We start from the raw sequence: 72,089 nt of genomic DNA, 5'->3' as shown, positions 1-72,089 counted from the left end.
GTTATTTTTCCGCTTTATTTTTTTTCTTTCTCTTTCTGATGCTAGAATTTTTATTACAGTCATATGACACCACTATAGCCTGCATATTATGAAAGCCCAGGTTGTCCTAAAAAATGCATATTACCTGATTCTGCATTACAAGATGAATGTTTTATGAGCAAAAATTCACAAAGAATGCCAGGTGAGGAAAATCCCCAAAAACCCTTAGACCAGATATTATAGTGTAATATTGATTTTATAGAGATTTTATTAAGAGATATTCACCTTATTTTTTTGAAGAATTGGTCATGTCATGTTTTGACAAATAAAGAGAAGCTTAAGACCACAATTAACCATCTGGTTTCTACAAACTGTTCTCCTCTAAATGTGAAATAAATATAGATTTTTCATATCGTGTTAATTATCGATATCGGCTGATATGGAAAGAAATTATCGTGATACATTTTTTTTGCCATATCGCCCTAATCTTATCATTACTGTTTGAGCTGGGAATGTGAACAGGCTCTGAAGCAAACTGAGAGTGGATAACATACTAAAACAACACACAGCGTGATTGTATCCAGAAGATGGCACTATTGAACCACCAGGCTTTTTTTCCAGAGCAAGTGTTGGAGAAAGAGGAGACATAGAAGAGGAAACAAGCCTCCTGTAACCCTTCTCTCTGTCACGTTCCTGTGGAGGTGAAGTCAGCAGACAGACAATAACACCTGTCAGAGTGGATATTTCCAAAAAGCTTAAATAAGACTTACTGTAAATGCCTCTGTCAATGCATGAGTCATTGTAAGCTAACATTACCAACTGCATGACTGCACAGTTTGTGGGCTTTGGTATTTTGGAAAGGCACAAACAACTTGTGCCTAAAACCCTGAAAAATGGTTGTTAACTATCTGACTAACTGACTTTGATTAACTTCTATCTATCTATCTATCTATCTATCTATCTATCTATCTATCTATCTATCTATCTATCTATCTATCTATCTATCTATCTATCTATCTATCTATCTATCTATCTATCTATCTATATTAGGTAGAGTGAGAATGAGAATAATGAGACCCCCGGTCAGTGTCCCTTTGTATATCCAGGCTCAATTATTACTTATTAACTTTCTTTCTGTGTTGTTGCTACAGCAGCTACCCAATATATCAAATATTACCAGTAAAGTAAGCTAGCAGTACATGAGTTCTTTCTTATAAAGTGCCAAAAATAAACTGAATGGAAATATGAAGAAATAATAGATAAATATTTTTTTAAAAACAAAACAATACAGATATTCAATTCTTTTAAAACTGCCCCTCTTCAGCTCTGTAGCATGAGGTTTTCAATGCAGAAACAAAGAAAAAGATGAGTGAAACTTAGTGTGAAATTGGCCAACCCTGGAGTGTACTGTACTGTAGCCACCCTTCAAATGACAATGAAAAAGCAAAACACCAATGGTTTTAATTGTTTTTTCAGCCCAAAAACTTGATCATATGATCTTGTATAACTTGCCCTTTAGTACAGTCCTTCCTGTCATCACACAGAGTGAATCACACTGACTGCAGTCACACTGCTGTTTGCACCTTAGTCTGTTTTTCTTGTTTTTTTGTTTCTTTGTTATTTCAGACAGGATGCTACCTTGGAACACGACCATAATTAACATATTGAACTGCTCCATTTTCAAAGGTCATTTTGTCTCCCCTTCAGTGTTCAGGGCTTATGCACAACACATTCTCACATCAAGTCAGTCATTTCTCACAGTGCTTTGCTTTTTCCCATGGCTTTCATGCTGTTACACTTTATAATCAATATCAAAACATAATGATTAAATTTTCCTCCTGCCTCTCTGCTGTTTTTCTCTTAAGTGTGTGGAATAGATTACCAGAGAAAATACTTATTGTGCCGCGTGTGAGAAATGACAGACCTCTGTGTACACTGACCCTGACTCAGCTTCCTGCTGCTTACTCAGTGTCTCTAAATGGATTAAGTTGTCAGTTGGACAGCCCATCTGAGATTTTTAATATCCAGCCTGAGGTATATCAAGCAACCGTCTGCCAAATGGTATCAGAGGGATTTACTTGGGTTTTATTGCAACTTTCTCACTCTCCCTTCTCCCATCTAAGATATGGCCGTGCCCTCTGCAATTCCTTGAGGGTGTTTGACTTGTACATTAATAACACATTGAGGAGACTGAATAAAAATATATTATATGAGCTCCAGGATGAATATTACATTTTATAACTTCAATTCTGAGGTGGAGAAATTAAAACCTTTGCTGCATTTATTATCTCCATGTCTATTTTTACATCTTAGAAGAATAGAATAAAAAACACTGGGGAATCTTGAGGGCCTAATGGATTTAGGAGGAGACACAAAAGTGACCAGAAGCTTGTTGACCTCAAGTGAGAGGACATGGTGCTCATCGGACCATAAGTGACATCCCCCTCTCCATGTATGCAATAACCACCCATTTCAACCTCTTTGGAGGCATTCAGTCTCTTTGAATAGACCTTGAACGCCTCCTCTGCTTCCTTTGTCCATGGTGCTGAAATTTTAAACAGTACTTTGGTTTTGAAGAGCAGAGTGAGGTCTGTCAGTGCACTTGGTCCTTCGTCTGGTGTCCGCAGAGAGAGACATGTCAGTTGTTTGTGTGTGTTTGCGGATTTCCTTGTTGTGTTTGGTTTGTTGAGCCTGTTTTGTTTGTGCTTGTTTGTATGTCTGTGTGTGTTTGTGCCGGTCTGTGCCTGCACGTGTTAAACCATGAAAATATCTTGTAACAGTTGCCACACTTTGTGACAAAGCCATGACTATAATATGATGTAAAAAGATTTCACTTTAGCTATAGAGACAAGATTTGCTTCGAATGGGTCAGTTGGCTCGTTAGATAATGTCTTAAAATCCTCCAGGAATATGCTAAAGCTCTTAAACCCAGTTTTATCATCACAGAGGGAGAAGCCCTGGCTTTTCAAACAGATGGGCACCATTGGATAATATACAACTCAATCATGTTCAAAAGTTAGTACACCCTCCTTTAATTGTGTGTGTGTGAAACATAATAAAAATCTTCTGGTTATAGTGAATCTTTGTCAAATTAGGCAAATACAACCTTACTACTACTTTTTTCATTGTGCCATTATTTAGTAAAAATTAAGAGACCTCTCTTCCTGCTTCCATAGGATTTAATGAGTTGAGCTGCAGCAGGTGCTGCTGATCATCAGTCCTTGATGAATTGATCATCAGCAGGTTACAGACCTCTATAAAAACAGACGTTTGGCAGTTTGCTGCTCTGCAGCATCCAGGCGTGTGTTAACACAATGAGAAGAGAGAAAGACAGAAACAATGGTGTTAGAGCAGCAGCTGTCCTCTCTCTCCCCCATCCTCTCTGTTCTGTACCTCTTCTTCTCCTCCTCTACCCGGCCGACCGTCAGCAGGATGGTCCTTTTTATGAGTCGGGTCCTGTTCAAGGTTTCTTCCTGTTAAAAGGGAGTTTTTCTTGCCACTGTTGCTCTTAAGGGGGTTTAGTCTCTGGATCTCTGTGAAGAGCTTTAAGACAATTTCTGTAAAATGCACTATATAAATTGAATTGTTGCTGCACATCAATCTGGAAATTGTTGCCAAGAGAAAGACTCTTCTGTCTAAAAAGCACATGGAAGCAGGACTGAGGTTCACTAAACTGCATCTGAACAAAGAACAACACTTGTGGAACAATGTCCTATGGACAGATGAGACCAACGTGGACTTGTTTGGTCTTAATGATCACCACCATGTCTGCTGAAAACCAACCACAGCATTTCAGCAGAAACACCTCATACACACTGTCAAGCACGGTGGTGGAGGACTGATGGTTTGATCTTGTTTTACAGCCACAGGATCTGGACACCTTGCAGTCACTGAGTGGACCATGAACTCCTCTGTATACCAGAGGATTCTAGAGACAAACATGACTCCATCTGTCTGACAGTTAAAGTGTAAATTGGGTCATACAACAGAACAATGTTCCAAAGCACAGCAGCTACTCTACATCAGAATGACTGAAAAAATAAAAGGATCAGGAGTTTTGGAATGACCTAGTTAAAGTCCAGACCTCAACCCAACTCCAATACAGTAATAGGATGAACTTTATGAACTGAATGTTGTGAAGAAGAATAGACCAGAATTCCTTCACAATGATGTGACAGACTGATAAAGTCATACAGGTAACCATTACTTCAATTTATTGCTGCTAAAAATGGATCTACAAGCTGTTGCATATGGGGGAAGTTAGTGTTGTCCACATTTCTTTGTTCTGTTTTCATTTTCTTAACATAGTGACAGTTGTTGATGTCCGTCTAAAGTTGTAATTACCTAAAACTAAGAGCCACTGTAAATATATGATTTTCACACAAAAACAAGAGACTGTAATAACTGTTGAACATGACTTGTGAAAAGAGACATAAAAAATGGCAAAAAAATCACCTGGAACAACAACAGTGGTTTAATTCTTAACATTGAATTGACACAAAAGCATTACTGTCCATGTGTATGTCATGATGAGAGTTATTGGCAGTTGTTCTGTCTTTAAGTGAGAGGACATGTTGGTCTTCTAGTTCATTTAAAAGTTGTGGGCAATGTATGAAAAAGAAAGTTATCAGATTCACAACATAAATTATTTGTCTAAGAATAGGTGATAAAACCTCCTTTAAAGATGACAAACTATATGTGTTAATTTTAATAACAACAGATCAAGAACAAAACAAAACCTCTTCTTTCATGTTCTTTACATAAAAGGTGACACTTTATTCAGACAATGACACTATTATTATTTATTATAATATTATTGCCTTTAACTTACAAAACAATACATATACTAAGTGTACAGCTGGTGGAGAAGGAAGTGTTTCTCAAACCATCTGAAGCAAAACAGATATTTGCAATAGTCTACTTTGTGTTAATCCACTGTGAGACGTTCTTGCATGAAATACATCAAGGACACCTTTATCCAGCTCCCACCCACAGATCTGCACTCCCCTTGTCTCGCAACACTCAAGGTAATGTATTTAATACATTGCAAAATCATTTATCACTTTTAAAGAGTGACAAGAACAAGGCAGCGGCGGCAGCAGCAAAGGCGACATGTTTCTGCGTGGTAATAAAAGAACTTTGAGTCTGATTAGTATCTCCTGTGTTGCAGTGCAGGGAAATAAACATTAGGGATTTGTTGTTATGCAGCCGTGGCAGCGTTGATGGTAATCTCTTTCAGGAATGTGTATGACGATTTTCAAAGCGACTGAGTCTTTGTCAAGCTGGAGATCAAACTTAGTCTTTATTTCTGAACTGAACAAAGCAGCATAATGTTAATAATACATTCATTTTGTGCGTTTTGTGAAGTGTTATGACTCTCTTTTTATAATAAAAAGACACACAAAAAAGCATTAGAGATAAATATATACACTATAAAAACATAACAAAACTTCCCATTCAGTGTTGACTAATCACATATGGATCAATTATTTACTTAACATCTACAGTTAAGGTCTGATTTTCTTTACAATCACGATTAATGCATTATGCTAGTAATGATGATGTCCACACTTGATCAAAAATGTTTTAAAAAAATGCCCATAAATCATGTTTTCCCCAGCCATTAACACTAATGCTGTTTCCATTGTCCTTATGTCAAGATGACATACCGTCTCACCTGTCCAATTCCAAGTTGACCCATTGGATATCATTACAGGTGGCCCCAGAACCGTGAAAGTGTCAAAGCATAATTGATGTCACCGAATGGATGTCGCAGAAGCTATACATCATGTGATATCCACTAACTTAGCTTTTATGATAGTACATTAAAGGACATAATACAGCAGCAGCAGCAGCAGCGGCATCTGAATTAAGACTGTCCGCAGATTTGCTCTCTATAATTGTAAATTACACTGTAATAAATTAGTGACATCATTTTTTATGAGTAAAAAAGCAAGTGCAGTGGGCTTAAAGATAATACTTGTTGGCCATTGCAGTCTACAAAATCTCTACTGCTTCTTTATTTAAGCATGTTCTTACACCAGTTTTAGTTCAGACCTGCAGTCACAACTTATACATAGTTGTTTATGGTTCTAAATGTCATCCACTGTTGCAGTCCTCTAGTAAAAGCTTCTATTCTGCTGAGCCAGCATCTCTGGGACTGCCATTAAATGAAGCCGAGCCGCTGCAAATGATCTCTTCTTTCTGCTGATGAACTAATTGTACTTGTGTGCTGGTGTAATAACACCATTAAAAAGTAATACACTTGGGATCATTACTTCACATTTGATATAGTTGTGTGTTGCAGGACAAAGAAAGAAAACAAGCACTTCAGTTACAACAGCGCTCCTGATGATATCCAGCTTTTAAATAGGGGAAGTATCTCTCTCGGTGGAATAAGTGACTGTAAAAGGAGGTGTGTTTTTCTTCTTCAATGTTAGAAAATTGTTCTCCACGGGTGCACTAAATAATCAGATTAAATAGAGAGGGAAAACTCAAGTATTTCATTGTGTTTCAGATTAGCTGAGGTTCCTGCAAAAAAGGCCCACCCAGCTGCTCAGAGTGCTGTCATCTGAGACTTTGATGAAAGATCTTTCATTTCCTTGGCCACTAATGGGAATTCTCAAAGTGTCAGTGAAGCCCTCATTTTAATTCCTGATTTTAATTCATCGTATAATTTCTTCAGGCCGCAGATAATGAAATGTTTGCCACAATATTCGACTCTTTTTAGGGATTTTAGATTATTTAAAATTTGAAAGTTTTATCCTATTCCGGAAATGAAAGGGACTATTTAAGGAAACAAAGGCGATTGTACACTTGCTTACTTCATTGCAACCTTTGTGCATGAACACGTGTGTACACATGCACATACACATGCTGAGACAAATAAATGTGTCTTCCCTAGCGCGATGAATTCAGATGTGAAAAGGCCTTGGTTTGGACTTTATATAATTAGGCAAGATGCAATAACACAGCGACCTTGGAGCAACGCACCTGGATAACAAGCGATCAAATGGCTTCATCCATCCATCCACACTTAGGCTCCCTGCTCCTTCTGCTCCCTGTTGAACAGGCAGCCGCCTTGAAGCTGAAGCTCATTAACTCTTTCATGCATAACTCCCTCTTTGACACTCTGTTGACGTGTATGTGCACTTATTATACCACCATCAACATGAATGTTTGATTTGATTTCAGAATGTTTTTTCGACCCATCAGAGCTCAGAAACCTCAGATCCACTATTTGTGGCCTAGATGGTAGGGTGGTTGTCCACTAACCGATTGGTGGATTGATTCCCCTATCCTACCTGCATGCCGATGTGTCTCTGGGAAAGACACTTAGTTGCAAGCACTTTGAGGAGGTAGAAAAGGCACTGTTGATTTCAAGTTAGCGTTCGTTGTTAGATAGCAAAATTGGTGTGGCCTAGATCTGGCTCTTATCTGGCCCACTTATATCATGGAATGACAGCATTCAAGTGATCCACGTCTGTTTGGCACATCTGAGCCAGACCATAGCCACATCTCCCCAAAAATGAACCAAATACATCATGTGAGCCACTTGAAAAGAAAAAAAAACACAGCCGCAGGAGCTTTGGGAATTCTGAGCCAAATGTGGTATTTTACATGTTGGCCATGCCAGGGTAAAGAGAGAGGAAAAGCAGAGCAATCCTCTGACTCATTTCTGGAACAGCACAGTCGACAGTCACTCTAACACCATGTTTGCTAACTGAATATTCAGGGTTTTACCTGCTTCTCTGGTTCCCCTCCAGCCTGTATCTCCCTTTTTTGTTCCCACAGAGCTCTGTCCGAAAGTTGACATCGTCTCTGAGATGTAGAATGTGTATTATAGAAGAGTTACGCTCATTTCAGCGCCACTGATTGGTATCATTAGAATAACAGACATGTCCTGTGATTTATTTTCTTTTATAATTAATAGAGGGTGCTACAATGTAAAACATGTAATGTATGTTATGTTGTGTTATGTTGGTCAGAGGATTGCTCTGCTGTTCTCTTCAACCTGGCGTTTGGCTGTATTTTGTATGGAAAGAGTTCCACATTGAAGATCTGAGCGCCAATCAGCTGAGTTAGAGCGCAATGTGCCACTGCACAGCTGTAGCAGAGTGTGTGTTTTATAACATCAGCAAGAAATAAGCATCCTGCAGTTGCTCCAAGTGTGTATAAGTTGGACTGTGGACCAGTAAAGCTGGCTGGTTAGAAATGTGTGCGAATAATCCAGGAGCCTGGATGAGTAGCGCCAGCCTGCTACACAGTGGACACACTGTGTTCTGTGGTAGTTTAGTAATCCACAGCAGCACTGTTGTGTGTATTTTCTGGTATAGTAGGAACTGTGATGTTTGGGCACCGCTGGTACCTGGTAGCACTAAATGTGTACGCCTCCTGTAACTCTCTCACTTATTCTGACGTACTCTGCTCAGTCTGTAACTAGCAAGTGTAAAGGGATAATCTTGTTGTTGCTAATCAGCGTACTTGCAGCAGCAGGGTGTCATAATTCATTACTGGCTGTAGCCTGCCCTATTGAAGGAAACACTTCAATTTCAAAGAGCAATAGACTGTTAACTTACCTCCTGGTAGCAATGGTGCAAGGCGGAAGGTGTAGCCCGCTCTGGAGCCAGGTCAAACCCACCAATAAAAACTCTTCTCTCATCCACCAGCGTAGGTCCTGTGCACTTAAGTCGCAAACAAAACTTTAGCTTTGCAAGCAAAGAGGACTGATTATCAAGCAAGAAATAATCATGTGTTTGTAATTACAAACATTAGTTTTCCGTTGCAAATTATTTTTTTTGATTGAATAATAAAGAAACAAATGTAACTCCATCCCAGAGAGCATGGTATGGAGCCCCTACACATCCATCTCCATGAACATTATCATCACCCTCCCATTCAGAGAACAGATAGGCAAGAAAAACCCTAAAAACATGACCTGTGCTATATACACTGCTGAAAGCAAATAAAGAGAATACCGAAACAACACAGTGTAACTCCAAGTCAGTCACTCTTCTGTGAAGTCAGCCTGTCCAGTTAGGATCAACACTGATTGTGAATCAGTTTCAGCTGCTGTTGTGCAAATGGAACAGACAACAGGTGAAAATGAGAGGCAGTTATCAAGACAGCCCTATAAAGGAGAGGTTCTGCAGGTGCTGACCACAGACCATGTCTCTGCTCTCATCCTTTCTGCCTGATGTTTGATCACTTTTACATTTTGTCAGTGCTCTCACCCCTAGAGGTAGCATGAGGTGGTGTCTACAACCCACACAAGTTGCTCAGGTAGTGCAGCCCATCAGGATGGCACATCAATGTGAGCTGTGGAAAGAAGGTTTGCTGTGTCTGTCAACACAGTGTCCAGAGCATGGAGGAGATACCAGGAGACAGGCAGTACACCAGGAGACGAGGAGGGCCCCCAGACCGTGCAGGGTGATTGGCAGATTTACCATTGGCACCCTGTGCTCTTCATGACTGCAGAGCATGGCGTTTTAGCACAGTCTTCCATGTGCTATGGACTGGTCTGCCCGTTCCCCAATCCAATCTGATCCAGCACATCTGGGACATCATGTATCATTCCATCCACCAACGCCACATTGCAACACAGACTGTCCAGGAGTTGACTGATGCTTTAATCCAGGACTGGGAGGGGATCCCACAGGAGAGCATCCACCGCCTCATCAGGAGCATGCCCAGGTGTTGTAGGGAGGTCATACAGGCACATGGAGGCCACACACACTACTGAGCCTCATTCTGACTTGTCTTGAGGAGTTTCCAATCAAGTTGGATCAGCCTGTAATGTGAATTTCCACTTTTATTTAGAGTATGGTTCCAAATCCAGACCTCCATGGGTTAATTTTAGATTTACATTGATTTTATGTTATTTTGTTCTCAATGTATTCCACTATGTAATGAATGAAGATTTTTAACTGGAATGCTTCATTCATTCAGACCCTTATATGAACGAGTGTAACAGTGTTATAGTGTAGGTAACACATGGATCGGTGAGGTGGTACTTGTGTGCAAGTAGTGCAAGATGGAAGTAAACAGTGCAAATAGTCATCATTGTGCAGTGACTATAAAGTGTCCTTGTGAAGTGACAGTGCAGAGCAGTGTATTAATTAGTTAGTTGAACAGTCCAACAGCAGAGGGGAAGAAGCTGTTCTTACAGCGTGAGGTTCTGGTCCGAATGGACCGTAACCACAGCTCGTCATCAGGAAATGTGCGTCCATGTGATTGGGAGGCGTGGCTTCAGGGTGAGCTCCGAGAGAAAGGGGCGTGTGTTTACTTTCCAAATCTGGCTGACTCTCACTGAGTTTTCAAAATCTCCTACCCTACCTTTAAGGGGGTTCAGCTCTGGGTTTCTGTGAAGCACCTATAGACAATGTTGATTGTGAAAGGTGCTATATAAATAAAATTGAATTAAAACCTGGAAATATTTTAAGCTGATCTATGGTATTTCCAGAGTGAGAGAGAAAAACTCAGCAGGCGTACCCCTGGTTTGACACTGGAAGTACTTGTGGCTCACTATTTACAGATTTAAACAATATTTTCCCAGTGTATTTACTTCTGCATATTTTAGTCTGCTTTCTAGTGAATTACATATTTTACAGGGACAAAAATTGAAGACCCATCTGAATCAAATACAATTTAGGTGCAATTTATTTAGAGGCCCTTATCAGTTAAATTATGCAGTTTTTCTGTTTAGAGAATCCAGGTGCAATCACTGAAGGGGGTGGAAGTGAATCTGTTTCTTAATTTATTTATGTAAACTTGGCCCCCCTCCAGTTGCAGCAGATGATTTCATTTGTCTGAGCGGAGTGCCTGATATAACAGGATTACAATCTGGCTGTTGGAAAATTGTCTATAGACCTCTGTGTTTCTGAAAGCTTGGGCAGGTCTATTAGTGCATGATGGCCTCCTTGCGTCTTGAGTTTTCATCTTTATCTGGTGTTAAATATATGATGTAAGTTAGTATGAATGTAATATTTACTACGGTCAAGGATGGCCCACATCACTAAAGTGGTGGTTATTGATTATTTCTAGAAAAAATAATTTAAAGTTTAATTCATTTTAAGACACACTTATTTTCCTAGCTAACTGCTCAATAAGTTGTTGGCGAAGGGGTCTTTCCCACTTTTGTGGCCCCTAATAAATAATGAACCCTTTTTTATTGACCTGCATGGTAAATACACAGCAATGTCATGTGCTGCAAATGCTAATCATTTTCTTGGTTCAATTCGAATTAGTATTATTTTTTAATAATTTCTTGTTATATTTTTGGTTTTTATATTTTGAGAAACAAACCACATGTTCTCTGTTTGTAACATCCCATGGGCAAAAAAATGCTACATGGATAATAGTTGGACAGTTAACAATCTGTGACTGTAGACAAGTATTATTCTAATTATGCTCCCTTAATAAAGTAATAAACCACTTTGCAGTTTGACAACCAGTAGTTTCCTCTGTCTTCAAACCAGTAACTGCTGTTTTTCTAGGGAGGAAGCACCTGTGTTCTCATATACTCCAGGTAAACAAATGAAAATGTCAAAATCCCACAGTAATAAATAGCTGCAAATAAAGCCTGCAGGACATTTAATGTGTCTGTAAACAGTGTTTAAATGGAGACATGTTTCCTCTTTACTCATTCAGCTCTGGACCCTGTCAAACTGTTTAAAAAGCTCTGCTTTTAAGGGGGATGTAAGCATTGACTCATTTTTTTTCTTCCCAGCCTCTCACTTAAAGTAATTTATGATAATGAATTCTTCCTAATCCTAAACTGCTCCAAAGTGCACCCAGTCCTCAACCTAACAAAAAACCCCCCCCAAAATCTACCACTGTGGACAGTGTACAGCAAGCGCTCCACATTGATTCACCATTAGCACCTTCTATTCCTCTACCTGTTACCGCTTAGCATTACCACAGCAACCCACATGGAAATTAGGTTCAGCAGAGAATGTCTAATCAGAGGCACGAACTCGGGTCTCCAAGGCATATTCAGATGAAGGGTTCCCCGGAGACATGTGAATGTCCTCGAGTTTTTTTTACAACAGGAACACTTCCACATGGACCACTACATACTGCAGAATAAGACTCACATTAATCTATCACTATATGTTCAATTAGTTATCATGCAGACTATATATATATATATATATATAGTCTGCATGATAACTAATTGAACTTACTGCTTATAGGCTTAATAGTATTGTTAAAAGCAGGATAATTTTTATTACCGGTACTATTTTCCTTCATTTGACAGAAATTGCAAATGTATATATTTATAAGAGAGAGAGAGAGAATTTAATATTTATTAATCATCTTCATCTTTATTCTGAGAGCTTTACTTGCTCTTCAGTCTTTGTCAGTAAAATCTTGTCTAGCTGCTTATTCATCCTGATATGTTTTTAAGCCTTTCAAAACCAGTAAGCATTTTTAAATATAATGTTTCAGCTATTTTTGGCTTCAGTGAGTACAGCACACTCCCAAATAATCCTTGGGCAAATACACAAGTCAAAGGCTATCCAGTGGGATCTGGCATATACCTTTATGTAAAAATTAAGCTCCACTGTCATCTTACAAGCAACTGCACAGAGCTGTGCATGAGTGAGTGCACAGACTACCAAAGCAGACAGGGATCTGCATTTTATTCCCCAGGCTACCTGTGCTGAAACACAGGCTTTAGATACTTGAGCAGGGTGAGACCCGAGGAACACTGAGGGTGAAAATATCCTGCAGGTGGAAGATATGACATGATAGATGCACGGTGAACAGGAATGAGGAGCAAACAGCTCGTAAGCGCTCATCTCTAAATAGACTGAAGGGCTTGTTTTCTATTTTTTTGTTTTGTCTTTTTTTGTGTTGCTGCTGAACCAACAACAGACCATAACAGTTGCATCCTGCTGGATGACACAGCATATCCATCCATCAGTGATTAGCACTAGTGATGCAAAGAGGCAGCAATTTGTTCTGTGACTTTAGACCTGACCACCTACACAAGCTTGGCACGGCTCCTCTCTCTCTCTCTTTCTCTCTCTCGTCTGGTGTTTCCAAGAGCCTGGTAAGAGCTCCCGAAGCACTACTTCATGTAAGGAGAATGTCAAACATAATGTTGACACTTAATGTGGTCATTTGGTGCATGGCATTGATGGCTTTTCAATTAATACAGCTCAAATGCTTAATTAGCCTTAATGTATTCTACTTTCTAATGAATGCTGTGTATATAGGCAAATTGATTTTTTTCTGCAATGAGTCCATATAAAGTTGCAATGTTCAGCAACAACAACAAAAAAAACCATGATATGACATGATATAGACCGCTGCCTGAAAGACTTACTGTTCCCCTTCTGGGCTTTGGAATGGACAACACAAAGCTAGACAGAAAGTCATGTTGGCGAAGCTGGCTAAAGGAAAAGTAAAAACCCGAGCTGCTGCACAAAAACTTCTAATACCCGCCACAGACAAGAGGAACAGATGTAAACATACAGCTAAATATCAAACACTGACAGCCGTCAGAAACCATGTGAGACTGCAGGGCCCCCAGAGTGTTGACTACAATCGGATGGCACATGCTGCTTTGTGCTGTATTGAGCTCTCAGTTGTTGTGATTCTTCCTTCTTTCATCAAATTGGTTTAAATGTGTGTGGTGAAAGCAACAAAGATTTAAGTTTGTGAATGTCACTGGCCACATTTATTGTGACATGTTTTTTTTTCCTTTCTGAATACAAAATCCTTGGCCCTGACCAAGAACACAAGCAAGTCTGGAGTCTAAAAAACTTAAGCTAGGTAATTCTCAAACTGCTTTTGAGACTAGGATTCAAGTCAGTGCTAACATAGCCTTGAAAACATAATAATAAGTTTAGAGTTCCAAAACAGGACGGCTAAACTTCATGTATGGCTGCTTCGGACCTACAGCAAAATTAGAGTTGACTTTCATACTTTCTGAAGTGTTCACAAAATAGAGTTGTTGTTCTTCTTCTTCTTCACAGAGGAAGAATAATTCAATAAAATCAGAGAAACTCTCCGTGAGCATTAGTTCCAGATGTTTGGCCTCAGACGTCTGAATCCACACTGACAGTTTGTGTGTGTGTGTGTGTGTGTGTGTGTGTGTGTGTGTGTGGATTTGTGAAGCGGTCCGTGAGATTTATCTGCTAGTGCAGTTGAGCGAAAGCCAACAGCAGGTGTGAGATTATGGTTCGCTTTGAGGTGAGCAGATGTGGTGCTATTAAAGCCTTACCAGATACAAAAGCTGCTATTTTGTATCATACCTATCATCCATCTTATCACGTACAGGACTCCCAACATGAAACCAGACAGCTGGGATGACGGCTTTGTTGAGACTTATCTTAAAAAGTTTTTCTTTTTTTGTTCACATGAAATATGATATTTAAGGAAAGTCTTCTGAAGGGTGTTAAAGGCATCTCTAAAGGGAAATACTCTCTGTAGTTTGACTACAGTCCATTAGTGATCTTAAGCAGTCCTCTGTGTGTCTGTGGAAAACTGCAAATGTGCTTAAAAGTGTTAAGTCACTGGTGAATGGTACATGAATGTGGAAAAGTATGAGCCTTGCATAGTGCTTCTTTAGCTAATGCAGTACATCAAAAAAAAAGTTTTAGCATCAACTGCTTTTATCACAGCAGACATGTTTGAGACTTATGTTAGCTTCGTAAAAGAAACTTCAGAAAATATAAGCAGGCTTGTATTTTTTATGGATCCTGCATGGATGACATTTTGATTTGTTTTTCATATTACACACAAGGTGGAAACAAACCTTGCATATAAATTTAAGTTCAGTGTTCTACAGTGAGGAAGATTATTCACAAGTAGAAAATATCCAAGACAACTGTCAATCTTTACAGGAGTGGCACAATTATAAGAAGAGTGAACAAGTACAGTTTGTTTGCACACGAAAGCACAACTAACCCTTGTGGAACAATGTCCTATGGACAGATGAGACCAACGTGGACTTGTTTGGTCTTAATGATCACCACCATGTCTGCTGAAAACCAAACACAGCGTTTCAGCAGAAACACCTCATACACACTGTCAAGCACGGTGGTGGAGGACTGATGGTTTGATCTTGTTTTACAGCCACAGGATCTGGACACCTTGCAGTCACTGAGTGGACCATGAACTCCTCTGTATACCAGAGGATTCTAGAGACAAACATGACTCCACCTGTCTGACAGTTAAAGGCTGGTGGAAACAATGATCCAAAACACAGCAGCAGTTATGTGTCTTATGTAGGATTTTGTATTATTTTAACACGAAACATCAAGTTAAGAGAAGAATAAAACGTGACTGTATGTTAGCAATGAGTTGTCTGCTTATAACATTCATGTGTCAAATAATCCCTTTTTGGCTGTCTCTGTTTCAATCTTGTCTTTGCTAACTCCTGATCTCTCTCCACCATCTTGCCAGCTGTTCACTAACAATTTGCTCTTTGGTGTGGGACCAGTTGTCTACAGTTGGTTTTTATAGCTGCGAACAGCTGCCTGCCGTCTGGAAACAACACTGATGAACAAATAGCTCATGATGTTTGAGTTTTTTATATACAAGGCCGAATGGAAAGATTAAATTGTTGACAGCAACATACATTCATTTTCTTTCTGCTGCTGAAACTTTTCTGTGACTATCGTTTAGAGGATGATGATTATCACAGAGGCCAGAATGCCTAACTGAATCATTATTCCTAACTTTTTTCTTTTACTCCGCAGTTATAAATGTTGTTCATTTGTCCATAAGTTTCCAACCAGAAGTTGCTGAAAACGTTGGTTGGTGCTCCATCTTAGACAGATATTCTGTGTGGAACTCAGGCTCTGAGCAGCTCACTCAGGTTGTGGGCTCAATGTTCTGGTCATTAGTTCAAGACCATTGATTCGATAATCTCACTTGGGAAGGACAGGTAATGGCTCTTATCGGCACAATTATGGCTACTCTCACAAACAGCTATTCATACTTGTCATGTACATACTTGCTCAATTTCTCTGACCTCGGGGGCTAAGTGTGGGGGCGCGACATCTGGCACAGACCTGAGGCCGTAGTCACAAGGCGCCTTCTGATTTGGTAAGGCTAACAGCAAGATGGCATTGGGTTTACACAGATGGATCCTGATACACATTTAAACAGAGACACATTCTCTTTTTCAAACAATAACCACAATTTAAGCAGCTTTTCATCAATATGAATCTCATTGTTGGTGTTTATGTGTTTCAGATAGAAAAGTTCTCATTACAATTTAAATATACTTAAATGATTTGAGGTTTACTGAAGTATATTAACTATGTTTACATTAGTATCCAGATTTTGTGTCTTATCTTGGTTAGGATCATATCCAGGTTACCTGGAACATGAGTAAATCAGCCATGCATATACCTGCATTATATTTTTGTTAGATTTATATGTTGAAATAACTTAGTTTAAGGAATCAAGCATCTCCAACTGGATGAAGCTTTCATGCTGTAAAAAAAAAAATCAATATTATTATTATTATTATTATTATTATTATTATTATTATTATTATTATTATTATTATTATTATTATTATTATTATTATTATTATTATTATTATTATTATATCAATATTAAGTTCAATATTAGTAAAAAGCTCACACTACAAACATCAAACCTGTTATACATCACATAATTTGTATTAATTATACATTTTAAATTGAGTACTTTGTTGGAACTTACAGCGATTAAAGAATAAGTTGTTGTTTTCCTATGAACACACTCAATAACTCACTTCTGAACTTCTGAACTTCTGAACTTGGCACATTTTTAAGAAAAAAATGTTGTTTTTTTTCCTCCAAAATACAATTACAGACATCCAGGATAGTCTTGTGACATTTCACAGGTAAGTGTTGGTGTATTTCTCAACCCACCAAAAGGTCACATCCAGTGATAAAGGAAATCAGTGCAGTGTATGGCATTATTGTTGCTGAAATACATCAAAACAAAGGGAAACAATAACAGGGGAGAGAGGCAATCTGTCTTGTCACATGAGCCTGCAGAGAAAACATTTGTGCATTTCCACGTGCTGAGTCTACCCTTCATGAACTGCACTACCTAACCTGATAGTCCTAAAAATGCTCAAATGAAATAGATTCAGGTTAACAGAACCACCTGGGAAATAATAAGTAATGAGTAATTGAACCTGTAACACTTAACCTCCCGATGCTGTCACACAAGGTGGTGTGTGTTTCTCCAACATGATTTGAGAGTTCCAAAATTGACTCCCCCTCACTTCACTGCCCTACATTTCTCTCCTTTCAAATAGAATGTTTCGGATTTGATTGATTTCCAACTTGATCTATCTTTGCACCTGTACTCAAACCACCTCCATCAACTTGGCAGAAATGCAACTAGAGAGCTATTGATTTTTGTACCCCTGAAATCACTTAGAAGAGGATATACACTTTGCCCTCACTGTACCAAAATAATTTTATCTCTCCAAAATGGTTTCCTATATTTGCAATTTCACAAACCAATTTAATTCAGGGGAACATTACTGTGGAGGGAAATTGAACATGGACTAGCTGTGCCCAAGTCAATGAAACCTTAAGATATAGAGCCAGCATTTACAGCGCGTGGAAGGTACTGCAGATCAGTCACAGTGTTAAAGTATAGCTGGGGTTAGGGGTTGCAATAAACATTCAGAAACGTAGAAATGAAGGATGATGCCTGCTTTAATAAACAAAAGTTTAGATTTTAAGATCCATGTTTAGGAATAATCTGAATCAGAATTCAATACAAGATTCCTGAGCAAGAATTGAAAGATGGCATGTAGAGGAATATAAAATGTAATAGATATCTAAGTAGCATCTCGGTCACTGAGTTATCCGAAAGAAATATTTTTACTACTTTATATACCTTTATAAAGAGCATGATGTACAAGAATATACGAGAACAAGTATGTAAGTATGTAAATCTGTGTGACAGCTTAGAGTTCAGTAGTTTCATTGTGACGGGCAGGAATGATTTCCTGTGTCTCTCTGTGGTGCATCATGGGAGTAGGAGTCTGTTGCTGAATGTGCTCCTGTAGCTGGTCAGCATGTTGTGGAGTGTGTGAGAGGGAAAGTCCAGTATAGCCTTTGTGAGGAAGAAACTGGCTCCCTGCTTATACTGTGCTGGATCTAAGGTTGGAACCCACAGCAGGTGGTCGGTCAGAATCACACAGATGTCCTGGGTTGGTGCCACAACAGAGGTCCTTTACTGTGTGGTGAATCGGTGGTTCTCCTTTGGATTATAGTAACAGACCATCAATGTGAACATCAAAGCAAACGCAATACATGAGTAAAATACACAGTGTAAGATCTGTTAAGCTTATGAACAAACACAGGCGCTTGCCACAGATAATAGATGCATTCATGTTAAATTAAGATTAAGATTAAGATTAAGAAACCTTTATTAGTCCCACAATGGGGAAATTGCATTTTTGCAACGGCATACAGACAGCAAGGGATAAGTTAAGAGAAAGATATATACATTATAAAATAGACTACCAATAAAAAGATATATACATTATAAACAGTTTACATATTAACAGTTATTGGAGGAGGTAGAAGTGGTTTATAAACTGTACATAGTGCAACTAAATAAATAACTAAATTGGCAGTCTGCAGTGCAATACTGCCCTCTATAGGCCGCAAGAGGAGACTAGCTGCCCCGCCGATGTTTGGACTGCACATGGCGAGCATGCACGAGCACGCCGCTGAACTTAATATGCAGCTCACCTTTATAAAGATATGATTCAAACTGAACTTTACTCACAACAGGATCATGCATTAATGAAGATATTTCGCTGCAATCATCACAACATAGTCTAACATTGCCAACATGGCTAACATTGCTCTTAGAAATTCACATTAACATTCAGTGAGTAAGTAACCAGAAGTGGTTGGAGCATTAGGCTGGAGCTGTTCTAGAATGAGTCTTCCCAGGGTCTTTATTATGTGTGAAGTCACGGGCATGTAGTCCTTTAGGTCGCAGGGACGTGGCGTCTTTGGAACAGGAATGAGGCATGATGTCTTCCACACCACAGGGACTCTCTCCATCATACACACAGTGTCAATGACTTTAACTTATTAGATGCTGTCTGCCTATCCTCACCAGGAAAACACAATATGAGGTTCTTGAGAACATATTTTTTTTCCATATTTCTACATGTTCATGGTGAGGGTGTCACAGGGATTCAAACCTCAAGCTCCTGAGTGAAAGTCTGCTGTGTTAGATGTACCCCAATTGTCCAAACCTTGATCTGACTTTTGCAGCCCTATCGTTCCCATGATCAGGTCAGATATCTGGCAAATGTGACCTTATATCATATAAATGTGGCGTTTTTCTCTTTTCATGAGGATGTGTTTCTACAGTTGCACTGGAATTGTTAAAAAAAGAAAAGGAAAAAGACAACAAGACCTGATCCTACATGACAGTGTCATCCACTGCTCTACTCTCAGTGTCAAAGTCACCTTTCATGTCACAGCTTCATGGAAAGCTGCCCAATGATGAGCTGCCAGGTATTAAGCATTTTTAATCTCACTTAATCTCCCCTGAGTTTCATCCAACCTTCCTCTTTCAAGGAGTTAAAACTTTATGATTTGTGATCCACATTTACGATTCCCATCTATACTTCCTCCTCTGTTCTTTCTCTGTCCCCTAGGTGACATCAAATGAGCATTTTCCTTTATTACATAGACTATATAGACTGTAGCACAGAGGCAAATGACCTGATCCTAACAAAAATGAATTCATACTTGAATATTGAGTTCTGTATCTCGTGCAGGACTTGACTTCTCCCTGAAAGAAATATCAAAACAGATTAGCAGTAAATTAGATTGAGAATAATCCCATTTTCAAGAAAAATAATCCTATCGTTTTCATTACTGGGTGCTTTGTGTGATGCCCTGTGACCAAATACGTCACCCTCAGACATGAACCGCAGTCACAGTAGCTAAACTCTGCACATAAAGAGCACAATCTGAGCTGCTGACTGAATTTTATAGAGCTGCATTTAGCCTATGCCAGACTGATCCTGTTTTTCCCTGCATTAAACAGGCCTGTATATTCAAGGCCATGTGCAACACACACAATATGTAAACATGCAGAACCATCATGACTAACCCGTGGAAACAGAAATGGTGGCCTGTGAAGTAAATCAACTCATATGTTTATTTTTCAGCCCAAATAATAATAATAATACAAGGGTATATTTTGCATTTATATCCTGTTAATATGTAAACTTATCTGACTCTGATTTTATTGGTAGTTTACTTTATAATGTATATAGGTTTTTAATCTTATCTTATTTTTTTCTGTGCTGTTGCATTAATGCAATTTCCCAATAATTAATATATTATTATTAAATTATATAATGATATAATGTTAGAATGTTTATTTATTCTATTTTATTTTCACTACTGTGTTTGTTGCAAACTCTTTAGGGTGATCTTGGGTGTGCAGAAATAAAATGCGTTTTATTAATATTATTATTATTATTATTATTATTCAAAGGATTCTTGCAAACACAGGTCGTTGTAGCGAGGGATGCTTCTGCGCAGCTCCTCTCCTTTCCTTTGTTTCTACCTTTAACCCTTGTAACACACCCCGCGAGAGCCCATGTAAGCCTGTGTGGCCCCTGTGGAGATTTATTGTCCATAGGTCAATTCGGCTTCAGATGCCATCGAGAAATTGAATGACGCTGGCAGGAAAACTCAGCATGAATCCCCAGTTTAGATGAGGGGGAAAATGTCACAGAAAAGGTGACGTATGGTGAGGATGGTTTTGCATATAACATAGTATAATCTCTATGGATTCCACATATCATATGCATATAACTTTTCCTATGGTAAAGTACAAATAGAATTTTTATTTCAGTTCAATTAACTTAAGCATTCGCAACGTTATAGTCAGCAAACAAAAATAGAATTTCATGTTGCTTGTTTTGTTTGCGCTGCATAATGTGGAGGAAAATTGGTGTGCTGCTCTGAAGTAAGAGGAGCTATTTGAATTCCTGCTGTGCATAATTATGATGGATGTGCATGGGTCTGGGTGGCAATGGAGGCGGGGATCTGTGTGTGTGTGTTTGAGGTGTAGTAGTCATCCACAGAGCCTGGGAGCTGATGAGCTGCGTACGTCTGTCTCAGGGCAGACAGTGGAATGCAGAGATTGTGTGGGTGAGTTCTGGATCTGACAGGTGTGACAGGTTCTTGTGGAACATTTTTAATATATAATACAATGTAACAACACTCAAGAGGACCTGATAATTGCAATTTTCTTACCAATAACAGCTGAAATTGTAAGGGGTTCTAGGTGTGGACATAAGTGCAGAGCAGGAGTGGAATTCAAAAACCAAATCCTTCAATAAAGCCAGAGGCCATGTGCAGGGTAACTAATGTGAACAACAAAAGGCTAAGGCAAAGGACTGCATCCCAAAAGAAACACCCGCAAGGAATAAACTAGCAAAAACAACTCCAGACACGAAGGGTTAAATGGCATGGTCAACACACAAAGTAACAACAACAAACTGGCTCAGAGTGAAGGGAAGACACACCTGATAAACACTAGGGAGGGAGAGACAATCAGACGCAGGTGAGACACATGAGGGCAGGGCAGGTAATCAACACAGAGGGAGACACAGGAGGACGTACCACACACAGAAACACCAGGGAACACTTCAAATTAAGACAGGAAACAGAGAAAAGACAAAACACTAAAACAACCAGGAACTCAAGAGAACAATCAAAACCCACAATGAAACCTGAAATACACTAAAAGAACCAAGAACCAGGAATAATCAAAAGACAAAACACACGATCAGGACAGAAACAAGGAAAACAACAATAACAAAGAACTCAGGATCATGACAGAAATATGAAGATATTTGATTAAAAATTCTAAACCTGCAATCCCGTGATGCAATGTGTCTTTTTTTTGACAGCATTGCATTGTATTGTTTTCAAAAACCCTAACATTTGAATGTATAAATCATACTTTAAAACATTTGATTCCACATAAATAATAAAAAAAAACATTTCACAGAGGGAAAAAAAAAACAGTGTGAAGGATGCATATTGTTTTAACAGCCACCCGAGCAAACATCAAAGCAGTTCAGTCATTGGGTGATACAGGTGGTAATCTATGAGATTTACTGCCATCTTTGATGTGGATTCCTGTTTATCAGCTGCACAGCCACAGATCTTCTGCCTGTTCAGCCACTCCTGCTAATGCTAACAATGTAGTGCTGAAGATAAGGAATAATCTACATTAGACATTTATCAGTAATATGTGGAAAACCATGTGGTCAGGGATGTATGATATAGTTTGACTGTTTCCTAAGAGGGCAGTTCTCACTTTAAACATGACTGTCACTGACTTCATTCTTCTTTAAGCATGGTTGTTCCCAAAACCAAGTCACACACAGCCTCTAAATCCATGGCATCCCTTTGCAGAATACCAATACACCTATTTAAAATGTGAACAAAAAAAGTTTTCTTCAGAAAAAAGGGCCATCAAGGTAATCAATAGAAAGCGTGGTGTGAAGTTTTCTCAGTTCACTCTAAATGTATCATTGACTGAACACTCAACACTTTCTTAAGATAATCCCCATGTTTGGTCAACAATACAACTGGCAGATATGACACATTTATACAGACATAATGCTATTAGGAGGTAGAATTACATGCAATGGGGCGGACATTCACTCAGGACTCCGTGGTTCAAGTCCCCCTGACACTGCAAGCTGTTTTGTTTTCACCTGCTGTTAAGTTTCCTTTCTAATCATTTAGCATGAAAACAAACAAACTGGTTAAGGTAAAAGGTTAGGTAAAGAACATTTTAAAACACACAAATTCATAGCATGAAACACGTCCCCATCACATGGTTGCAATTTTCTGCAATAACCCATCCTCATAAACATGTATGCAGATAAATATGCAGATATGTCTTGTTTTCAAGGACTGAAAAATCAATCTCATGTTTTGAGAGTATAGGAGCAGGAACCTGTTGTCACCGTAGCAAAACAATTTAACCTATGACTGCCAGCTGTTAACTTTTATATTGCAGACAAAGCCATGCAGCGCCCTTCTAATGTAAATGGAAATGTTCCACCCTGTATAATTGTACATGTCTTCATGAAAAAAAAACCCATTTGGTTGACAGTACGCCAGATATGACTCATATTTCTGTTTTTGATAACGAAACATATGGACGTATTTTCTGACATATGACATAATTTTACATTTGCACTAATGGAGCATAGGATTGTATTGATCAACATCATCTTACCATAAGATCAATAAAGCCACAAAAGCCCTAGTTCAGTTGGGTGGGGGCTATCTAGATGGTTTAGAGCACTGGAATGTAAATGCTAAATGGACTGTACTTATATAGCACTTTTCTACCTACTGAAAGGTACTCACACTACTTCACATTTACTCTTTCAGGCACATAAGCACACACATTCACAGAGCAACTTATGGTTGAGTATCAAGAACACATCTGTCTGCAGCCAGGGTGGGGGCTTGAAGTACCAACCATTAGTGGACAACCACTCTACCACTGTCACCCAGGTTTGCGTGGATTGAGTCCTAGCTCATCTCGTTGTGTGGTTTTATGGTCTGCATTTATTCAATTAAATTCGCTGCATACTAATTATAACTAATAAAAAAATGTTTTTACACTTTTACAGTGTTAGCTGTATTTTTGCAGGGTACACCTGGATGTAAATAGCATTGTTAGCATCTGTAATAATACAATCAGCCAACTCATCATCATCATCGTCATCATCATTATCATCATCATCATCCTCATCCTCATCCTCATCCTCATCATCATCATCCTCATCCTCATCCTCCTCCTCATCCTCATCATCATCATCATCATCATCCTCAGTGCTCCTGCATGAAAACGTAAACGTTTTGTTGGCCCTCTAGAGGGTATCCATCTTGAAAAGGAAAGTGTGAAAATAATATATAATAAGAGCACCTGACAGCACAGATATTAGATGGGAAGCATTATTTTGTCCTTTTATCATTCATTTTTGCTTTCAGCTGACAAGAAACTGCTTTAAAGCCCTTGTACATATGCTTTTGAAGAATCTGTCTGTCTGCTTGTATCAGGCGTGCACACACGTGTGTGTGAGCGAGGGATCTTACTTGGCTGCTTTTGATACAATTTATCATTTTGTGGCACCGATGCACCAGTCAACAGTCTCCAGCCCCCCTGTAATATGGGGGATATTTGTGGCTGCTGTGAGGCAAACAATTTAATAAATCAGTTCATTGCGGTACACAAGATGCCCCTGGGCTTTACAAGCAAACACCATGCTCCAGCATCTAAAGACTCCAAAAAAGACAGATGAGAAAACAACTATTAACCAGTCTCTTTAAGGGAGGCTAATTTCTAGTCCAAAGTACAGGGCACTGCATTTGTATTCCAGGAATGTTGCACAGGAAACATGCAAAAAAATTGCCTAATAATATTTTTTTTGCTGCATTTTATTCATTAAAATCTTTTTTCTCCAAGCCATTCTAAATTAATTGTGCCACTCTTGTCAACATAACATAGAAACAGGAGATTAGCTGTAGATTAATTTAATGAGTTAATGTAATAAGAACAGGAGAAAACAGCCTGAAATGAATAAACGATTTAAACTGGCTGCAGTCTTCAATGTGGCTAATGATACATTTATAACAGAACAATAGTTTGTATGCAACAGCGTCATTACACTCTACAAGTATTATAAAATGCAATGCATTTTGTCTTTTCCTCAATGCTTTTGTAATTGCTTTATTCTGAACTGTGTCACAGAGCAGTCTAAAATGATATTGCAACAAAAAGTGAGTAAATAACCAATAGCTGAAAATCTATTATTCACTTCTGAATGTGTCGCAAAATGTGTCGTTGACCTGTTATGAATACACAAAGAACCTAATAATGGATCTGGTTCCAAAGGGACAAAAGCGTTGCACGCAGCAGCTTAAAATGATGCTGATCACACAGGCACTCTAATGGATTTTTCCTCCTGCCAGGTGTTTGTGTGTAGCCAGGAGATAACTCATGACTGAAATCCTGCCAGTTACAGAGGGCTTTTTGGTGCTGACCTTAAAAAATCACTAATACACATACACATAAACAACGACAGACCTTTTTCTATGTTAGCTATCTAATTATTGATGTGTGATCACAAGCTCTGTGATTATCCATGATCAGAGGAGATACTTCCGTGGCCTTTTCTCTCAAGTTCTTGATTAGTCCTGCCGTGATAGATTCCCAGTCGTGTGGAAAAGTAGGGAAAATGCTGGATTTCCGCAAGTCATGAATTGCCTTCTGCTGTTGAGATGTAAATCAGTGTAGCAAGCTAAAATTGATGGAGCGTCCTCAGGTTTTATTCCCGGCTCCTGAGATCACCCTGAATGCCCCAGCCGGCGCATACAGGCACTAAAAGATGGATTACAGGCAAAAAGGAAAGGAGGTGTGAAACAAAGAAATGTAACATCAAAGCTATCAATCACATTGATCTTAAACTGCTTTCTTTTTCTTTTTCTGTGGCACCCCGGTTTTGTTACATAAACTGCAATTATGGACAGAGCCGAATGCAAGGCCTGTATCTGTTTTGATCCCCATTGACAGTGCTTATGTTGAGTTAATTGAGCTCATATCCCAGGATACATGATGAGAGGCTGTAACATTAGCCATTTCCTGCATGCAGCTCATTGGGATGCAAGGCTAGTGCTGGCAGAGTAAACTGCGCCTTGGCAGAGATGCTGAGCTGTGGTGGTGCTGCTGCTGCTGCTGCTGCAGGGACATGACAGCTACAGTCTTCCCATCCATAAATCCCCCCCACACACACTCCGCAGGGCACAGAGCCACACCTGTGTATTAACTTGAAAGACAGCTAAATTCAATCTGCCCCGTCGTGCCATGTCAGTGGGTGAACTTGCTCGGGTGTAAGACTTCTGTGCTGTTTCATCAACAGGCCATTATTTATTCTGGCTGTGTTTTTCTGTTTTTTAGGCAGATGCTTGGGAGACGGTTGGTGGTGGTGGTGGGAGGGGAGGAGAGGGTGGAAGGGAAAGAGTGTGAACCCAATTATGCCACCTCCTTCACTCGTCCCACTCAAAATCAAAGCAGTTTGCACAAAAGCCCACATCCTAAGCCTTATGTCAGGCAACTGAGGTAAGCATGTCACATCCTGAACAGGGCATGATGGATGTTAAGCTTTCTCTGCCCTCTCTCTTTTTAAACTCAAATAATCAATCACTGACTCATTTATGGAGTGTACTTAATTGTTCATGTTGTCTGAGGACATCAACCACTTGCTGCTGTGTGTGACTTTCCTTCAGCAGCCTGCTCCTTTCATTCTGCACCTCAGCCCAGTGTGATATAACTTTGATTGTCTACTTGCAATTTACCCAGCAACTGCCAGCTCGCTGTCTTTGCCACATCTCATACAGACCTTTTCTTAGATCTCAGTGAATTGCCTAGCAACCTTTTTTTTCTCTGTTAAATGTGTGCACTAAGCAGAGCATGGTGACCAGTATAATTATTATGCAAGAGAGACTAACAAAAAAAATGTGGCATAGCAAGGAAACAACATAGATCAGACAAGCATTAACAGATACTTCCATGTATGGTATTCGTTTCACTGGTTATGTGTCTTTGTGCCGCTCCTTTGCTTTGTGATTTGGGAACACAGCTCGTCAGCAACAGGATAATGTTGTCTTCTGTGTAGGTGTGGGAGGACAATTCAGGGCTACAATCAAGTAAAGACAACAAACTTGGAACCCTGCCTGTTTAAAGGTGGTTTCTCAAGTGCTTAAACGTTCTTATTACAAACGAAGTACCCCTAATCCTAAGCTTTTAGAGATTGTTCATTACTTCAGTAGCAATGGAATTAGTTATCCGATGTCACTTCTCCCCACCCCTTCTTGCAGCCAGGAGGTATGATCACATTATCCTGCCTAACAGGCTGTGTGCCTGCATGGTTCCCCTTCCCAGAAAGAAGGAGCACGCTTTTTGCACGCTGCCAAATCTAGTAAACTCTGGTTCAGTGAAACTGGAAGTTAGGGAATAACAAGGATATAATGGACTCAGCACCTATTTTTAACTAGTTGCAGTGAGCCAGCACAGTGAAGTAGAAATCCTTAAAACAACTTGAACCAAGTGTGTTGTTTCACCTCATGTGTTTCACAGTGTATTTGCACATTAAATAACATAATACAGGCAGAATTCTCAAGCGAGCACAATGTCTAAACAGGTGAGCGCTGTTTAGACATTAATACGAAGCACACCGCACAATATCGGCTTAACTATGGCTGTATTTAGCATAATTGATCGCATTTTCAGCGCTGAGTGTGTCGTTGAGGCTGATTGATTCGGAAACTATTTGAATAGCAGCAATTGACTATACGCACCCCCCTGGCCTTCAGTGGCTGGAACAGCTGTGGCTACAGCTTGAGATTTTTTGTATTTTTTTAAACCTAACTTCATTGTTTAGCAACTCTTTTTTTAATGTCATGCATTTCAATCACCACAGCCACCCAATGTTCTTTCACTCAAGCATGGTCCTGCATTAACCTCGCCTTTTGTGCATCAACAAGTTTTTTTCCCAATTGGGTTTTGCGGAAGCTCTGTACAGCAAATCTGTGGAATCAAGGTAAAGCCTATGTTGCATTACCTATTTAGATATTAAAACCTTCATCCAATAATGCCGACATCCTCATGTGAATTGCTTCTTTATTATTTCAAGTGATGAAAATGCATTTTTATTAGGATTTTGTTTATTTTCTTTCCGCGTAACAAGGTCACCATGGAGAAGAGATGGTAGGTAAGGGATTTGTGTAGGTGGCTGAAAGAAGGGAGGGCTCTGTGGGTTTTTTCAACTGAAAAGACAAAGAATGATTGAGACCTCGGTGTCTTTGTTATAGGTTCTTACATACACTGATGGTAAGGATGGTATGCAATTAGTGTTAAATGTTGCTTTGCTTAATTGGATTTAATATTTACTCTTTCTGGTTCTCATTGGAAATCCTTTATCAACTCCACCTCTTTATCTGAAGCTGTTGCTGTCTTATTCTTTTAAACTGTCTACTTACTTAAAGACAATCCAGAATTTTGTCATTCGTTGTTGATTTTAGTGGTCATTAATGAGATCCAATCCAACATATCCTGACAAAAATCACTACCTTTGGTTGATAATACAACACAAGGTTACGTTTATACTAACGGAGCATATGAACATATTAAACAGTGTCACCTAATCATCAACTTTCACCTTGGTGTCTGGGGATTGAGTCCCCCTGACAGTATGAGCTGTTTTGTTTTCACCCACTGCTAAGTTTTGTTTTAATTGTGGATGAATTTGGCTCTTCTTCTTCGGACCTTCTTTGACATTGTAAAGGTGTTAGGTGCAAATCATCTCACAACACACAAATTTATAATAATGAACACATTTTACAAGGACAACTGTTCCCTTCTTGCAGTTTGCGGCTACCAGTTTAACAAGTCCCTGTCTACATGAACATGTGGAGATGTGGCTGGAGAAATACATACAATGCTCCTATTTCGAGGATTGGAATATCCACTTCAACTCAAGTTTTCCTAACGAGGACAGGCAGATCCAAACACACATGCATTAGAGTTGTACTGTATTATTATTGTTTTGACATGCACCACAAAATTAAGAAGTATTATGTTATACACGGATGGACATTCTTTCCTTTCACAGGGTAATTATATGTAACACACTGTGACAAGATTAAGATATATTTTATTGTTAAACTTTAGGATTGACTGGTTGTGCTGGATCACTGATTAAAGCAACTTACTATGTGACAGAGTTGTAAGTGCATGAAAAAGTGGCCAAACCTTTGACCCTGGAACATGTCAGCAAAGTGGTCGATTACCCTGCGATTTAAAAGGTACTTTGAAAATAAACTTGCAGCCCCCACTGTCATTTTGAGCTTGTGAGATGGTAAAGGTAATCTCAGAGTGTAGGCATAGCAGCAAGCTAACCCCCCGGGGAAATCAAGAGCTTTCACAGCTGCCCTGCCCGCCAGCAGTTGCAACAAAACTCTAAAATGACAGGGCAGCGTGTGAGTGCCTGAAGACAGACAGAAACTTCAGTTTGACCTTTAATTTGAAATACTTCAAATACACCATAGACTAGTGGGTGAGACACGGTGATTCATGATAAACACGCTGATGCCTCAAGTGCAGCCAAACAAGAAGGTGCGTACACCTTTCACCCGAAGTTTGAGATGAGCTGTACATCTGTTAAAGTTTTAAAAGGTAAATATTCCCACTCATTACGTGTTATGCCAACAGCTCTGCATCCACTAGAGGAATATAGGTTAGACTACGCCAAGAGCAAAAAAAAAAAAACCATCTGGCCTGGTTTTATTGCATTTTAGATAATTTGACTAAACAAGTATACAGAGATGTTTGTAGGCGTTTGGAAAGAAGTATAAAAAATACATCTAATGAAGAAGCTGTCGTAACTTTTTACACTTCCTCTTCTCTTTACTTTATTGTGCTTTTATGGGTCTTGTAAATGTTGAGAGCTCTCTGGATGACATCCGGAATCCCACTGAAATAAGATCACTGGATGAAATCAATGGAACGGGATGAGGGATGAGAGGATTTTAAGCCCACATGCTATAAAGTGTTACATTGTCTAGCTTACTTTGACAGCTCAGAGGAGGAAGAAAATAACTTGTGTCTGCTTTCCAAGAAAGTGCCAACGGATTGTCAGTGGGACCAATATGTTGTCCAAATAGATAAAATGTCAAGTGAATAAAAAACTCAAAAAAACTACCTTGACACTTTTCATTTCATAAAATTAAGCCTGTGATAGAATCAGACACAAATATAACAGTCAGTCTGCAGTCTGGAAGGTGCTCAGGGCTTCTTCCTGCACACTGAAAGCATGAGCAGTTCAATGTTTTCAGTCTTTGAGTCAATACTGTATTATAGGCTGAGTCATTTTCAAGGTTTCAGATGGCAGGATTTTTTTGGATTAGAAAAGTTTTTCAGCATCCGTCAATCTTCTTGTGACCTGTAAAATCTCCCCTTCTGGTTTAGGCAAACTTGTGTATCTCTTGTGTTTCTATGACTCACACAGTTGATTTAAGATATGATGCAGATGATAATTATCTTTCTTCGTTTGGTGGGTAAAGACAGAAGTTGCCATCAAATGAAGCATCATGAGTCATCAGCCTGTTAGTGTAAATCCATGAGAGCGCGTAAGTCTGATGCTATTCTGTTGCATCTGCCGCTCCTTCCTGTCCTGATTCTCTCAACGCTCTTCTAAACACTCGAAGTGAGTGCAGTGTGTGCAATCTATCAGTGTCGTTAAACTGTTTCGTGTGCGCCTACAGAGCAGTAAATCCTCCAGCAGTGTGAATCTGTCATGTGTCAGAACGTGCTGTCATGAGCAGATATATCTTCTGAATTCCCTTTTTTATTTTTTTTTGCTTTCATACAGGAACACCAGGCACAGCCTTTACAAAAATATAAAAATCTGCAATCAATATGTTGATTATGATGTCAGAGGACTTATTTAACAATATTGGAGTATTATTCATCCAAAAACAGTGAAATGAAGGACACATGAGATTATTTTAAAACTACAGCTGCACTAATAAATGTACTGTATTAAATGTGTTGAGTCACATGATCATTTGATTATCTAATCATGCTGTAAATAGCCACATTACATTAAGGCTTGCAAACAACATTGGTTATTGTTACTAGGTTCTTGATTACAGACTAACTGAAGCTTCTCCTCTCTCACAACAAGAAGTGACTGATTTTTATCAGCTACTAACTATCCAAGACACAGAGTGTAATGTTTGATCCCTGATTTAATTGTGAAGGATCTTAAAAATAATTTTAAAAGTATATCCGACATTATGCTATGATTTAAACAAACTTTTAGTGTAGGACCAAGTATGATCTATGTTTCCTTAAGTGAAGAGTGCTTACATGCATACATTTCTTGAACAGAAATCTGAAAACTGGTTCAAATATTTGTTTTGTCTAGTTAAAGGTTTCCACACTGGAAGTGATGGATCTCACTCAATAAATCAGAACATTCCATTAAAAGACAATGGTTATGTATTTGTATGTTATGTAGTTCACCATAGCTTCTCATGATTATAAACAGAGCCCTCTGTAAAAATCTAGTGCCACTACAATGGAGAGTTTGGGTACTTAAGCCTTTTAGGATATACATTCATTAATTCTACACATGTTTTCATATTTGACACTTGAATTAACAGTTTTTTTGTTAATGTAAGTCTTTGAAATCTTGTAAGAATCATTATGTATGTGCTACTGTGCATAGATGTCAAATCTATAAAAATAAATACAGTATATCATAAACACCTAAATGTGTATGTTGGACATGTTTTTCCTTCAACAGATGTAGGTAGGAACAATGTGATAATGGGCCAGCATCTGTATTCTTTTCACAGGCAGTCATAAACGTCTTTTCTGAGTTTTGCTTGTATGTGTATGGCTTTCAAAAGACTGTCCATTTTCTATGGTATGCATCATGTGTTGCTTGTTTATGGCAGCAAACCTGTGATGTTACAATTGCTGTTTGCTAAACTGAACAGTCACTTCCCAGCTGACTAACATTCAAACGATATCACAGTGAGCTTTCTCGGTTTTCATGTTGCTCTATACTGTGAAGTCTGTGTTATATCACATAACAGTTGATATAATAGTCAGAAAAGAAGAAGAAAAGTGAAAGTTACCATCAGGGTCTGATCTAAGAAAACAGACACATACCAGTCTTGCCTCCAGCGCTTTGCTCTTCAGTCTCCACCACCTACACAGCTGTTTAAAAACAGCAGACAGATGCTCGGATTCACACCACTGATCTTCATGAATGACGCTGTTACTGGTCATGTACCACAGTTTATTTACCATATAATATAACATTTCTAAAAAGCACACACATGTAGGTATATGAGTGCACACTCAGATAATTGGTTGAATAACACATTATAAAATCAAAAACCATTAACCACAGGAGTGATTGAAATGAAGGATGAAAACTAAATATGTGAACGTCCCAGTGCGCCGAGCTCTGTGCTCGGTGTTTATTTCTCATCTGTTTATTTCTCTGCTCCATTAAATTAATTAGAATGTGATCGACATCACAAATCATTTAGGAAATCAAAAGTCACCATGTAAATTATACTTACCGCCGGCAAGATGTGAAGGCTGTACATTTTATATGACAATCACAGTCTGTTCCTTTCTCTTGTCTGTGGCTCATTTCTCCAAATGAAAAATGCTACAGCGACTTGAGTTAGAGAGAGAAATCTGACTGACAGCGTGTTAAGAAAAAAAGCATCAGAAAACCTTTTAACTTGGCTGAACTTTCATCGTTCCTGCTGCTCAATTGCTTTTCATGCTGTTTCCCTGCTCTGTTTACATTTGATTACTTAACCTGCACAGCAGAGAAGTGCCCAGATTACGAGCAGCTGAGGAAATATGTTTAATAAGATTAACAAATCATTAAATTATTATCCCTAATACTCCTCAAGAGGCAAAGCAGAACATGGAAATTCATGGTGTTGTTCAGCCTCCTTTGCTAATTGAGGACACTGAAGGGTCAGATAGGTCAGAAGCTCACTAATCAATAATGCTGCACCCCTTTATTTGTACTGAGGAATAATTTCATTTTCATTATACCCTGGCTCCAGGACATTCTGCTGTAGATTGAATGTCTCTTATGCTCCTTTACCAGTCCCAGTTCCCTCCCACACGGTCTTTCGTTTTAAATATGAGCAGTCCACCGGTTCTGTGCAGCAGACACACAGCAGTTCAGAGACTTGCTGTGTACACTGCCTACTGGTGGTGGTGGTGGTGGTGGGAGGCGGTCTGGGGGCAAGGCAGCACGGGCTCGGAGGGGAGGGCAGCCATTAGGCTTGGGTGGTACAAGGCTGGCCCTGGACCTCCCAGCGCCTGAGTAGAGGGCTCCATGCCCACATTGAGGCGCAGTGACAGGTGGGCATGGCAGTAATCCAGAACCGACTGCTCACACCTGTACAATGTCAGAGCACTCAGCTGCCGCGGTATCTACACAGAAATGGAAAGGAGAGAAAAAGAGAACCACATGTAAGGCTTCTAAAACAGACCAAAACATCCCATTTTCATCACTTCTCTGAATATTTGGAATTGGCTTAATTTCCATCATGCTGTTATGGCACAGCTCCGTCATTAATCCAGCCTTGGCCGATGATACAGCATGTGCCCCAAGACCTGAAATCTGTGATGTTCAAACACCCACTTTCAGCTGCAGTGATTTATATGCAAGATGAAAGCCTTAAGCAAGAGTGCACACATATTTTCTGCCCTCTTTTAAATGGAGTCAAGGCTCCATTTAGAAGAGAGTGCTTATTACATTACAAGCACTTTGCTGATTCAAAGACCCCTCTTGGTTTTTTACGTGCTAGTGTGGTCTGAATTATGTCAATTAAATGGGATAACGCTGCACCACAGCTTGTGTAATATTGATATTAATACCCTAATGCCTATTAATGCTTTCACACAAAATATGAATGCACTCATACATGTCAAAATGCACAAAGCAACATTATGCAAACATTCATATTAGATAACAACACATGCACGGAAGCCAGTATGTATACAGCAGCATTATGTTTTTTTTATTATTTTTTTATTGTGCAGTTATCAGTCCAAGAATGGACAAAATATTCTGGAGAAGAATCACAGCTCGCTGCCATGAGTTGTTGCAGAACATCTATTGTAAAATATGTTGTCTTGGATTATTTTATTGGATCACAAAAGGATTTACTCAAAGCTGATTTGATGCAGACATGGCTTTTAGATTTTCTCTTAACAGGTTCACATTAGTGTCAAAGTTCAGATCATTCAATTCTAAATCTCCAACGGTTAAGTTTTACTTTGCAGGAATAGAACGATCAGTGGAAAACAACCTATTGTCTACTTCTGAACTCCACACACTGTTTTATTTGAATTAATAAAGAATTCATGGACTACAAGTCTGAAGGCAAGATGAGCTGAGTGGAAGGATCAGAACAGATTGTCAAGGAGAGCGAGGCTACATGTGTGCCTCTATTCCAATGAAAACATGTAAACAGTGAGGTAAATATTAATGTGGCTGCTTCCTGTTCGAACCAATAGCAACATTTGCTTCTCCCTTTGCCTTCTTCGTTTTTGCATCGTCAGTAATCCCAGCTGAAGCCTAAAAGTGTCATAAAATAAACTGAGCTGCAGTAACTGAGACAATAAAAGGCTCTTTTTCCCACATCACTGCTAAGCTCCAGGGACCTGTGCAGATCTGTAAATACAAAAATAAATACACCTTTAGAAAGGTATGGTGCTATTATTATATAGGTCTCTTCACCATAAAAGAATGAATAGAGCAGGCAGCTTCAAAAGAGATGACCCTGTTAAACAGTTGGGGGCCTTGAAGGATTTGTGTCATTCAAAAAAGAAATGAGCTGTGAGACTGTTTTTATTTCTGACAGTGTAACTTTTTTTTTACCATCATCATGAATCTGCAGAGTCATTTAAAACTTTACAGAGAACCTGACACAAAACGTTTCTCGTTATGTAGGCACTGACTGAAGCCAAGGGCTGTGTCTGAAATCACCCTCTCACTCCCTGCTAGGGGAGTTCAAGGTAGGGCACTATACAGTATAGTATGGTCATCGGGAAACACACTCCCACCATCATTTTCTGTCCCTGTTAATTACACCCTTGCTGTTGCATAAATACACCGTGCTGAACTCTGCTGGCTAAACAGCCTACATTGCTAGCAATTACAATTGGTGCTATCAGACCATAATTGTTTACATACATGTTTTAATATGTGGTAACAACTAATAAAACAAACAACAAGTCACGTTACATTAAGTTAAGCAGGTCATTGTACTTGTAAGGCAGGCCATTCTGCTCTCCTGTTCTTCTGTGCAATGCATGATGGTACATTTTGCTAATGCAGTGACAATCAATTGTACACTACTTTTCATGATGCATTGTGGGATACTTTGCGGACACTATATAGGGTTTAAAAATTCCCACCACCCATGTGGACAGCACTAACAAATGGTGAAGGCACTATATAGGTACCTTTATAGTGAGTAGGGGGTGATTTCGACACAGTGATAGTCTTTGTATGGAATCTAGTTTTTGTTTTTTATTTTATTTGCCTCTGTATGACAGACATGCCTATACACAGCAGAATGTTCGCATTTTACCAATGTCACATCCATTTTTCTGCTTGTCCAGGAGCTGCAGTGTGATGCAACACGTGTGATTCAGCTTGGACAGCATGTAACATTGTGACATCTCTCAGCAAGAACCGAACACACTGAACATCTATTCTGACGTAGAACCTTGCAAGCTACCAGTCAAAAGACTTTTACACATATCGAAATAAACAAATATGTAATATGTCTGCTAAAAAAAGACCTGCACTGCATCAGAACCTCTTTCTGGTTTTTATTGCCTCCTCCTCAAACTCTTTAGTCAGTTCCTGCCTTTTGCAGCACTTCACTTGAACTGTCACCTACTATAGCTTACATAAAGTGCACTCACAGCCAGCAGCTCGCCAAGTTACACTTCATTTTTTTTATTCACACGGAGCCGCTTACCATGAAATAACCTGTAATTTCTTTTTCATGAGGTCTCACTTGCATTTTTTTAATTGACAGCTCAGAGTGGAACATGTACAGCTTCTTGTATTGTAAGGTAGAACTGAAACAAGAAACATTTCAGCCCATCTGATTTGCACCACTTGACATTAGAATTCATATGAATTCATTATGGTGGGTGTTCTACTGGCATGGCAGAGTTAAAGAGAACCAGAACCACTTGTAACTCCTTAACATTCATCACTGGGAATGGATTTGCTGAAACAGTGAGTAAAGCAGTGAGATGCGACACAGAAAGTGCTGGACACTTGGATTTCACACTTACAGTATGAATCATTCTACTCAGCCTGACTGTCTTTTGCTCTGCTGTGCTGTATAGTTTGGCATACTTTCAAATAAACAATTTAACAGGACTAAGCATGTGTTTAGACCCAAAGCAGACCTGTGTTAAAACAACACAACGGGTGCCAGTGGTACATATGGAACCATTGAGACAATAAGAGAGAATCCAAGAAGTCCAGGTTTAGTAAAGAAAAGGCCACCATTTGGCAGAGTGTGACTACAGTACAGCTGAGGATCTGTTTGAAATTTCTCATAAAAACAAAGAAAAGTCGATGGTAGTGATGAAAGGTCAGAGGAGCAATAATAAAGTTCTCACAATTCATTTCATGCTGATGGAAATATAAATGTTAGTGCTCGGTGGAGATTATTTTATATTTTTCCTCCTATCATCTAGAAGGTAGAGGTATGATCTCCACACATAAACACAGAATAGGTCAGTTGTCACTAATACAAATGATAAATAGTAACATCCATCCATTTTTAACCCACTTTGTACTGTATAGGGTCACATGGGGCTGGAGGCTCTCCCAGCTGTCAAGTGCAAGTGGTGGGGTACACCCAGGACAGGTCACCTGTCTTATCTCAGGGCCAATTTAGAATCTCAAATTAACCCAACATGCACGTCTTTGGTATGTGGGAGGAAAACAGTACCCAGAGAATAGAATATACACAAGAGCCAGTTTATTCATCCCCTTATTCAGCTACAGACACTCATCCACACAACACCAAAGATCAAAAATAATATAAAATACATAAGAATAAAAAAGAACAGCAAGTGTGAAGAGCCAGAGTATAGAGGGAACTATATCTGTCTGCCCTAATTTGTAACAATTGCCAGAAAAGCAAATTGTGCCATCGGCCATGTATTATCTGGCCGTAGGTCTCTTGTACACAGCCAAAACACAGGACAAAAGTAGTTTGCTATAAAACATGTAGCAGCATTACACACATTTTAAACACTCTTTACGAACCAAAGCTCTGTGTATAAAAAGGCATATAAGTCATAGACACAACCTGTATTTGATACAAAATGACATGGGGGGTGGAGTCACATATGTGTTAAGAATGGTTCCGAATCACTCACGTGTGGAGTAATGGCCTGGTGCAGGGGTGGGTAATTCGTTTTTTTCTCATAAATAATATAAATTGGAGACCACTGGTAAAGAATCAACCTTTATAATATACTCGTGTTACATATTTATCATTGTAAGAGTCATTTGCTGTGATTTACTCCTCTGTCCTCTCCTCTCCCTAGCTTGTTCTCGACACATCTACTGGGCAGAACTTATTTCTTGGTGAAGTCTGAGAACTATGGTGTGATTGGTTGGATATGGGCGTGGCCAATGTGGAGAAGCGGAAAATCTTCTTCAGTCACACAGAATCCATACAGGTCAGACAATAGTTTGCCAGACCTTTTATTCAATGTATTATTGCACCCAACTCTGAACATTACCAGCTCGTTATTATCAGGTAAACAGATATTTGGGCAAACAACCAAAACTGTGAAATCCCAAAAAGCAGCAACATCTTCCTCCTCCACTTCAAACATGTTTACCTTAACTGCTGCTTCTGCTGTAGTTCAGCAGCAAAACTTCTTCAAAACCTGTATGAGGAGTTCTGCACACACGTTTCTCATGAAGTATGAAAAGTCCAGGCCAAAACTAACTTTGTTCCTGTTCCTGCCACCTCAGGGACACGAACAGGTTTCTCTGTTCTCATGGAGTATGTAACAAGTTTTAACATCATCTGCCTGAAGTATCTTTATTTGTTAAGTATATGCAAGCATAAGCTTTGACAATAAAGGCTGCTGGTATACTGCACACACACACAACACTCTTGAGTCCTTCTCCTTATGTCGTGACCAACACCGCATCATGCTCACTGCAAACAGCGGTCTAGCTAGCCTTCTAATTAGCTCACACCACCCTTTTCTTGGCAACCATGGTGACAAATTCATATTCATGCACTGGTTTTTTTCAACGCCTCTTGAGGATGGCTTGACATGTATGAACAGACCCTGCATGACAATGTAATCATTGTTGGGACATTTTGCTCAAAAGCAGAGTGAAGAAATGAGGAGGCCCAAGCTAGAGACAGAGCTCAGACACATGCTGACACACTTTGATAAAAAGGTGCACATGATCTTCCTCAACAGTGTAGGTCTACATGTCCGGTCATTAGAAAAATCCACTGTAGCTTAAAGGTCATTTTCTATTTCCTACAACATCTTAATGTGTTTCAGTTTGCTGACTGATGATTATCTGTTTTTCTTTCCTCTGCTGCTTTGGTCAAAGATATCAACAGCTTCACTCCCTCACTGTCAGTCTCCGAGGATAAGAGCATCCACTAATAACTAAAACACTAAATGTCAAAACAAAGTCGATTAGCTTAAGATATGATGATGTCTCTGTGCAGCTGACAGTCTGTAAAAATAGAATGAATGTTTTGTTTTTTTAACTGTTTCCCAGCATCACGGTGGAATGTTTGATTCGCAGTCTTTTCCCTGTTCTTCTCAGTATATCTGCGTTTCTGAAGCAGTAACCTAAGACAGGATCAGTTTCATGTCTTTGCATAGAAGAAAAGACTGAAAGCCTTTTTGGCCAACCAAGCTGAGTGAGCATTCAGCTTTAATCAGGAATATTGGGGAAATGCTGGCTGTTATGTTTGGAGCTCTTAGAGAGGTGAGTCATTGGCTGGCATAGCTTGGACATCTGCCAACAGAGCTGCTTAGGGCTGAGGGCTGCATATAGTCAGATTCTGCCTCAAGCATGATCACCACCTCTCCTCCACTTTAAACTCTGCACTGTACAAGCACATAAATATAAAATGAATCCAAATCTCTTGATTACAATAGCTGTCTAAGAACAGCCCAGTTTCCCTTTGACAAGTGTTAGCGGTTATTCGGCAAATTGGCTACTGGCCAAGGTAATAGAGCGGACATCTGGCATCAGCCTGATCTTGTCTTCTTTTTATGTTACCTGTTTAAACTACAGTTCGATCTTTTTGCCCTGAAGGGAAGTGAATGCTGAAAGTGTCCTGTACCGAGGCTGTTACCTGTGGAAGCTACACCTCCAGTCCAGGTGCTCTGCTGCTGTTTATATTGTATTACAGCACAGTTACACATCACATTTCCTTTCCCCTTCTTTCTCCTACCTACCTCTCAGCTAGAATGATTCATTGTTTATCACTGAAAACCTCAAGAGTTTAAAGTGTTAAGAAATGATCTTCTCAGCTGGTCGGGGAATTGTTCTGGGCTTCAAGTGATGACAGCTATTAGTATAAACAATAACTCCTTTTTTTTTCTTCCTTAAGCCATTTCAGTTATCTGTGAGGTGTTGTGTTTTGGGTGTTGAGTGTTGATAACACAGTGGTTAACACATTGAAAAAGTAGAGAACAAACAATTGCTAGACAAAATAAAATGATGAAATATAAATAGCAAAAAAAGAGATAAATTATCAAGGGGGAACAGTCCAAATACAAAGGTGGGGGAAATAAATGAAAGCAGGCTTAATGCAGAGGCACAAATCACAGGCAACATGAGAGTGTGGATTTTTATACATGTCTAGCCTGCCCTAAGCAAAATGTTTGCACAGTTTGTTGTATAACGTATAGCAATTAGAACATAAGTTGGCTTTAAAAGAAATATTCCTATTTCCTTCCTTTTAAGATGAAGCTATAGATGATGATCATATAGGGTTTAAGTATATCGCCTCAGATACACAACAAACATAAAGCTTTATAACCGTGCCATTATTTATTTAACAGAAATGAAGCAAAAAAAAAAAAACATGTTTTCACATTATTATCTTGAATTCTCTATATACAGAGGAGTTCATGATCCACTCAGTGACTGCAAGGTGCAGATCCTGTGCTGTGTTTGATCTGTGAGGATTAAATGTTTCCACTGGTGAATAATCTTTCTCACTGTAGAACACTGAACTCTATAAGTCTTTTATAAGTCTTTCTGATTGATGTGCAGCAACAGCTGCTTCTCTAACACCATTGTTTCTGTCTTTCTCTCTTGTCATTGTGTTAACACACACCTGAACTGCCAAACGTCTGTTTTTGGCTACATTTTTACTAAATAAATAATAGCACAGTAAAAAAAGTTGTATGTATATTCTATTGTTTGTATGAGGTTGTATTTGTCTAATACTAAGACCCACTGCAATCAGATGAATTATAACGATGATTATGATTTGACACAAAAGAGAGAAGAGAACCTCTGAACATCGCTGTAAGCATTTCACCTTTTCATTGGCCATAACAAAAAACATGTTAAAATGCTGTGAACACTTTCAGGAGGAGAGGCTTGACTCTTTGCCATTAGAACTTTTTGATGTTTTATGTTAATTTAGTGTTTTATAACAAAAGTTCACAGTTCTTCATTGAAGCACTCTGCTGACCCACTCTAAAGCACTTTGCTGCACATGTAGAAGAGGACAATGATATAAATGCTTGTGACACAGCACACTGCAATTAATTCTAATTCCCAAGCTATTAGTTTTAGATTGCTAATGAAAACATTCACATAGGGGGTCCCCCCATTTGCACTGCTCTGAATGTAGGTCAAGCTGCAGCTAAATGATTCCCAATTAGTTGATAGGCAGCTGCACCATGCCAGCATGCCTCAGACTGGCATTGGAAGCATGAGCTCTCATTGGCATATTAACAACATCCTCCGCCCGAGCTGTGCTGCTGCTCCCTGTCAGCTGGATAATTCACTCAGTGGTCAACGCTGCAGCGAGAGAGCACAGACAAGCCTCTATTATCATCGCTGTCTATTAGGCTACACACCCATGGAAGCTGAATGGCATGCTAATAGCCACAAGACCCCCTTTCCTGATTGTTGATTAGCATGGGTAAATTGAAAAATCATTTCAGGGTGGGTGACGTAGACATGATGCTGATAACAAGTGGCCAGAAAACCTAATTAAGCAGAGCATACATTACTGCAGAGAAAATTATCATTATTATGAATGTTAGAATAAAAAAAGCTGGGATACATTTGTTCTTGCACAACATAATGTTAATAAATCATTAAGGCTGCCTCTTGAAAGTCAATGAGGCATAGTTATCACTCAGTCGATTGAGTGCAGTTATTTTTTTCTTTCTTTTTTCACTCAGTGTTTATTGCAACCGATATAAGTTGATAAAAATACAGACATGACATTTTAATGAAGAATTCTAGCAGGAGCAGCTTGCTTAATTAAAGAATCCACATGGCAGCATTGTTGACAGGTCCCAGTCCTTATTATGTAGTGTGCCATTTCTAGTCTTCATACACATATAATGCTCAGATTATGTAGACATGACATGCAAAAATGTCTCAGACATTGTGTTTATATGCTCTATAACACTGATATTAGCTGTTTCCAAACATGACAAACCCTACTAAACCAATGATAACTATTTATCAAAAATGGGGCAGGCTTTATGTGATAACTGCTGGCCTTGTTCAAAAATATTTGCAGAATTTCTAATAACACTTTGGAGCCTGCTTCAAATGTCTTTTTATTGATACTAGTCTGGTCATTGCAAAACCATATAGTATATGCAAATACATTAATAAATGAAGAAATGCAGGACTTTGAAATGTAATATTAATATATGCAAGAAAGATGTTATATTTCTTAAGTTAGCTTAAGTTATTCTTTTTGGTAAAGTGAAATGAAAAATAGAGCATAACGGCCAGTGTGCTGGATGCTAGCTTCGAATAACACGACGTACCATGTTCCTTTTATTTATTTCATTTTTTATTGTGTTCAGATTTGCACCACTGGGTATTCTGATTGGTAGCTTGTCTTTATAAATAAAATAAAGACCCTTTTTTTTTTAAATTATTGAACTGCTGAATCCAATTGTACAGAAAGGATTCTGATTTGGGAACAACCTAATAAATCATACGACACATATTACACCCGACAGCAGACCATTAGCATCCTCTCTCTGACAATGAGAGCACAACCCGACATCCATCTGAAAGGCAACTAAAGTTGTACAATTTAATAATGCGTGCTAGAATTCTAGAAAGATCATATTTTTCTGACTTTAATATTCACCATGTAATTACATTTCTATTTGAAAAGCGTTTCGCATTTGTCAAAATAACCATAATCCTTCAGATGTGGGGATTTATCTCCTCCTAATGCTGCTCATCCCATTTTCTGCTCATCAGTGTTGGCAATGCATGCCGAGATTTACTGTTATTTACTGGATGGACAATTTATGAGTCACTACATGGTCTTTTCTGATATATGAAGATATAAGTAACCCGAACATGCGAGCCGAAGAATATCGATACAAAGATGAATCTATATTGAACAAAAAGCCATACAGCTGCGATGTGTTCGCTACCTTCTCCCTCGTTGACTGTTTTTCTCTCTCTTTGCACTCCCACACACATTCCAGAGTGAACACATCCATACACACAAACAAACAGTGTGTTGATGCAGCTTGTCAACACAGTCATTAAAAACATCAGCAATAAAAAAGAGAACATGTGGCCTATGAGGTCATAGCTGTGATGATATAACATACAATTCTTTCATATTAATTTAAAGATTCACATGTAACACCAAACACGTGAGGGAGGGCTAAACAACACTGCTTTCATTCTGTAACATTATAGCTATTTTACTGAGGACTAAATACTGCAGTGCTGTCCTTGAAACAAAAATGAAGAAGAAAGAAAAGCAAAGCAAAGGCTTTTTTTCCATTCCGATAAAAGCCTGCACTAATCCAATATGCTACCATGCCAGATGCTGTACTGACATATCCACAGTGGGTATAATATGTAGGATGAAAATATTCAGACTGTATCTTATGTGTTTTTTTATGGATAAGGAAAATGGCTGCTCTGTTCCACCACCAAACCAAATAAGGAGAGAAGCAGATACTACTGTGATATTTTGCAATTCGCTGTTAACAAATGCACAACCATGAACTGTCTCCTCAGGCAGCTGTAATAAACCGGAAGCTGCTATATTAAACGCGAGGAAGAAAACATTAGCCCTAAGCTTTGCAGTGGAAAAAGCAGCTTTCATATGAATGGTAAGGATGGAGCTTGATCTTTCTGGGAGTGGATGGAAACCAAAACCAGATGTAAAAAAAATGGACATACATCAATCATAAAATCATAATTTTCTTCTGTACATGAATTGTGAGTTTAAATCCTTGTGTTCTTCTTGCTGTTTAAGTCACAGAGTATCAATGACAGGTAATAAAATATTATTTAACTTTTTTTTCTACTTAAAAAACAAAAGCAAACAGTAAAATTACAAACATCATTCACTATGTGTAATATACCTTGGTCTCAGTTTTTTTTAAAAAGGGAGAGATTTACAGTATATTCGGTTACACTAAAAGAAAGGCTTAAAGGAGGAGCAGTACACCATGGCCAAGCTATTTCATTGTCTAATGGGTCTCTGCTTTATCTGCCTCACTTTGTCCAGATGAGATATGGAGCTAATGTTGCAAATCACAGATAATTTAGTAAGTTTAAAAAAAAACACTACACTGACAGATGTGTGTTTAATGGATAAGGTAATAATACAATCACCTTGGTTCAAACTGAATGCTCTTTCATTGAGTGGATGGCTGCTTCACAAAATTTGAAGCCAGAATATAGTTTGATAGGAATAAGAGCCGAGCCGAGCTCTGTCCTTTACTTACATTTTAACTCTGTGGGAATCTGCTGATGTGCATGTGCTCCTAGACATCAGAGATACGGCAAGGAGCTTAGTCCAATTTGTTAGTTGCAAGACTGCAGAGTTCAGCCATAACTAAACATGTGATAAGGATAGGGTTCAAGTACAGGTTTGGTCGTTTGGATGTGCTTTATCCATCCATCCATCCATTTTCTGAGCCTGCTTTGTCCCATAGTACGGGGTCACGGGGGGCTGGAGCCTATCCCAGCTATTTACGGGCAAGCTGTGCTTCTAAAAACCTGGCTACAGCCATGACATAAAGCCAGCTTTGGGAGCTACCTCTGTCTCACTCTACAGGCACCACTGCTGTCATCCTCCCTGTGTGTGTTTTTTCCCCACATTCTGCTCCCTTCTGCTTTTCTTACCAGTCTTTGTTACCACTGCCACTGAGGCGCCACAACATAAGGCAGTCAAGCTAACAAGCTATGTGCTAATTATAGAAAACACTGACTGAATACCTGAATTGTGCATTAGGCAGCTAATTAGTTTTGTGGAAACTGTTTCTGGTACATTTCTCCTCCAGCACTTAGAGTAGGCGCTGTGCAAAAATGTTGTTTTCAGACAGTTTTAAGACATTCATCTGACTTGTATTTACCAGAAATTAGCTGGTGCTTCAAAGATACGAGGGTTAAACTGGGATTATAACCCTGTGGGATTGCATAGATAACTGTGGACAACTCAGAATTGTAGTTGTTCTTCAGGCTGAAGGAGATTCATAAACATCCATACACAGCTTTACATTCACCCTCTGATGACAAAATGTATATACAAAATATAACAACTGTATAAATCTCTAGTCAATCAACCTTAATGCTGTTAAAGCTGATATAACAAACATCCTGATGGGAAAAAAGGTCAATAATACAGCTGCTATACAACGCATGGTTACATTCATGCTAACAGAGCATATGGACATATTTCCCCACATGTGACATTATCTTAAATTTCTATTAGTAGAACATACGAATGTATTGCCTGATGTCATCATATTATGGGACAACATAGTGGATCTTCAATGGGGAGTCCTAGGGTTAAGCTCCCCTGACACCACAAGCTGTTCTGTTTTCACTCGCTGTTAAGTTCTGTTTTCACTCAGAATTGAGATCTGACTGTACCCTTTCGCAGTTGCCATTTTTGGCTGCGATTGCATGACCACCCCAATGAACACAAACAGAAACACATGAGGGACTGACCAGTAAACAGATGTCACTAATGATGTGGAGTATCATTTTACTATGAGTCAGCTCCTTTCTTTTTGCTTCCCTTCAGCTTTTTTGGAGCTTAGACCTGTGTTAGGAATACAACCCATCACTTCTGCATCTTGAAGTGATGACACTGAATGCAGCAACAAATGAGTGAAAGTGAATGCTGTGTAACCAAAACAGAGTGAGGAGAAAGTCCTTCATCTCTATAAAGGATACCATCTAGTTATTTTATCCATTTAACCTAAAGTGTTTTGCTATCAGCTTTAAATTATATTTAGTTTGCAAGGTCATCTGTATACAAAGGTGACGAACATAATTTGACTTTCTGAAACGCAAAGACACAAGTCTAGCTGAAGAATGCTGCGATTCTTATCGCTGTCACATCAATGAACCCCTTTGTTTTAGCAGCAGATAAAGCAGAGTAATAAAAATAAAACATGCAACACTGGGAAAAAGAATCTGTATATTTTGCATTTCAAAATAAGTACTAAAACTGTGCTAACCCTTCTCATATAAATGCCAGCATGTAGAACCTTGAATGTTGTCATGCCATTGACCCATCCACTGTAGTACAGGCTTTCCACTTCTGTCCAGTTTCCATGGTGATGACTCTACAGAATGGGCTGTATGTCAAACTCTTAATGCTGTGGATACTCTGTGCCATTGCACTTCCATTTGTATGTCTGTGTACACTATACCACATGATAGTGTTAGTGTTGTGCCATCGTGTAAATATTACTCAAATACTACATATTTAAGAGCAGCCACACGCACATAATTCTCCAGCTCTAGACGTGATCTCTCTCTCCCTCCTGGTGATTAGAAAAAGAAGCAACGTAACTGCTAGCAAACAACTGATTGCACAAAATATTCAACACAACAAACTAAGGAAAGAAAAAAACAGATTTAGTTTATCCCTGGTTTGTTTGTCTGTTGGTTTCCTTCAAAAGAGGCCTAGAGGACGGCCATCTGTTTAAGTGCTACAGTCTGAAACTTGAACAGACTTGTCCAATATTGATGTGGCTGAAAATGTGAGGCGACAAGAGATGAACTGCAGCCAGCTGTTGGCCTCCCGTGATATTTCCACAGAGGAACAATCTGCACAAGGAGGATCGGGTTGATATTAAGGGCCTAGCAAAGCTTCATCTGCAGTGATGAGATGTGAAAATTGCAGAAGGATGTTATACAACTCAAGTGAAATGGCGTGAGGCCAGTGCTGTGATACAGCAGCCGCTGCATGGATTCACACTCTCATTCCTGTCAAACAATAGGGACTGGGTTGCCCCACTTTCAGTAGTCTCAAACTGTCATTTTCAGAGAACTGATCTCCAAGATTAATGTTTTTGTGTTTTAATCTGGTGTCACCGGTGCTGCTCATGCTGCATTCTTACAGGCCTGACACACAGGACAGAACTTTATTCACTATCTTCAGCTGTGTCATTGTAGGCCTACAATTAAGGTATCCATCACACATGCCTGGTGTGATGACCTTCAGTCAGACCCTGTGACACTGTGAGCTCTGTCTCCGGCTGAAGACAGACTGCACCATAGCATTTTGACAAGGTTGTCCTATTTTGATGCAGCAGAGAATGATCCACCCGTTGGGCATAACCTATCCCAAGATTCATTGCTCACTAGAGAGAGTGACACCTTGAAAGAAACTTTGGCAGCCATGGATTACACTTTTAAATGTAAGTATCAACTGCAGCTGTCAAGGTTGCTAGGCAACAGGTGAAACACTCTGTGATGGCCGGTGATGCAAATACTGTAGGAAACGCTCTTTCGACAGTCAGGTTGCGTTGTTACTACATCATTTCGTGTTTCATGCACAGAGTACATGATGTTACAGAGTGAAATTCTGTATTGGTGGGGCATTTTGTAACCTCTATCTGAGAAAATGGAATAAAACATGTTAATCTGTTGTGTCAGATGTTGACAGACTTTTTTCAGGCCCTACTCACCTTGACAAGAACACTCTGCACTGTGATGTGAATACATACACGCAGATAGAATAGATAATAATATAAAACACATTATGTATTTTATGTATAGATTATTTTTCTTATGCATTACAGAAAATCAAACTGAACCTGCAAATTTTGTTACAAAGAATGATGTCTAACCAAAAATAATTTGACTCTAAAATCCAGCATAATATGCTCCAGAACCATCATAATAAAAAGAAATGAAGCTTTTGTGAGCGATGTGTGATTTTTTTTTACATATGACAGGAGGAAGCTGCTGCATCAGGAGGTAATAAGCGATGCTGTTCACTGCCCCCATGTTATCACTATGCTATGAGGAAAAACCACTCAGGTTGCCACAACTCTTTTGTTTTCATTTGTCAATCAACCAGTGACATTTTTGTCCTTGTAAATTCTGTTATAGCTTCTCTGGGAGATGCTGTTGTCTCCTTTGTTTGTTCACTGCTTAGGCTAACTACACAGTATTTATTACAGAAGCTGCTGCTGCCATCATAAAATGCATCATCCCCTGTATTCCAGAATATATCTTATGGGAAAGACCTCAGAGACGTGGGTGTTTGAAACAAGAATGTACCAGCCTTCGTGATATGACTCTTCCTTTGAATCACTGCTGCGCTACAGTGTGTCAGCCAAAGATGTGGAGTAACAAAACATGGTTATTTATATGAAAGTGTGACAGACTTTTACTTAAAAGAATAATTGTTCTGCCAGTCATTTGGGGTGTCAAATTAAAATGTGCTTTGCAGCACTTCACCACTACAAAATGAGCTTTCCTGCCAGCATGTTGCTAACAGGTAGACAGGTACTGTTCTATTCAGGGGACTGATGCCGGGGAAAAAGAACATTGTGTTTACAGCCGAGAACCTTTCCCACAGCCCTGTCTGCTTCACTTCCCCCTGTCTCTGTCTCTCTTCTTCCCCTGTCTAACTAGCAGCTCTGCAGCCACATCACTTTGATGGTCCACTTTATTAAGATGAATGAATCTCATCCGTGTGATGCCTTTGCTTCATTTTGCTGCAGAGCATTCCCTCCCCATGTGAGCAGCACACTTCAGGTGCTCAGCTGTCACCTTGGGCAGCCGACAGGATCTCCCTGGAGGTCACCTTGGGGATGTAAGTTCACAGTCCCCGTGCAAACGTTTTGTTACCCTGACAAAACTGCTGCAGCATGACTCAGTTACACTCTCTGTCTGCTGAACAGGGTGCAATGTACCCAGTAGAGTGTACAGTAATAAATCACATAAGAAAAGCAAGTGGAGAGAATGAAGGGAACAGAAGAGTAGAGGTCAGCAACCTCAATGTTTTCTGAGCAGCGTACATTTAAATTCACAGATAAGATGAAAGATAGTGAGGTGTAAAAGGTGTCAGTGAGTATCCTGCAGTGATGTAAAATGATGTTCAGTGGGTTTTTTTTGGACAAATGTGCAACCCTGCATGTTTAAACCTTGCAGGATTAGACAGTAAATGTAGCTGTTTTTACCAAAAACACAAAGGTGCTTCAGTATAGTCTCAGTGTGATTATTTGGTGAATAAACAACAAATAGATTAAGGGTTTACTGTTAATCTATAAAGTTCAGCGATCACATACTCTGAAATTTCTAGTGTCTCATTTGTAAAGGTCTAAACTTCAAGTAAACTGATTTTTGTTTTATATAAATAATGAATAAACTTTTTAAACATATTTCAAATAATTGTTTAGGTTAAATCTCATCATGGTCATTTTCTGCAAAACACATTTCCCCGACGTTTTACTGTACTCTGCAAACTAAACGTCAGACAGCATTTCTTTCTCATGGTTCCAGACAGTACTTCAGTCAGGACCACTTTCATCAAAGAAAATTAAATTTCCATGTGCGGTTATATTTGGCAGCTCTGTTCTGGGACTTCCCTGTCCTTCCACAAGGAACAGCTCATCCTCAACAGGATGTGTAGCGGTCGTTGTTACAATGAGATTGAAGCAACCGATGGTCACATAGCCAGTGCTTTGCTACAGCTGTGTGAATAAGGAGCATGTCAAATGTGTTACTCGGAGCAGAGCTTGTCATAGTGGTAGTGAAGAAAATGGCAGAAAAGGCTTGTTAGATGGGACGATTTTGGTCTGTTTTAAACTTATAAGTGAGTTAATGTGAGTGAAAAGGGTTAAAACACATGGTTGTTGATGGGTCATCAGGCATCAGGTCATGTATGCATAGATAGATTTATTGTAACTGTCTTTTTGGAGTCAGTGACATGTATTCATATTCATATTCATATCTGAGGAGTACAATACACGGTAATCTATGGTAACAGGCAATCCACTGATTATCATCCATTAACCCGCTTTGTTCTGTACGCCAGGCTCACAGGGGGTGGATCTATTGTCAATAGACCAGAGGTGGGGTCACCAGTCTATTGCAGTGCTGACACAGAGAGACAAACACAAAGTCCTTGATTAATGTACATCAACACCTATTGTTGTAAGAGGAAGTCGGAGTACTTCTGCTTCCAAGCAGACATGTGCAAATTCCAAGACCCAAGCCAGATTTGAACCAGGAACCTTCTTACTGTGAAGCAAACCACTGCACTACAGGGGAGCCCTGAGTGACTGACCATTATTAGCACAAAAAAAATAAAAAAATCTGTTTCCTAAGTGTGTGGTTAAACACTAATTTACTCCTCAACTCATTAATGAGGCAGGTGAATGAGGTGTGGGTGGAGACAGTCATGCAGTCTTATCATCAGGTCAAACTTTACATTGGCTCGCTCAGTGGTAACATATTTAACATCCCCAGATTGCTTTGTAATGTGCATTAGTGCCTCACAGTTCCAAGAGTGCAGCTGCAGATTTATACAGAAATGTTTCTTCTGATGGAGACTGGCACTACAGAGCTCCTTCATTTACCAGTGTCTAAATGCTTTATGCAAACTCTTATTAATTAAGGAATTACAATGTCTGTTCCGGTCTGCTGTAGCAAAGATCATGGGCAGACAAAGTAGTTAGTCTAAATGAATACAACTTAACAGTACAACCTGCTGTTTATTGTGTCTATAAATAACAAAGAGGTCTTTTGAACAGCAATTAAAAACATCGCTGTGCTATCTTTAAAGTAACAAAGGAGCCAAAGGTCTATTAACAGGCCTAATAATTCTAAATCGAGGTCAGAGTGAACAGATCCTGCTTTAAAAACAATGTTGGCTGTTTTTCTTTAGCCCAACCTCAGCTTTCTTTGCCATCTATCTATCTCTGCTGTCTATCTCTTTACCCACTGTCAGACACAGCTGACATTAGTATTCTGATACAGCCTCCTTCAAGTAGTGTTCAGTGCCAGCCACTTAATTTGTCATTTATTGCTCCATGACAACTGAAGTAATTGAACCTCTTGCCCATGGATGCAATCTGCCAGCCTTGTGGCCGTTTCCCTCATTGTGGCAGAGATGGAGCTACAGGACCTTGGTGCAAATAAGGGCACAGATCTCATTTTATGGGGCAATGAGATGGTTAGTATGTACCTAGGACACAAGGGTCTCTGAAATGTTTGGAAAAGGCTAACTTGAGATAAAAAGAGGAAATTGGAGGGTATACATAGCTATGAAAATGAAAGAGCACTGACATGTGGCATGAAAACACACCCTGTTTTTTAGTGAAATAAATAGGAAATCACATAAGACACTTCGAATACAAACTAATTACTAGGCTGCATCATTTGCATGTTTATCTCGAACATCATCCGCCAGGAAATGAAAGGGATACTGTGTCAGATGACGATACAATGAATCCATCTTTGATCTGCTGATTTACCACTTTCATTGTGGAGAAATGATCACATCGGTCTTGTTATGAGTATTCACAGCTCACTGAAAGAAAGCTATTGATTAGCTGACACCCAACCTTTCTCACAGTGCCATCACTGGGACAAACTTACCCATACCCTTAATTATTCTGTCACCATCTCTCTCCACAGTTTTGACGGTGAATGTAACGCATCCCGAGCACTTGTTCTGCTCATTCTGCCATCAAACAAGTTCAGTATCAACTGAACCATTTATGTCTTCATGCACCTGACACAAGTGTTAAAACCACCAGGTCCCTTCTGATGGAGCTGCTAAAGTTAGAGAGGAAGGGGCACAGGCATAGGAGACATTAAACATGAATAAAAGTACCGCACCATACATGAACAGGGGAGCGCTGCATACATATTTCATGATTCTCACAGGAAGAACAGGAAGGAATCACCAGCTAGCAGAGACAGTGTTCTGTTACTAACCCAGCTGTGTGGCTGTGTGAAAGCATGCACTGCACGTTTTATATTATGCTTGTTAGCACATGCACTCCTCTGGTTTGCAACAAGCTCACGACTATAGCTTTATAACAATGAGCCCACTGCCCATTTCCTGTCTGCTCTCTTGTCAAATAGCACTGATTATGAGCAGAATTTAATGATCAACTCATCAAGTCCTCTGTGGGGTTGCAAATATTTTGATATTTTTTAGTAAACCAGCAGCTTGCTTTTTGTGATTTGTTGTTGAAAATATACAGTCAGGGCTCTTCTACTAAAACAGCAGAGTGCTCTGACTGCAAGGTTGATGAGAGAGAATAAACGAATGCATTAAAGCTGCAAGGTGTGACAAAACAAAACAACGTGCAGAAAGATGATAAAATGCTCCACAGCACTCTTGTGCAGCAATTAACTGCGGGTCACTGTGAGCAGGATAGAAAGGAATGAGCTGAATGTTGTGTTAGAGTAATTATTCAGAGGTTGTAAACCTGAAAATGGGCTTCAATCAGAACCAGGGATGGGTTAACGGTGAAACAATGACACCTGAAGGAGATACATTTGCTTCAAGACAATTCCCAGAACACAACACAGCAACTTGGAAAACCATGTCAATTGAAATGCACACACACGCCATCTTCTCCAGGTGCTCCTGTAACAGTCTTGTTTTCCTTCCTTTCTCCAAAGTTGTTGTAAAATGATGTGTTGCATCACCCTGGGGTCAGACTGTGTTATTTAAAGTGCAGAGATGCAGTGGAAAGAGGAACGATATCTCCAGGGCTTGGATCAGTGTATCAACACAGTGTGGAAAAAATAGAACACATGTACATTGCTTTAGGTAGCATCAGCAGTGATGAGATTCATCCTCCCTTTAAGCTAACACATAATCAGCCATCTCCTATCTTAAATACTCCCTTTAAGAGCTCTGATAAGGTCTGCTAGTTTTTCCAGTAAGCTTTAGAGTAAATATATACTGTGTTGCATAAACTAAGCCACAGTTTGACTTTTGAATTTTAGAGGCAATGCTTGACTTTATGGCAACTGGGATAGACTCCAGCCCCCACTGTGAACCTGTTCAGGACAAGCGGGTTAAATTGTAGCTCCCCTGTGTATTTTTGAGTCGGAAAGCACCATCATCACTTTAATGTTCAATATTCTGATATATTTTGACCATTCATACAATGATAAACAGAAAGAAATCTGGAAGACTTGCTTTGATGAGCAGATAAACATCTACAAAGGTTTATAACGATTCACTTTTTTACATGTGCTAATTAAACCTGATTAAACCCACACGTCTTCAGAACTCTTCTGAATATCTAAATTCTTTGCACTCCTCAAAGGATGCTGACAACTTCAAGGTTCCATCCTGGCTCGTGAGTCATTCACTCATTTGGCTTGTGTTCACATCCTTGATATCAATCATTTCGCGACAACTAATTAGCCCTGTGGTCTTGGCTCTTGAATGGCTACAGTATAATCAGCAAAGGTGAAAAGTACAGAAGATGTCAACTGACTCATCTCATTTTTTTTTCCTCACAGTGTATACCATCCAACACTGAGGCGTCATCGATGATAACTGTGCAGAGATCCAGCTAATTGTATTTGTTGTTGCATTTGTCACACTGAACCTAATTATCTGTGCATTTCCCATAGCAATGCAGACAGTACCCCGGCTACACCTGACACTGTCATCAGCTTCAGATGTGTTTAGTGCTAATTAGCAAATGGGAGTCTTTAGATCCCCAAATATGCACAGACCAACCCACTGCAGTCCCTATATCGACAAGGACATGATCTGCAGCTAAGAAAACGGTGCTGTGAACAGAGATACACAGTGTTCTTCTTTTTAAAGAATTCTGCCCTGTGCATGTGTGACAAAGTGTGGGCACAACGGGAGGTGATGGACACAAGACAAGGCTGTTTTCATCTTGTTAGACAGAGAAGAAACTCTGTTCTGTTTTATCTTCAGATTTATCTATCAGGACCAGCCAGTTCTATAAAGGTTGCAGAATATACACTGGATTCTTTCTCTACATGTGGCCAGGCTTTGGTTGATTGTTATGTTCAAGGAATGAGGCATTATTAAAAAAGCCATTGTTTAAAACTGACTGTAAACTGTCTGGTTGTAAATGTCGTCCTCAACGAATCCATTCTTGTTGCAAGTCAGACCATAAACAGAGCAGAGGATGAACACGCTGTCTTGGCCCGGATATCCATTATCTAAATATCTGCTGGCTACACCACAAGCACAGAAACATTGGCCTCCAGAGTCTAATTTATTTGACAGTAGTGGATAGATTCCCAAACTGTATAAGCATTTACCTGGAGAGTATTTTATAATCCAGTAATTAAGATTAAATATCAACATTAATGTGTATTTGTAGCACACCGCTCTCACCTGTCGGCGCTTTATTTCCTAACATGCTGTACACTTGTCTTTGGACAGCACTACCTTTCCAATATGACAGTGAACATCTGTTTTCATTGTACTGCATTGTGCATGTCCAATAGCTGGAGCCAGTCCCAGTGTGCTTTGTGCAGGAAGGAAGAAAACACAGTGGACAGACACACACATCATCAGTCACACTCGCACTCACACCTACAGCGTGAGCGTCATGAGTCATGAATGCATTTGGCTTGGTTTCATTGCCCGTGTGGGTGCAATGTGTGTCTACTGTACGATGGGATTACTGTGTGTGTGTAGTGTAGGTAGAGTGTATAATCTCAGCGATTTACATATTTGTGTGCAGATATGAGTGAGAAATACATGGTTGAAAACAAGCTCTATTTGTCATTGTGACAGCTATTTATATAATGAGGAGTCTGGCCACATGTAGCACTGCTTAACACCGCAGTGTTAAAGGTTACAGAGAAAACACAGTGTGTACAATGGGGATGTATGTCCTCCATTTGTTCACTGTGGTGTTCTTATCTCTGTAGATCAGACACTGAGTCCAACACAGGTACAGATGGATAATACACACACACACACAGACACTGGTAATACCTGAGCTGAGTACACTGTTGTGCACAGTTTCACTCACTTCCAAAATGGACAATATTGCTTGCAGGCGCACAGTGATACCTCAGTTTCTTGCTCACTTGACATGGTAACCTGCACGCTAAGTTGACTTGGCTGCTCAGGTGTGAGCAAAGCTGACCTGGTGCGCACAGATGCCACTTGAAAACACATAAAAGTGCCTAAATCTAGGTAGTGAAACCTAAAAAGGGGGCTCAGGTGTGTTCCTGAACAGCCTGAGCACAGCAGTGAACAGAAAGCCAATGCTCCTACTGTGCCAAAATCATGTTAGCTTTAACAATAATCAACATTAATGATAAATCTTTTTTATTTTTAATATAAGACTACATTTTTTTCTGAGCAAAATTAAAAAAAATATAGAATTATATATAGTTTTATGCTTCCAACTTCTTCCATGCAATCATGTGTTGCTTTAAAATGTATGGTTTTGAACATTTGGAAGGAATACTGTAAAAATAATGACTGTGTGTATTGTGTTATGTATAAAATATTAAGTTCAACAGCCTCAGAAAACAGCATGCCTGTAATTTTTGGGAGCTATTAGGGAATTGTAAGGTTAGCAATCTTGATAATCAGGCTCTCTGTTGTTAAAATGATCATAGTTATAAAAGCATGTTTTACATCAAACCACGAGAAAGTGACACAAAGAGAAAATGCAAGTGAAACATGAAACCTAACTCCAAAAAGTATCCTATTCTCTCTCCTGACTGAGTTGGACTGGCTTGTTGCTCCAGTGTTGGGTGCAGGTTTGGACCAGTCCAGCACCCTTCTGAGCACCTGGGTGTGACTCAAAGCAGATTACACATGTATCCAACCCAGATGACACCCACATGGTGCCATGAAGAGGTTTTGTTTTGTTTATAAAATGGTGAAAAAGAAGATGGTGGCAGCATTTGTATCAGCTGTATTATTGCTTATGGTACAGTTGTATAAAGATTATAAGTTTAAAAACATCTACTTATCTGTAAGAATTTATTTAATAAAACTGAATAAATAAAAAGACAAACAGCTAAATGTTGAGTCATCACTGAGCCACAGACGAAGCTCGGCGTTGACTGGATCCTTTTTATCTCGGCCCTCAGCTATAGGGGACTTAAAACCATCCTATTACTAACACAAGCAGCAAATGGCATTCCTTTGCAGCTCACTTTGCATAATAGGGTGAAAAGTTCAGTACTCTGAGCAGAGCTCAGTGTCCCGCCACTGCTCCACCATGAGCATGAGAGGGCCAGCTACGATTTTTGATGATAAACTGCATCATTGATTCTTGTAAATAGAGCCCATATTTGTTGGCTTATGATTAATGGAAGTAATTTTGAGATGTCAGGAAGTTTAACTTCAGGATTTTCTTTCATGCCAAGTGTATTCAGAGGTTTGCTTCTGAGTGTATTTGTTAATGGCCATGTTAATGTATTTGGGAAAAAAAGCCTTCCTATGGAAGTTAATGATTGTTACGAACAGACTTTAATCACAATGGAAAACCATGGCACTAAACAATCTGTGCATTCAGCGCCTGTTGATGGGGTGTCAGCCATTCTTTTTGCCCACATACAGTAAATGCTACTTGTTCCTTTTCCTGTATCTATTGCAATAATTGTCACTTGGAAAATCCAGCAGCAGCCGCCTGACTCATAAACTGCTGACAAGCAGTACATGATGAAGGGTTTATTCATAATTTCCTCTGTGATAGAAACAAATGGTTGATTTCCTCACTTTGCAGTCAGATGTAAGTGCCACCATGTCCACAACACTTTGGTAATGACTGTGTCACTGTGTGTGTGTGTGGGTGTGTGTATGACTACGCTCCGCTGAGGAGCGAAGGCATGCATGTCTCCAGCAGTATGTGTGAATTGTGCGTCTCTGTTACGATGCAGATTGGACTAAATGCTGCTGTTCATAATGATTCATAGCAGTTTTCTGCTCAGTGGAGATGTCTAAAACACATGGAGCCCCCTACTCGACTGTTTGGAGCCTGTTGTGGCTCTGAAATGTCAAGTTAGAATATAAAAAGACATAAAAATCCAGCGCTGTGTTGTTGTAACTGTCTAATGTGGTTGGAAAAACATTACTGCTAAAAGTGTACTGCAGGCAATAAAATGCTGCAGGAAAATTGCTTCCTTCATCCACTGATATCCTAGACAAGACAGCATACTCTGAATTAAGCTGTTTTAATATGGAGGACTAGCATTTAAAAGTGGTCAATTTTCTGAGATTAGATTTGACAGTAGACCACAAAATCAGATTTTGGGTATAAAAAAAGAACATAAAAATAAAAACGCGGGGTGCGCCTGTACAATACAGTTACACAAAGAACAAAATCTGCTTGATAGGTGGGTGGAAAAAAAAGAAGAAGAAAAAACAAATCCTCTGGAGCACATGACATCCTAGCTCTGCCACTGCAGCGAGCTCACACCTCTCTGTTCTCTATGGAAATGGAGATTGACTGAGATTCACCAAAAACAGAAGGCTTTCAGTAATGTCAAACATGTATGGGCCGCCAGATCAATACAAAGTCTTGATCTCCAATTGATGAAATGCCTCTCCTCCCGGCTCCAGGGATAATCTCACCCACTGATATATCTGTGGCAGGAATGCTCGGCAGAACATCCAGTATCCCTGCACTTTGACTCAAATCCTTTCATTTACTCTTTAAGTCTATTTATCACAGCAGAATAAAAATCAAATTAACCCCCCCAAAAAAACACATCCATGCATCTGCCTAATTTCAATTTATGACTCTAATTGTTCTATCCCATTCACATAGCATTTCCTTTAACCCAAACCATGACCTCCACCAGCATTTTCAAAGCTGGACAGGAGCCATGCCTCTCAACTCTCATGCCTAACAACTGAGAACAAAAAATATGTTGCCATAAAAACACACAATGGTTTATTCAGGTACAACCACCTGGTGATCAGAGTGGCCTCCAGCTCAGCCATTTTCCTCCCAACAATGAATGATGAGCTCAGCAGGGGGAAGAATACATAAAGGATGGCTTATAAAGGGCTGCCAGCAGGTCATGTAGCACTTTAAAGTGTGTAATATTATATTTATGCTCTCTAAGAGTTTTTAAGAAACACATTCGGAGCAATATTAGACTATCAGACTTAATTAAAGGTAGAGCGAGGAAGAAAAAAGGCAGAGAACCATTTTGTAATGAAGCCAGTAAAGAGCCACAGAACACTGAACATGGTCAACAGCAGTTTCAATAGACTTTGATCTGAGCAACCCCTCGTGCTTATGTGCTGATGACCATATGTGTTACCAAGGTTGCCAAATAATTTGCATAAACATATGTATCACTTATGCAGAGCATCTAAAAGCGCTGTCTGAACAGTATAATCAGCAGATGTATACAGTGTTTGATCCACAGCTTGATTCTCATCAGCTCAAACAAACTGTACAATCCAGCCACACACACCAGGTAAACACAACCAGCAGGTTAGGAGGTTAGCAGACACAATGTGACAGTGCATCATGTCCTCTTAAGAAACAAACCACATTTGGTTCATTGCAATGGACATATGGACATACTGACTGATGTCACCTGAAGATGGAACCAACACAGCAGCAAAACTCCAAGTAAAGATTTAGGAGCCCAGTTGAGAATGTGTTTTGTGCCTCGCTCTCTCTCTCTCTCTCTCTTTGCAGGTCTCCAGACCTGCATGCTGACCTGCAGTCCGGCCCCCCCAGGAATGGTTCCTCCTTAAGTAGACGGGTCCTGCTCAAGGTTTCTTCCTCTTAAAGGGAGTCCCTGCCCCCCATGAGATGCGGATGGAGACGCCCTGCCTTTGAAAGCAGGTTTCTGTCCAGGAGCATGTCAGATAGCTTGTTGGATGCGATGCATGTAAGTATAGTTTTAATTTGTCAGGTATTTCTCCATCTGAAGCTCTAAAGACCTGCAGCACACACAATGTGAAAGGGCCGTAAAGCTGCTGTAACGGCATCAACTGGTTCAATGTGTGACATTTTCTCAGTATGAAATTTGGTTGATTTAACAAACGGAATTTTGTTGGATTGTTTGCATAAATGCTCACTTTGCTCATTTTCAGTTCTACTGGCTCTCAGTCATCTCTCCCTTCCACTGACATTAAAACAAAATTGAATTTTAATGTCAATATGTCATTCTTGAGTTAATTTGATTGCTGAATATAATGGCAGGAGGAAATCAGCTCATCTCAGGAGAACTGGAAAATTCTGCTGTTCTCCTGTTTGTTCATTTCCCTTATTATGATTTCTGCAAATCCTACACTTATGTAATGTATGATCTTTCTTGCGCTCTCTCTCTCCCTCTCTCTCCTTCATCCTCTCTGTCCTGTCTACCTCTTCTTCTCCTCCTTCACCCCGCCAACTGTCAGCAGGACGGTTCTTCTTATGAGTCGGGTCCTGATCTGATTGTAAAATGCGCTATATAAATAAAATAGAAATGACTTGAACAGAATTATGGTCTCACTGATTATTTTTTTTGTTTGTTATGAAGCACCGTTTCAAATGTCTGTACAGTGTCTGTATAGCAGCTTGTGTCTACCTGCTGCAGGTTACTTGGTTTGCTGGCTTGTTTATTTTTTCACAGTCTGAAGAAACATGGCTGGCAGAGGATGTTTTTGGGAAAAACACATGGAACTACATGGACTGAAGCACCTGGGGAATGGAGAATTGAAGTGGAAGAAAGCCTAAAATCAGCTGAGGCCTGTTTAAATTCAGTTCATTCAGAGCAGAGATAATCCTAACGGGATGATCTGCCCCACATACTGTATTGTGTAGATAGTGCTGTTTCTCTTTTCTGTGAATGACCAAATTAACTATAATTTTGCTCAGCGTGGAGTGAGATTTTTTTTCTGGCAATATTTGCCTCCTGTCTACCCATTTAAATCCAGAGAGCATTTTGAAATTGGAGTGCTAAAACACCCTGCTGATCAGAGTGTATTATATGCCTTTTTAGATAAAGCGAGTAAAAATATTCTGCTGAACAAAGGGCTGACCCATTTGTTTGATTTGAAAAGATGCATTGGCACTCAAAGAGAAAATGGAAAAAGATGAATCCCTCCAGCTCCCTCCACCTGGGTACAATACATGTCACAACAAATTATGTGCCCACAAATATTTATACATCTCTATTGCATTCATCAGCGCTATCACAGAGAAATGACGTGCGACACTGGCAACATTTCATACCCCGAGTCAGCAGCCCCAGAGTGCTGCGACAGCTGCAGAATTAGTCCAAATTTCAGAAATAAAAATCTGTTAAAAGTTTGATTTAAGGAATTAGGCTACATCCTCCACTGTGTGATGAATATAACTCCCCCTCATGTGGCTTTAATGTCTGTTCGCTCACTTCCTGATGCACACTGACATACACTGTAATACAACTATAAAATAAAACACTACTAACATACTGTACACTAACACTGCTCACATTGGGATCCCATCTGACTTTTACATTTTTAGTAAATTGTCTCAAATTTTCTACATTTCCATTGATTTGGTGAATTTATTAATTGAAGATCTGATCCATGGTATCAGCCTCAGCTGTGCTACTGTAGAACATCGTGCCTGCATGTTGACCATTTTTACCAATACAATGATACATCAATAAAATGATAGCAAATGTGATGTACACATTCATTAGACGTATTTTGCATACAGGCGCATTGCCAGATATACAACATTAATTTACATAATGTGATTGTATTGCCCAACATCAGCTGATCACAGGAGCGATGCAGCCACAAAGACCAAGTTACTCGGCAACTTCATGGACTTTCGCTCAGGAGTCTGGGGTTCAAGTCCCCCCTGTTCTGTTTTTACCCACTGTTAAGTTTCATTTTTAACTGTGGTAGGATTTGGCCTCAGGCATTAAAAAACAGGGTGAGGGGTTCAATGAAGAACATATTGAAAGGAATTCATAACCCCAGAACACCACAGGAGGGCCTTCCTGCCAGTGGCCATCAGACTGTATAACTTATAATTATCTTATCTTATGACATTAAACACACTTAAAAGCGAAACCAGAGAAATAAGAACTTCTTTTATTTTCAAGGACTGAAATGTTTATATACCTCCTTGTGAAGACAGATTGGATTTAAAACATAATTTAGCCTGTGGCCTAAAAAGAGATTCCAAACAAAAGATGATGATTCTTCTGTTACACCATCTCTATATAAATGTTTCAAAGGCTCCATGAATGAAAAGCTCGAGAGAACCAAGCTAAACAGGGCAATTTGTAGATGGCGTCATTAGAGTAGCTACTTAGTTACTGGTTACCACAACAACCCACGTAGATAGGTTAGTAATAGCTGGACACAGAAATCCAATCTGATTTGCAGAACAGTGCAAACCTGAAGTATAACAAAGCCTGACTAAACGTGTGCCTTACAGGAAAACAGAAGAAGTCATTGTAAGTCCAAGTTATGAATTATATAAAAGATTTACTCAGCTTGTTTGTGAGCGTGGCAAACATACCCGATAAATATCAGTACTGTCAGTGTGAGAGAGTCAGCCTGTTGATATTTCACAAAAATCCGGGGAGGAGATGGCAGAGAGGCTGCATGGTCCTCAGTCTGTAATGAAAGACTCAATATTTTGTCCCATCAGACAGACTGAAGACGAGTTCGTAGGTACATGATGAAAGGGGTTCAGCTTCTGGTGAGAAACTATTCTTGGGGTAGACGTTAACATTATACATCAAAATCCCTCCCAGCAGACAACAGATAAAAGAAGCTGTCTTTATACAGAAAAAGTGGAGATACACAATTTACAGTCCACCAACTCACTATATCGTAAGACCTGTAGCAACAAGCCTGGTCGACATTTCATTCTCTTTTAAGTGTCACTTTCAAGTTCTTGTGCAGTGAATCAAAGCATCACAGTAGACAGAACTACAGCGCTTCAGTCAAACTCTCCTAATAACGCTAATTAAATGAATCATAGGAAAATGAGGGCCTTGAATAGGCAGTAACTGCTTCAAGCCCAGTTGAAAAATTAACATGGCTGCTGTGACCATAAAACAGCGTAGAAATGTTATGTCTAATATTTTCATGTTATATTATTCATTCTGTCTGCGCTGCCCGACTTTTCATAAAGTGCTAGATAAGCTGTCAAATCCCATTAAAGCAGAAGTGTCGCTGACTGAGTGAACAGAAGCTTAAACTGAAGGAATCCAGGGCATGTGATTACTGATTGACAGATATGCTGTGATAATGGGACACTCAATATGGGGATTCAGATTTGTGAGAAGTTATTAGAAATTTACAGATATGTGCAAATACTTTTTAAAAAGAGAAGACAAACCCAAGACTGAAGACTTAATAGAAAAATATACCCATGGATACATTTCTGCATGATCAATTTATGATGTTCACTGCTTGTCAGAAGTAATTTAGCAAAGATGTAAATTATTTTTCAACCAACCTCAACTGGCCAATCCTGCTTCGACTTCACTTAGTGATTTCCTGCATTTGTCTAAATGCCTTTCAACAACTTAGATTCAGCTGTATGTGTTGTATAGTGAGAGAGTGAGGGTCAAAAAGAGGACACACCCCCTCACTCAAACCACAACATATCAACAACGCTGCATTGCATTGTGGTCTATTGAGGCTGCTGTCAACTGAAAAATTGGTTTCTGTGCCTCTTCTAAAATGCATTTCTCTTTTTTTGATGGATTGTTGAATGCCAGTGTAAAACTGTGGGCTAATCTTTCAGAGTGTCTGACACCAAAACTGGATGGTCACCCCTGGAGTTATAGCCAAGTGAGCATGTTGCAGCGTATGAGACATTACATCTTCTAGTCCAGAAAAGCAACCCCACACTCAGCAGAGCATTAAAACAACACTTTAGGAAGTCATTGCTTTTGAAGCATTAATTGCTCAGATAAAAATGAACATGATTGAGACTCGCTATCCTAAGAAAACAATGTCCTCAGACAGAAAGCAAGAGAAAAGGCCCAATAATGACAACAATCCAGTGATAAAGACCGTTAATAGCCGTAGGAGGGATGACTTGAGAGTAAATGTGTAAAAAGAGTGACTTCAGGGAGAAAGATGAAGAGGGTTCCTGAGTCTATAAAAATTTAACACGGGAGACTGCTGTTCATTCCCAGACTGAAATATGTCGGCAGCTTAGTGGATGAAACTGTGTAAAGACACTTCTCATTCTTACAGGTCGAATCCTGACACGAGAATAATTTCATCACTAGTAAACATTAAAAATATACACCAGGACTTAATATAGCAAATCCGACAAATGTAATTTAAAATGTGCTAGGGGGCTGAAGGAAAAAACACCCACAATGCAATGGAAACAGCTGGTCAGGGACATTACAGCGGCTAAGTCACTAGGTTTTTATCCACCAATCCCTTGTCTGGCCCAAAGCTTTCTCAACACATATTTACAAAAACAATGTGTATGTGTGTCTATATAGTGCCCTCAATGTATCCCACAATGTATCATGTAAAGCAAATTCAACAAGTTATAACTGCTAGCGACATAGTTTGTTTAGCCGGCAGAGACACAGCAATGACTTCATCAATTGTGACAGAAAATGGCAGAGGTAGTGTCCGAAATGTCTAAAAATGAGTTCACTACATAGTGCCCTACATTGAACTCCCCATATGGGGAGTAGGGAGTAGGGATTGAGTGAGTGATTTTGGACACAGCATATATAGGAAAGCAGGTTGGGAATGACAGACTTTTACTCAGGGGGTCAGGGTTCCAGTCCCCCTGACACCATAAGTATATTGGATTTAGGTATTAAAAAACAGGGAAAGGGGTTAAGTCAAGATCATCCTAAAATGCACAAATTCATAATATTAAACACATTCTACAATGATACAGCTGACATCACAATGAGCCCCACACTTAAAGATGCAGCTGGAGAAATACACACACACACTCAAGGACACACACATCGACCTCATGTCACTTTTGCCTGGTGAGCTATTGTGGCAACCTCCATCTATCTATTTCCTCTACACTACACGTTATGGAGACAATGACCTTTGACCACCAAAACCTAATCAGTGTATCCTTAACTCCCTGTAAACATATGTTTTCAGTGATGCCGTCTTGCTTGTTGTCCCATCAGTGACATCAGCTGAAATCAGAAATGTTCACCATCAGAAAGGACTTTCATCCAAACATTCTCTACACACATTTCTAAATCAGAAAAAAAATGGTTGTAACTTATTCACTGAATGAACAATAGTGCCTTGAACACAAAACAGAAGAGAAGTAATATCACATTAAATATTCATCATAATTTGTGTGTGGCTGCAGGAGGGGAAGACCACTGGAGATTGTGTGATGAGGAAGGATGAATTAGTCTGACTTATCTCTGTGGTCTATTCATTTTTTTCCCAAATTAGATGGGGTAAAAATGCCTCTTCTAATTCCATTCTTCCTGTTCAGTACAGTAGGTGTACAGTGAGCTTTAGTCTGAACAGGCTGATATGCTTACAACAGACACATTCATTTGATCTTGGGCTTAAATGAAGGAGTAGGTTATCACGTAAAATCAAGTTCATATCAAAGTTAATGATGTTGTCAATCAATGCTGACCTCAATTTAAAACCAAAGTTTGGAGGTCAACAAAGCCAAGACTTTCATTCCTCTTTTTTTTCCTCAGCAGCACATTGTTTCCTCTCTGATCTCTCACTTGTCTGACTTTAAGCCTCGGCTGGAATCTGTAATGATCACTCAGAGGCACGAACACTGTCTATGTTCTGTAAATAACTACATCTAACCCAGAGTAAAATTCAATATTGTCTGTGTTGAAGCGTGGAGGAGTAACATCATAACCCCCCCACCCCCACCCCCGTGCCAAATTAAGCTATTAGCTGTCTGTAACATGTGCTATTAGCACATCATAATGAGAATAATAAAATCATGAAAACAACAATTGGATGAAAGATGAGATGCTATAATTAATTATTATAAAACAACAGAAATGCCATTTCATTTTAACAGGCCATGTTTAGATTACAAGCTATTGTGGCACAGACCGCCTTGGTGCTAAGTTTTTTTTTTTTTTCTAATGTATTCCACCTCCTCTCCAGAGCAGACATCACACCTCCAAGAGCAACATCTGTCACAAGTCTGAATCATACATATCACAGGGTATGTTTATTCGGAGGAGATATCCCCCCACGCACACAGCAGCCCTGAGAGGTGCTTAACCAAAGATAGGTCTGAGGTCTGATTATATACATTTGTGCTAATGGATCCTGCTGCAACATTTTAACGCAGCTTCAAATCACAACATTGGTTGGATATACCAGCTATATGTGTCATGATTCATATTTACAGATAGTAGTGTATAAAGGTGAAATGTGAAGGTATAAAGTAGTGTATATAAGTGTGTGTCGATGCTGAATGAGTTACAGTTACACCTGATATGAATTGTTCCAGGAAAAAATTTAATGCAATTATTGGCTAAATCATTAGAAGATGATGTCGCTAGGCAACCAGAGTCCAGCCTAATAGAAGCCTACAAGAAAACTAATCTGTAAACATGATTAGTTTTGTCCATATATTCTGTTTGTCTTTAAAATGATTTACTTAATGTTTATCTTTACTTTTGTCTCTTGTTGGCATCTTTTACAAGAATATAAAGCACATATTTATGTACAGATTATCCTGGCGACTCCATCATTAAGGTTTTTTTGTCTGAGAAGTAAGTCCCCGGGCAGAAAAAGCATTGTTAAGCTTTTTGTTTTAAGCACAGCAGGAGGCAGGAGCAGCAGTGGGAGGATCACTGGATCATTCAGGAGACCACGTTTGATTCTTATTTTCTACCCTCCAGCTTCACTGCCCTCTGTTTGTTTAGTGAGAGATCACTGAGTCTTAGTTACCATGGTTATAACTCCTGCTCCATCAACATGATTCGCTGTAGACATCTCATTGTGTGTTTTGCAGCTGCTAATGGATTTCTATTCAAGTCTGCTGTTCACAGAAGTGTAAGTTAGAGTTAGGCAAGGTTAGCCTGACCTCATGGCTGCTGGGTCAAAATTTGAAAGCAATTAAAATAGCCAGTGATAACACAGCAAGGACCCCAACCAGTATTATCCCAAACTACTGCAAGCAAACCTATGAGTTGTTGAAAGATTCATTCATAATATACATAGGAAACAAATGAGTTCGGTCACATAAAAAACACACAAGCATCCCATCCTTCAAATAAATGTGAATTGAGCAGCATCAAGAGTAATTCCTTTTGCTCATTTGCTATATAAATATGGAAAGTACACATTTTCATAATCATACTCATATTCTAAAGTACACTGTGCCAGCTGATGCCACACAAAAAAATCTGATTGATTTCCTTACATAGACATCACCACTTTCAAAATGCCACATGAAACACAGCACTAGAAATGATGTTGTGTAATAGCCATTACAGCCAATTCTCTTAATAGGCTGTTTCTTCCTGCATTTTCCTGCAGTTGAGTCTGAGTGGAGATGACCTAAGCCCATTTTTCAAAAAATCATCGGGTATAATAAAAGCTAAGTAGTCTTTTTCTGTGGATCCATGGATCATTGCCACTCAGTCATGCAGCTACAGTAATTTTCAATTCCACCAAACACAACCAAGCAAAATGAAAATTAATAGCAAATGATATCGCAAAAAAAAGTCTCATTTGTTGTACCTGTTTTGCATTGTTGCACCGGATTGTGTTGTCCCATGACATAGGCTATGTGTAAATTGATGTGCTTTAAAACTGATGAATCCTTTTTTTAAAACAGGATATGAGGTTAGCTTTTATTTGGCAACAAATATTGAAAACTGTCAAAACTCCCCTCACTTGATGGAAGCCTGCCTTCTGTGCATTTACACACAGATGAAGTGCATGCTGCTGTCTTGGCAAGTGAAGACAGTGTATCCTGACCATCCATCATCTTTGATTTTTATTCCTGACATTTTAAAGGTACGGCTTGTTTTACACTGGCTGCAAATTAAACAAATGTTTGTTGAATAAAGTGAATCCTCAGCTACAGGGTCTCAGACAAACACTGATTAAATCCACAGGAGACATTAGTTTTGAACATAACCAGGAGGGGGACACAGAGTGCCACACAGTGCAAATTCAAGGAGAGATACAAACAGCTTAATGCATGAGGGAGGCTTGTGTTGGCATCACAATGTTTCTCACCCTGTCTGCTTAAAAATGAGATGATTTTAAAAGTGTAATCATTTCAGCCTTGTGCTATGGACACAATTTGTGTCAGTCAGTTCAGTGCAGCAGCATTGGCACACCTTTCTTTCTTTTCACTTCATGTGCCTTCCCACAGCCCAGTTTAATTATCTGTGAGCATGGATCCCCTCTCCTTATTAATGCTTCCACATTCTGCCCTAGTACAAGAATTGCCTGTGGCTGAGACGGTGGGATTTTCACCTTAATATTTTCTCAGCTAACTTTGCAGGTGGATGATCTGTGGGTGGACGGCAAACCACTGCGGCTGCTCTGTGAGCATAGAAGTGGATGGCATACAAGGGGGGAGGGTTGAGGGGCTCTTTTTTAAATAATGTGCCACAGGATGTCCACAGAACTGCACAGTTCAAAGTCTTCATCAAAATTCACACTGCAGTTTGTGGTGTCAAACCAACCTGCTGAGCTGTGCTGGAGGAAATCTATAGAAACAAATTAACTGCACGTCTGTTGGTATAGGCATGTGCAGAAGATAACAGGCTTCAATTACAAAGCTCCTTCTCCTAATTGAAACAGCGCTGCCTAATAGCTCAAGTGCTTGCTATTTGGGATAGCTGAAATATGCTAAAAAATGTGTAGGAGCATGCAAGCCTGTGGGTTTGAACCCTCCAACTGTCCTGACAGATCTCTCCTTCATTTTACTCATGACACTCTGTGCTGTGTGCCACTCAGTTTAAAGAGGACAAAGATTTAATACTGCATCTTTCTGCTTCCATAGGATTTAATGAGTTGAGCTGCAGCAGGTGCTGCTGATCATCAGTCCTAAGAAAGACTTATAAAACCATTTCAAACTATTTGGAGTTCAGTGTTCTACAGTGAGAAAGATTATTCACCAGTGGAAAAATCCAAGACAGCTGTCAATCTTCACAGGAGTGGACGTCCCAGCAAATTCAGCCCAAGATCAGAGAAACACAAAAAAACCAAGAGCTACATGTCAGAGCCTACAGACCTCACTGAGCATGCTCAGTGTTAATGTGACAGCACAATGAGAAGAAGACTGAACAGTACAGTTTGTTTACAGGGTTACCAGGAGACAGACTCTTCTGTCTAAAAAGCACATGGATGCAGGACTGAGGTTCACTAAACTGCTTCTGAACAAAGAACAACACTTGTGCAACAATGTCCTATGGACAGATGAGACCAACGTGGACTTGTTTGGTCTTAATGATCACCACCATGTCTGCTGAAAACCAAACACAGCATTTCAGCAGAAACACCTCATACACACTGTCAAGCACGGTGGTGGAGGACTGATGGTTTGATCTTGTTTTACAGCCACAGGATCTGGACACCTTGCAGTCACTGAGTGGACCATGAACTCCTCTGTATACCAGAGGATTCTAGAGACAAACATGACTCCATCTGTCTGACAGTTAAAGTGTAAATTGGGTCATACAACAGAACAATGATCCAAAGCACAGCAGCTACTCTACATCAGAATGACTGAAAAATAGAAGAATCAAGGTTTTAGAATGACTATAAGTAAATGTCCAAAAACGTCAATGAACTGAATGAATGTTGTGAAGAAGAATAGACAAAAATTCCCTTCACAATGATGTGATAGACTGATAGTCATACAGGAAACCATCACTTCAACGTATTGCATGATATTTTTGATTGTTGATGATTATTAAAACAAGGGGTACTAACTTTTGAACATGACTGTATAAAAACATTCTGTGTCGTTCTTTGCATTGCCGTGAAATGTAACACACAGAAAAAAAATTCCCATTACATTTTTAACAACTCAAGCTGCTCCCTTGAGCTGCAGAGGGCAAGGAATAACAAAGCTGAGGGAAGTCTCGGCTCCTTACCTCTGATGGGCTATTAGTTATTCTAGCTAGCAGAAGCCCCATTAGGTCTGCCATTTAATGCTCCCACGCCACATTCTCACATGAAAGCTACAAGATTGATAAGCCGACCATCTCACCTCAAGCTTCCCTCGTGTTTGAGAAATGTTCTGCTGCAGATAATCTGACAAAGAGCTGGCTGAGCTACTACTGTACCTTTTACTTTGTGACATTACTGAAAAAACAATGAAACATATTCGTGCCAGTCTCTACTGTTGTTTCTGTAAAGGACGCTACAAGAACATAAGTGAAATCCACTGACTTTAACATGAAATGATTTATAGGGTCTATGTAGAATATAGGAAATGAGCTGTGCAGCAGTGAGAGATAAAACTTTGTCTCCACGCTGTGCTGACAGATACAATGGAGAAGAAAGATGTCTCCCGTACTCCACGGCATGTCTGGTTAGTCTGACAAAAGGTGCAGCAAAGATTCCAGTGACACTACATCTTTCCCAGCACAACATGTCCTGTTAATCACACTTAACCATACTGCAAAATGAAAAAAATGCTGCTGCACAAAGGAAGACAGATGCAGAGCATTAGGAGGGGAAAAAAGGAGAGTACACAGGCAAAAAAGTGCCTAATTAAGCATGAGCAAATTGATTAGACTTTCTGTCAAGGCTTTCTGTCTCAATCCCTCCATGGTCCTGTCGTGTGGGGGAGAGGAGAATGTGAACTCTTTAGATGAAACTTTTACTTGTGTCACCTGATAACTGTGTGTGTTTTAATTTTTTTGAATAAAAGTAGCATAATGCAGTTTCTTCCTGCAGTAGTGCACAAAGGTCAGACAGAAATCAAGGCCAAATGCATCATTTATCATTTCTTTGGCTTCAGGCCTTTATAGTGTTGAACTTAATGAGAATAATCCCAAGTACACAATGGCTTAAAGGAGAATGAGACATATGATCAGTTTGAATGACTGTAATATTAACATACAGTAGAAAACAAGCATCAAGACTCACATGACGACGTGTGTGTTTGCCACTACTGTAGCAAGCACACAGGATAGGAGAGGACCACCTGCAAAGTGACTTGATCTAACACATTCTTATCATTCCATTCAGGACATCAGCCAATTGTGAATAAATAAGAGGCTGGCTGATAATACACAGATTCATCAGTGAGCTCTTTTGTGTCAGGAATGAAGGATGAACCTGCTTTTGTGCATAATGAATCTTTCTTTCTGTATGTAAGTTGCCCAGGAAGAGGAGCTGCCGCTGCAGTTTCAGCTAATGGGAATCATATTTTACCAATAAAATTGCATGATTCCGAACAACAGCTGGGTAATCACTTGGAACTGAACGAAACTAGCAATAACAAGTCACCATGCACTGACCTTTGCTTCCTTATCCCAAGAACAGACAAGAGCAGAGGAGGAGGAAAAGAGTATTTCCCCCTACAGATTGTTAGAAAATTTACCTCTCATGCCTCGCAGTGGAAATGGATTTTTTGGAGGGCAACAGTCATACCTCGCATTCCCTGGAGCCTGAGATGGTGTATGTGTAAGGTCCTGTCCCATTAACCAGCACATCCATAGTCTCTGAGTGTGAAGGCTTGTAGTCCACATAGTACTCTTGCAGGGGTGAATTAAGGGAGCGCTCAGTCTCCCTTGCCTTTTTCTGGCGCTTTTTAACCGCTGAGCGCTGTTGAAGCTGTTTGATACTGCTGGGGTAGCGCTTCCACGAGACATAGATAACCAGCAGAATAATGGCCACAGATAAGAAGAGGGCCACGCTACCCGCTATGATCTTGTGGAAGGACACGTATTCGGTGTCAGGCAAGGGGATGGTGGGGGAGGCCTCAGTGGGAGTGGGAGAGGCTGTCCTGTTCCAGGTCAGCTTTTCATCCACCACAGGCTGTGTGGGAATAGGGGGCAGCTCAGGCTGAAACGCAGAAGTGAGGGGTGATGTCGTTGAGGGGACAGGGGACGGCGTTACTCTACAGATATTATAAGTCTCAACCACATCAGTTACTTTCTCACCTTGTGCCTCCTTAGGACTGGCACAAATCATTGTAGACTCCTTGTTACCCTTAAAGGCTTTGAGCCAGGATACAAGAGGACAAATGTTGGGGTTACAGTGCCACAAATTACCAGCCAGACTGATGGTGGTGAGGGAGATCCAAGCCTCCACTGTCTGCTGAGAGACGTTGCTGAGTTTGTTGGAATCCAGGTTGAGAGTCTGAAGGTTAGGGAGGCATTGAAATGTACTCAGATCCAACACCTGGAGCTCATTTCCTGAGAGGTCCAACTTTTGCAAGGAAGTCCACATCCATGGCAGGCCCTGGGTGAGCATTTTGATACGGTTCCACTGCAGGTAGAGCGCTCTCAGGTTAGTCAGGCGGGGAAAGTGACCAAAATTAATCTTTTGAAACTGGTTGTGCTCCAAATGAAGCTCAATGAGCTTTAAGAGTCCTGCAAAGGCATTACGCGTGAGGCTCCGCAGTCTGTTGTAGCCAATGTCAAGAAACTCCAGGTTACGACAGTCAAGGAAAACACGCATTGGGACAGTTTTTAAGGAGTTTGACCTTAGGTGTAAACTGAGAAGTTTCCTTAGACCAAAGAACTGATTTGGCTGGAGAACCTGCAGCTTATTATAGGAAAGGTCAAGATTACGCAAATTTGGGACATCGTGGAAAGTGTTGTTTTTCAGCAGTGTGATCTTATTTGAGCTGAGAATCAGTTCTTTGAGCCTGCGTATCCCATGGAATGCCTGTCCATCCACAGCACTGATGTAATTATGGTCAAGGTAGAGCCAAACTAGTTGACTCAGGCCCGCAAACTGGTGGGCTCTGAGGTTCACCAGGCTGTTGTAACGCAGAGACAGACCCTGCGTGCCCACAGACACATTGTTTGGGACGTCACGGAAGGCATTGGATTCACAGTATATTATTTTCCCATCACATCTACAGCTCTGGGGGCAGGGACGCTCACGAATTCCACTTGGAGCAGCAAACAGCCAGGCGGGTACAACCGCTGTGAACACAAGCCATCTGAAGAGCACAGAGAGTCCTGCGGACACACAGAAAAAGTGATGGCTGTAAGAGCATACAACATGCAAACAGGACCAACATGTGCAGACCACAGCCGAACAGAATGGACTGGAGAGCTGTGACCAAACACAGACATGCAATGATCTGCATTTATTACCAACTAGGGGTTATTTGCATCCTGCTTAATTTGCAGCACTGTGTTCATGACATGCAAACACACTCACACACTTATTCATTATCACAATCAAAAGTCATGCTCCTGGGTCATAAGGTGAATGATAACCATATCAATCAGGCTCAAAAAGTCAAATAGTTGTGTAGAGCAAAGCGTCCTCCAGACTCCCCAGCCTGCAGTCATCATTCACAAACCGCAGGGGGCAAAGACGCCAGCAACACCGGCTTCAAGTCAACTGTCATTCAGGCAAGGATTTCTGCAGAAAGAAAAAAACATGCTTTCAAAGTACCAACAGTGCACATACCCATGTTTGCGCGGTGTCGGCTCTTCCTCATGTTCAGGGCTCTCTGTTGCATTTGTCCCGGATCCACATGTCAGACGCACACAGCGGCGTTTTTGCCCAAATAGTTGGACACTAAACCAGGACGCCTGTTTGCAGGGAGAATGAACGCACTTAGCGCCGCAGCCAGATCTGCTCACAGCCGCACACCTGTCGGAGAGGAGAGCGGCTCCAGAAGGTGTGCATCAACCCCTGTCTGTAGTTTGCTGCGTTACCGAGCAACATCAGCTTGATAGTGCATATTCCTGACTACACCTTTGCTACACCTCTTAAGCGGACGCACACGAGCTTGTTGCCGCGTGAAAATGACACTGTTGAAAGAAATGCATTTTAAACATCGAGCTGCCAATTGTTGAA

At 39.8% G+C, this 72,089-nt stretch overlaps 1 protein-coding gene across 1 annotated transcript; it reads right to left on the bottom strand.

Annotated features, from left to right (window-relative positions):
• Positions 1-32,838: 32,838 nt before the first annotated feature.
• On the bottom strand, positions 32,839-71,748 carry LOC114441082 (leucine-rich repeat transmembrane neuronal protein 4). Its single transcript, XM_028413850.1, has 3 exons — positions 71,697-71,748; positions 69,696-71,236; positions 32,839-33,069 (listed from the first exon to the last, which is right to left on the bottom strand). The coding sequence occupies exons 1-3, from the start codon at positions 71,746-71,748 to the stop codon at positions 32,839-32,841; spliced, it is 1,824 nt and encodes a 607-aa protein (XP_028269651.1).
• Positions 71,749-72,089: the final 341 nt, after the last annotated feature.

Source organism: Parambassis ranga, chromosome 9 (genome assembly GCF_900634625.1).
Source record: "Parambassis ranga chromosome 9, fParRan2.1, whole genome shotgun sequence".
Taxonomy (NCBI): Eukaryota; Metazoa; Chordata; class Actinopteri; family Ambassidae; genus Parambassis; species Parambassis ranga.
Note: the sequence above shows the minus strand (reverse complement) of the source record. Positions and strands in the feature narration are given on the sequence as shown.

Coding starts and splice junctions, on each gene's coding strand:
- LOC114441082 (XM_028413850.1), bottom strand. CDS start 71,748: ATGCAACAGAGAGCCCTGAACATGAGGAAGAGCCGACACCGCGCAAAC. Junction 71,237..71,696: donor CCGACACCGCGCAAACATGG/GTATGTGCACTG, acceptor GTGTGTCCGCAG/GACTCTCTGTGCTCTTCAGA. Junction 33,070..69,695: donor CAGGCTCCAGGGAATGCGAG/GTATGACTGTTG, acceptor ATTTCTGTGTAG/ATACCGCGGCAGCTGAGTGC.